Source organism: Coregonus lavaretus, assembly GCF_964263955.1.
Source record: "Coregonus lavaretus genome assembly, chromosome: 3".
Lineage (NCBI taxonomy): Eukaryota > Metazoa > Chordata > Actinopteri > Salmoniformes > Salmonidae > Coregonus > Coregonus lavaretus.
Window position 1 is genome coordinate 16,006,920 of NC_139990.1, and position 72,089 is coordinate 16,079,008.

At 43.4% G+C, this 72,089-nt stretch overlaps 1 protein-coding gene and 1 pseudogene across 2 annotated transcripts in view; both read left to right on the forward strand.

Annotated features, from left to right (window-relative positions):
- Positions 1–11,848, forward strand: part of LOC311123187 (serine incorporator 1-like) — a 15,307-nt pseudogene extending 3,459 nt beyond the window's left edge. The window contains exons 7-10 of the transcript in view: positions 6,972–7,038; positions 7,500–7,638; positions 11,231–11,449; positions 11,710–11,848. The product of the transcript in view is annotated as a serine incorporator 1-like (transcript). The remainder of the gene's footprint in view (positions 1–6,971; positions 7,039–7,499; positions 7,639–11,230; positions 11,450–11,709) is intronic.
- A 26,365-nt stretch (positions 11,849–38,213) lies between these two features.
- LOC311123689 (transcription factor HIVEP3-like) lies at positions 38,214–52,148 on the forward strand (the record flags this gene model as incomplete). The annotated part of the gene is given in 8 exon segments (XM_084158208.1): positions 38,214–42,533; positions 42,867–43,057; positions 47,611–47,786; positions 48,038–48,136; positions 49,832–50,643; positions 51,305–51,910; positions 51,914–52,114; positions 52,116–52,148. Coding segments are annotated over 8 exon segments (6,438 nt in total).
- Positions 52,149–72,089: the final 19,941 nt, after the last annotated feature.

Genomic DNA, 72,089 nt, shown 5'->3' on the forward strand with positions numbered 1-72,089 from the left:
TTTAAACCCAGTATATATAATATTCCCCAAAATATGGGTGGCTCCCTCTCCCTACTGTCCAATCCCCTGTCTACAACACAGACTTCTCTGTCCCATGTGGCGTGTCACACTAAAACCATTCCTCTGACACTAAATAAACATCCTCTCAGGTTCCACTTAAACCCATTAACAAAGTCATAATCTTAATACACTACATTCCCCCCTTCGAGACTAACTAAAAGTCTCAAAAACAAACAGAATAGGATTATGACAAGTAACCATTTATCTTATTGAGTATATTTAACCATAAACCAAAAACACTTCTGTCTGGAGTGTAAATACCTTTCTATGAAATATGAACAAATCTTTATGAAGTGTGAATACATTACTATGAAATATGAACAAATCTTTATGAAGTGTGAATACATTACTATGAAATATGAACAAATCTTTATGGAGTGTAAGAGCAAAAAACTGTCTGGCAGCCTTCTTTCCAAATATCCATCCATCAATCAAGACAGTAAAATTCTCTCACGGCCCCTCTGCCCCAGGCAACCACCTAGGTACTCCAGATCAATTCATACATCTTTATCAATGCATTTCAAACTATGATGCCATTAAATACACATGAAATCCCCAGCAAACAAAATACTATCCCAAAAATTTCCACACTAAGGCTGGTCGACCCATCGGACCCTACAGTGGATCTCTATCCCTGCCTAGACTCCATGTCCCTAAGCATTCACAAAATAAACAAAAACATCTAAGATCCCCACATGCATTCAATAACATCAAATATCATTCTACAAAAAGTAATACCTAAGAATATGACACAAATTATGTATTACACATGCAAATATGTCTATATTTCATTGCAGACACTGGAATGTAGTCCACTACACTTAATCTCCCCAGCAGTGTTGACTTCCAATGCATCGTTGATGATGGAATCGGAACCTTTCCACACCTTCCTTGTTCCATCTCCTCCAGTCATTCTCCTTTCATATTGTCCCTTCATATTGTCCTTGTTTGAGTATTTCAATCTCTACATATTCCCCCAAATGCTTCTGGAAGAAAAGAAAAGACCAAACAGTATCTTTTGCAAAACAACACTTTCAAATTAAAACATCAATATCAACTAAGAATATAAAAAATTATATAAAATGATATATGAATCACATGATCCTATTTCCCCCCTTTGATTCATAACATCATACTAAAATCACACTAATATTGAAAAACATTTGAAAAATGATCAAATAATCAAAAAGGATATTTATCCATCAATACTCCATCCAGTCCCACTTGTCCCTCTTCATCCAGATCAGGAACAGTCAACAACGGCATCTGAGTGTTGTCTCCAGGCATCACTACTCCAACCTATCTCAATATCATAGCTTTCTCAAAGGTCAGTAACAAATTACAAAAGAAAAACATCACACACAGTGCTATCAGATCTGCTACTAAAATCTGAACCATCACTGCTCCCACTGGGCCTAACTGATCTTGCAACCAAGACTTCACTGACCATCCAGCTCCTTCAGATCTACCAAATGCATCCCTTATATTTTTCAATGCATCTATAACACTAGTGATATTATCTGAACTATCTGGAATCAAAGTATAGGTAATATTATCAATATGATCTTCCCAAATTGTACACCATACCATGGAAAAATCCCCACTTCTCTCTTAGACTTATCCTCCAATGATAGGCTTCCCAGACTATGAAACTTCTCTCTTTCAGAATCAGATTTATCTCTTTCCTGTGCTTCCCCTCTTTTAATTTTAAAACCTCATATGGAAGCTTCAACTTCTAACAATATCCTTTCCATCCATAGGTAAGAATATATACTCTCTCACCACAAACCCCTAAATAACTCTAAAATTCCCCCTAGTCACATTATCATTCAAAACTTCTCTCCACATGAGAGGAATCTCACCTCTACACATTCCTCCTCTCACATCTACAAGAAAATTAGCTTTATCACTCATCCTAACCCTAATAACAGTCTTTTCCTCTAAAATTGGTGCTAGAGCTATTGGCTCCCTTGTAATCAAATGTGATATATTTATAGCTTTAATAACTGTCAATGTTGAAAGAGTTAAATTGCTTCTCACTATTGTTTCAATATGCTGAAGTGTTGATGTCATTGTTGTTACTTCATCCATTCTCCCTAAAACTTTTTACTTTTTACTTGTATTTCCATCTATCACCACTAGTTCTCTCTCTCTTCCTACTAACTAACATTGAAACTTAGCTTACTGCCCTAGAGTTCCTTCAACCCTAGTTTTCCTAACTTTTTTTTTTATCTAACTTTTCTCCTAACTTTTAAAACATTTTCCACTGATTTATTCACAAAATCCTTTTACCACCAATTTTTAGAATATGTGATTGGGAAGTCCCCACCTGCTTCTGACTTCTTTACACACAGACTTGGCAAACGATCGAACATCTTTTAGCCTAGTTTGAAATCTCTTTCCCCTCTTGGTGTAGGAATGTAACCAAGAATAACAGTCACCCCTTTTAACTTTATTTTTCAGACAGATTGTCTAATAGGCAGTCTAATAGATTGTCATCCTTCCTATGATATTATCTTTTCAAGCAAATATGATTCCCAAAAACCCTACTTTTTAAAAATCTTCTACCAGACAGCCGTCTAGTGTACATCTTATTGTACAGTTCAGTTTACACCATGCATCTCTTCCCAACAATGCAATAGGTATATGTTCTAATACCAGTATGTGTATTTTAATTTCTCTTTGATTTTTTTATAGCAGAGCTCAATTGGTTCCTTAAGAGTAATCAGCTGGTTTACTCCCTCAAATCCCTATCCTAATTAGTTAATTTTACATAGTGAGATGTTTAACCTCTTTAGGCTCAACACAGATAAAAGCTTTTCCTCTATTCCTTCTTCTAGTCCTTTTTATTTTCACTTCAATTGTTGGATATTTTCTTCTTCTCCCTAAATCGGTGCTATCAGCTGACACCCCCCTTCGGATCTTCTAGGCACTAGAATCCTTGCTCCTTTAAGGGTTCACCTGGAGAACAGGTGATCTTCACTTGCTCCTTTATCTTCCTCAGAAATTCCCTCTGTTGTTTCCTCCTGGCGCATTGCACTCACAGGTAAAGTAACCAGCCTGTCCACAATTATAACACTCTTCTGAAAGTTGCTGGAAGTGTAGCTGAAACCTTCCTCCTCCTTCTAAGCCTTCTCGTCCTCTTCCTCTCCAATGCTGTGTCTGTCCAGAAACTGGCTGTGGATATGGAACAACTGGTACCGCCATTGGTGGCTGATACAATTGCATTTGACCTTGTTCAGTTGAAGCTATGGCAGTGATTGTTGATTTGGTGCACAATGATTCTTCATAACCAAAGCTTGTTTCTTCTTCTTCTTCTTTTTCTTCTCCTTCCCCAGTTGTATTTGATTGAGTAGAGTTTCTTGGTCCTGCTCTTTCTTGTTGTTGACATATCAGTATTCTACAAAAGGTTATATTCTAAGTTCTGTCCTCGAAATATCATCTTCCATCATCTTCTTACTTTTCTTCAGCTTCTTGAGTTGTTCCTCCAGTTGTGTTACTTCTTCTAAATCATTCGCTTTATCCAGGCATGATACGCATCGGTCTATATCTCTTTCTATTTCTTCTTTGCTAATCATTGTTGGATAAAATCCTCTTGAATATGAAGCACCTTTAATCTCAAAATCTTCATCGCTGTCTTCATCTTTGCTTTCATCAGAAATCGAATCTCTTGTATCCTTCTTCCTTCAACTTCCATCAGAGATCAAATCTCTAGTATCCTTCTTCTTTCCTCTCTTGCCAACTTCCTTCTGATCACAGAGTCATATCCACCCATGATCTCTTCTCAATCACTCTGATCATCATCATCAGCATCATCATCTTCAAGTTCCATCTTCCTTAACCTCACTCTTCTCTTCCAGACATCTCATTTTCTTCCTTTTGGAGTTTTCTTTTATCTTTATGGTCGTTTCTGCTTCTCCTCTCTCTATTATTCAATCACTTTCATCATGTTGATGACGTCAGGGTTAAGATTCCCTCTACTTGCTATGGTTGTTCAATGTCAGGCCAACTTTTGTTCCCTTTTCCAGACAACCTTTAGTTAATGGTATTGCAATGTTTACTATTTTCAACTATATCAACAGGTGTAATTACCTTCATAGTCCTGATATCCTTTTTCCCCATTGTAACAACTCTTTTATATTCCTTTAATGTGAATTATTTTATTTAGACTATATAGCCTATGGCTTCCTCCCTTTAATTATTAATATAAAAAAAAAAAAAAAAAAAAAAAACATTTTCCCCTAAATAATAAAAATTAATCAATAGAAAATTAAACAATTACTCAATAAATTTATGAATAATCAAAAATATTTTTTTTATTTATATTTCCTATTTTACTAATTTATCAATTAGTGGCTATCTTACCCCTCCTGATTGAAGGTGGTATGTATAATATCTATAATCCAGCAACACTACAGTACTCATAAATCCCATTGCTTAATAAGCATCCAATTATCTTAATTTTACAGAATAATGTTAGTACTCGATTTCCAACAGAACTCTAATCAAACCCACTCATTCACAGAAACTCCAAAATGCAATTTTTATTCAATCAGTCTTTTGCCAAGTCTTTGCGAAATTGTCATAACATGAAATATCCTGTAGGGGAAGATTTTGTAAACAGAACAGCACTAAAACCTTTTGACTCGATCCTCTGTCGCGTCACCCCTTGTCACGTGATGTACACGTCAGCACCTCCTCTCTTTCTCTCTCTCTCCTCTCGTCCCATCGCCTCTCATATGACAAAAGAACAGAGAAACATACAAGAATTTAGCAGTTTATGCAGTCACTGAGTCACTTCAACCATTCAATATTCCTCCGTTCACATTCGCTCTAAGAATTAACTCAGGAATAATTATAGATAGCTCAATAACATTTATTTATTTATTTTAATCCGTCATTTTATTTTATTTATTTTAATCCGTCAACATATCTAATTTATCAATTCAATAGATCTCAACAAATAGTTTCATCTTCAAACAACAGCCGATGTAACAACTAGAACATTCCATTCGTGTTCAAATCTCTACGTTCGTCTGTGTCTGTGTCTCCCCCCCTTGCACCGTGTAGCAGAGGCATATTCTCCCTACGTAACTCTAGTATCGTAAAATCACACGCATGCGTAGTACATTCATCACCACGATTTCAGCGTGGACGGGAGCCCCAGACAACAGAACGTTAGCATTCTGCTATAGCTCCTCTCTTTTACCCTTTATAGACAAACAATAACACTTAACAGAGCTCACAAAGCATATAACTTAATAAATAATAATAATTGGTCATTTAGCAGACGCTCTTATCCAGAGCGACTTACAGGAGCAATTAGGGTTAAGTGCTTTGCTCAAGGGCACATCGACAGATTTTTCACCTAGTCGGCTCGGGGATTAGAACCAGCGACCTTTCGGTTACTGGCACAACGCTCTTAACCACTAAGCTACCTGCCGCCCATTATTATTATTATTATTATTATTATTTATTATTATATAACTTAAATTCTACACAAACAAACATAATTTAAGAGGCTATATTCCATCGCAATGGCCCTCTAATGTTAGCATGTAGCATGTAGCACAATTAGCATTAGCATTTAGCATTAGCATGTATGTAACATGTGGCATGCAACATGTAGCAATGTAACCTGCATTGCGCCTAAATTATTTTTCTTTGTCCCTACCTTATATGATGCTGTGAGTTCTGGATATTCTATGAGAGGTTCCCCCAAACATATACCCCGTCGGATACAAGATGAGCAGTAACTTGCAATAGAATATATAACCACTCTCCAGTCCCAGACTGACCTCAAACACATATAACGCGTAAAAGGATTTTCGGCCCATCCTAAGATCACCTCCCTGAGGTCTTTACAAGATTGCAATGCCCTAATTTGTATACGTATCTCTGCCTTGCATATCTGCCTTATTCACTACCATCGATTGTTCTAGAATTCCTATTCAAGCCTATTTCTATAGACACATATTTCTATAGCCACTCCTATAGGCTCTCTCTCCCCCTTTTGCGCTGTCTACCAGTGCAAATAAATTTATAATGATTAGGCCAGACCCCTAGTTCTCAGCAATAAAGCAACACAAAGCACACATCGGTCCGCAACGGTACATCTCTCCAGCGCACACTCAAATAGCCTCCAAACTAACAAATGCCCAAAGTGGTGAGGAACTCACCCTTATCTGGCCATGACTTCGGAACGAGAGTCAGCTTGGTGCATGAATGGAACAAAGGAGAGATGCAGACCCTCCCTTTTCATGACGCCATTTGTAGTGTCGAGTCAATGTTGCTAGTTATTGCTGTAACAAAGGAGTCCGCTTATACTGAACTTTGATCATAAGGTTTATTCATATCACAAGATTTCAGCATAAGTTTACGGGTGTCATGATCCCCCCCGGAGAGCAGCGTTTCCCAAATCGCAATGGCCGCTCTAACCTCTTCTTCGTTTAAACCCAGTATATATAATATTCCCAAAAATATGGGTGGCTCCCTCTACTGTCCAATCCCCTGTCTACAACACAGACTTCTCTGTCCCATGTGGCGTGTCACACTAAAACCATTCCTCTGACACTAAATAAACATCCTCTCAGGTTCCACTTAAACCCATTTAACAAAGTCATAATCTTAATACACTACAGATCCCTGCACACCGTTGAAAGTTCCTGCAGTTTTATTGAGTACAATATTTATTTGCAGGCTGTTTCAGTCTTGTTCCTCTCTCTTTGAAATACATACACATCCTGAAGTTAATTCAGGGGTGGAAATATTAGCAATGTTTGCAATTATCAAGATCATCAAAATGTTAAACAATGACACAGTGAACTATTTGTTCATGTGAATGTAGTTGAACAGAAGTTAGAGACTGATGTTTTGTGTGTCTATCAGTTAATTGTTTTATTGTCCCCCAGGAGGCCCAACCAAGCTCAGGCCTGCTCCAGGCCTCCCTCATCTCCCTCTACACCATGTATGTCAACTGTAAGTCGCTTTGGATAAAAGCGTCTGCTAAATGGCATATTATTATTATTATTATTATAACCCCAGTAAGTCTCGTCATGACCCTGCTGATGACCCTGTTCAGTCATTGGTTAAGAGTCATGGTTCAGTTCATGCATTAAAGATTACCTGATGTTACCTTGACTCGCATAGCTGCATGCTGACAAAAAAATGAAATCGCTTGATGGGAAGTCTGGAACAAAGACTTTAAATGTGAAGAAACATATTTTACCCGAAAGATAAACTTCGGTCAGTGAACACTTCATCCCACATTAGATGAGTTGCAGCCAAAAATGACAAGAGAAAGAGTAAGTAAAATAGATGTGACTCTAGCTCATAATTAAACGCTGATGATTTGTCATTTTCTTTAGGTTTAAAAGCATACCATTTTGTCCTTCAATGGCATTCATCAGAATGACAATATTCTATCTCTCTCCCTATAGACCGTAAGTTTAACCCCAGCCTGCTGAGTCTGGTGAACAACACCTCCACCCCTACACCTGCCCCAGCGCAAGGGGTCCAGTGGTGGGATACACAGGGCATCATAGGACTGGTCATCTTCTTCTGCACTCTCTACGCCAGATATGAAGTTGCAACCTAGAGTAGGGTTCTCTCCAATCCTGGAGACCCACTGGACCGGGCACTCTTTGTAGCAGCCCAGACCAGAGACACCTGATCGAAGTACTGGGCTAGAGTAAACATGTGCAAGCCTGTGTGTCCTCAGGACTGGGTTTGAGAAACACTGATTCAGAGCTATGTTTCAAATGAAATCCAGACTATTCGAGCCTGTCCACAGGCTTTTGAACAGCGCCGGAGAAGATGGCTGCCGTTTTACAGCCCTCTAACCAATTGTACTATTATGTGTGTTTTTACGCGTTATTTGTAATTTATTTTGTACATAATGTTTCTGCCATCGTCTCTTATAACCAAAAAGAGCTTCTGGATATCAGGACAGCGATTACTCACCTCGTATTGGACGAAGATTTTTTCTTCAACGAGGCGGCCGCGAAGGATATCCTACAGACACCCGACAAGGCCCAAATCCCCGTCATTCGCATGAGGAAGAGACGGAGATATCGTGGACGTAGGTCAGGGTGCCTTGTAAGGATCTGACGGCGAGCGAGTAAACTGCCGCTCCCATCAATCCTATTAGCCAATCTTCAATCATTGGAGAACAAATTGGATGACCTAAGATTACAGTTATCCTACCAACGGGACATTAAAAACTGTAATATATTATGTTTCACCGAGTCGTGGCTGAACGACGACATGGATAACATACAGCTAGCAGGCTATACGCTACATCGGCAGGATAAAACGGCTGACTCCGGTAAGACAAGGGGTGGCGGTCTGTGTATATTTGTAAACAACAGCTGGTGCACAAAATCAAATACTAAGGAAGTCTCAAGGTTTTGCTCGCCTGAGGTAGAGTATCTTATGATAAGCTGTAGACCACACTATTTACCAAGAGAGTTTTCATCTATATTTTTCATAGCTGTCTATTTACCACCACAAACCAATGCTGGCATTAAGATTGCACTGAATGAGCTGTATAAGGCCATAAATCAACAGGAAAATGCTAATCCAGATGCAGCGCTCCTAGTGGCCGGGGACTTTAATGCAGGGAAACTTAAATCCGTTCTACCTAATTTCTACCAGCATGTTAAATGTGCAACCAGAGGAAAAAAAACTCTAGACTACCTTTACTCCACACACAGAGACGCATACAAAGCTCTCCCTCACCCTCCATTTGGCAAATCTGACCATAACTCTATCCTCCTGATTCCTGCTTATAAGCAAAAACTAAAGCAGGAAGCACCAGTGACTCGGTTAATTAAAAAGTGGTCAGATGACACAGATGCTAAGCTACAGGACTGTTTTGCTAGCACAGACTGGAACATGTTCCGGGATTCTTCAGATAGCATTGAGGAGTACACCACATCAGTCACTGGCTTCATCAATTAGTGCATCGATGATGTCGTCCCCACAGTGACCGTACGTACATACCCCAACCAGAAGCCATGGATTACAGGAAACATCCGCACTGAGCTAAGGGTAGAGCTGACGCTTTCAAGGAGCGGGACTCTAACCCGGACGCTTATAAGAAATCCCGCTATGCCCTCCGACGAACCATCAAACAGGCAAAGAGTCAATACAGGACTAAGATTGAATCGTACTACACTGGCTCTGATGCTCGTCGGATGTGGCAGGGCTTGAAAACTATTACAGACTACAAAGGGAAGCACAGCCGCGAGCTGCCCAGTGACACAAGACTTCCAGACGAGCTAAACCACTTCTATGCTCGCTTCGAGGCAAGCAACACTGAAGCATGCATGAGAGCACCAGCTGTTCCGGATGACTATGTGATCACGCTCTCCGTAGCCGATGTGAGTAAGACTTTTAAGCAGGTCAACATTCACAAGGCCGCAGGGCCAGACGGATTACCAGGACGTGTACTCCGAGCATGTGCTGACCAACAGGCAAGTGTCTTCACTGACATTTTCAACATGTCCCTGACTGAGTCTGTAATACCAACATGTTTCAAGCAGACCACCATAGTCCCCGTGCCCAAGGACTCTAAGATAACCTGCCTAAATGACTACCGACCCGTAGCACTGACGTCTGTAGCCATAAAGTGCTTTGAAAGGCTGGTCATGGCTCACATCAACACCATTATCCCAGAAACCATAGACCCACTCCAATTTGCATACCGCCCCAACAGATCCACAGATGATGCAATCTCTATTGCACTCCACACTGCCCTTTCCCACCTGGACAAGAGGAACACCTACGTGAGAATGCTATTCATTGACTACAGCTCAGCATTCAACACCATAGTGCCCTCAAAGCTCACCACTAAGCTAAGGATCCTGGGACTAAACACCTCCCTCTGCAACTGGATCCTGGACTTCCTGACGGGCCGCCCCCAAGTGGTAAGGGTAGGTAACAACACATCTGCCACACTGATCCTCAACACGGGGGCCCCTCAGGGGTGCGTGCTCAGTCCCCTCCTGTACTCCCTGTTCACCCATGACTGCATGGCCAGGCACGACTCCAACACCATCATTAAGTTTGCCGACGACACAACAGTGGTAGGCCTGATCACCGACAACGATGAGACTAGGGAGGAGGTCAGAGACCTGGCCGTGTGGTGCCAGGACAACAACCTCTCCCTCAACGTGACCAAGACAAAGGAGATGATTGTGGACTACAGGAAAAAAAAGAGGACTGAGCACGCCCCCATTCTCATCGACGGGGCTGTAGTGGAACAGGTTGAGAGCTTCAAGTTCCTTGGTGTCCACATCACCAACGAACTATCATGGTCCAAACACACCAAGACAGTCGTGAAGAGGGCACGACAAAGCCTATTCCCCCTCAGGAGACTGAAAAGATTTGGCATGGGTCCTCAGATCCTCAAAAAATTATACAGCTGCACCATCGAGAGCATCCTGACTGGTTGCATCACCGCCTGGTATGGCAACTGCTTGGCCTCCGACCGCAAGGCACTCCAGAGGGTAGTGCGTACGGCCCAGTACATCACTGGGGCCAAGCTTCCTGCCATCCAGGACCTCTATACCAGGCGGTGTCAGAGGAAAGCCCTCAAAATTGTCAAAGACTCCAGCCACCCTAGTCATAGACTGTTCTCTCTGCTACCGCACGGCAAGCGGTACCGGAGTGCCAAGTCTAGGTCCAAAAGACTTCTCAACAGCTTCTACCCCCAAGCCATAAGACTCCTGAACAGCTAATCATGGCTACCCGGACTATTTGCACTGCCCCCCCCCCACGTCATCCTTTTACGCTGCTGCTACTCTGTTAATTATTAATGCATAGTCACTTTAACTCTGCCCACATGTACATATTACTTCAACTACCTCAACTAGCCGGTGCCCCCGCACATTGACTCTGCACCGGTACCCCCCTGTATATATAGCCTCCCTACTGTTATTTTATTTTCCTTCTGCTCTTTTTTTCTGAACACTTTTTTTGTTGTTGTTTTATTTTTACTTTTTTGTTTAAAATAAATGCACTGTTGGTTAAGTGCTGTAAGTAAGAATTTCACTGTAATGTCTGCACCTGTTGTATTCGGCGCATGTGGCCAATAAAATTTGATTTGATTTGATCACGTCCCCTTTTTCCTGACGGGTTCCTGCTCTTTCCTTCTCCTCCCCTGTAGCATCCGTTCGTCCAACAACACCCAGGTGAACAAGCTGATGCAGACAGTAGAGGGCCAGGGTCTGGCTGCAGACAACCACGAGGCGGCCACGAGGGAGGACGGGGCCAGACGGGCCGTGGACAACGAGGAAGAGGGGGTCACCTACTCTTACTCCTTCTTCCACTTCAGCCTGTTCCTGGCCTTCCTCTACATCATGATGACACTCACCAACTGGTACCAGTAAGTAGCTCTGTTTTCTTTGGTTATATCTGAGGGGATAGAGGAACAGGGATGTGTACAGGTATAACTGAGGTGATTCACGTTGTTCGAGACCTGGAGATTTGCGTCAACTCCCCGAGATAATGCCTGGGCTTTAGGTCAGCAGGCTATCAGTCTTGTGGTACTCCAACGACCCAATTTCAAACCATCACACATGGTCTACTTTGTGTTTTTGAGATGGTAAATAAAATGTGATTGATCCTGATCTCTCCTCTCCCCAGACCTGACGCAGACTACCAGGCCATGCAGAGAAGTATGCCAGCTGTGTGGGTAAAGATTAGCTCTAGATGGATAGGCCTGGCTCTCTACCTCTGGACCCTGGTAGCTCCTCTCATCCTCTCTAACCGAGACTTCAACTAAAGGCATATACATTCCATCCAGGGCTGTCCCAAATGGCACCCCTGTTCCCAAGTAGGAATAGGGTGGGTGTCTTTTCAGATTTGCTGAGGGACTTAACTGTTTGGCATGTTTTGATTTATACTATTTGGTCAGAATGTTTTTAAAAACATATATTTTAATTGTGTTGCTTGAAGGAAGGGATCATTGTCATGTCTTATAACTGTAAGTCGCTCTGGATAAGAGCGTCTGCTAAATGACTAAAATGTAAATGTTATACATTTTTATTTTCAGGCTGGTCTCATTGACTAGACGTAACATAGTAAACAAAATTATGGGACACTCAAATGAGTATATGTTATGTTTGGTATGGTTACAAAAACAGGTTACTTAAGATAAAAAACTAAAGGAGGGTGGTTGGTCGGGGTGGATGGGTGGGTGAATCTCATCACGGACAACTTTAACATTTTAGCTAATTGGCAACTTTGCAACTACTTAGCATGCTAGCTAATCCTAACCTTAACCCTAACATTAATCCTTAAATCTAAACCTGTGGGGGGGTTCTACAAAAAAAAATCAATCAATAGGAAGTTTGTTTTAAAGTGTCTGTCCTGTCAAGAGATATAAGAGAGATCCGAAAATTATAGGTTTTTAAATTAAGAACAGGAAGCATAGAACAGATCTACTGCTTCTTAGACTTGCTTTCAATGAGAATGACAGATCTATAACACACATTTCTATATGAATTTGGTCGGGTCACCCAAAAATTTAACTTTAACCAGCTTTCTTTGGGCACTAAACTACTTCCATACATGTCCACATTATTATTTATTTTTTACTGGTACCGGGCTACCTTCAGACGAGGCTTGTGGGCGTCCTAGAGCAAAACATCGAGGGGTCATATTAGTGTGTAGCCCAAACTGTTCGGACACTACAGACAGAAGTTAGCAGATCAGCAGTACCGACTTCAGACGAGTCCCGTGACGCTTGTGGTGGTCATATTCATGACAATCCTCTTCCCATAGTGGTCATATTAGTTTGTAGGCCAAACCGTTCAGACGACGCTACTGACGTTTTCGTGAGAAGACCGATTTTCGGGATGTCTCATGGTATGACAAACACGCTGTAGCTCGGCTACCTACCACTGCAGATGTGGAAGGCCGCCATTGGCGGATGCGGATGATTGAGACTCAGCCCGTGCAAAACAATGTATATCTCTAGCTTAAACGGACTGCTTTTGAATGATAATTTTATAACATTAATTAGATTTCCGCGGGGGTGAGGACATCGACTCTAGGGTGTAACCCCTAGCCTAGCTAACATTAGCCACCTAGCTAACATTAGCGTTAACCACCTAGTTAGTCACAATTATTCGTAACATATCATACGAATTGCAAATTCGTAACATTTATGAAATGGATGATGGACATCCACAAATTAATGCATGCCATACCAAACGTAACATATCATACTAATTTGAGTTTTCTGGATCTTCGTTTACTATGTTAAGTCTACCTCTGAGTCCAGGTTGTTAATATGCATTTAGCCATACTTGAGGTTGGTCTTATTTACTTTTTTTGTTCTTTTAAAAAATAGGATTGGTTTCATGCTTTAATATTTCATACTTTCTCTGGTCACTGAATCTACTAAAATGACCTCATAAGTCCTCAAATCATATGAACACTATCAATGTGTTAAACCAGCCAAGTAAACTCCACTCAGGTGTTTCTGTGTTACCCAATCCACCCGTTTGCACTACATTTAGATCCTCTCTCTCTCTCCACAATATACCTTGCTCAGTCCATCCACGACATGATTGGCAGGGTGCCATCACTACAAATGAGCAGTCTCGAGGATGTTGTAAACATATTAGTACATGATTATGTTCCTCCAATGCACTTTCTCCTTGTTTTTAGTTATTAGTTTTATACATTGTGTCTTTGATTGCAACGTACATATACATTCCTTTTTATAGCTAAGGAGATTTGTAAAAGTGCCTTTAAACCTATAGATTTGCTACACAATTCCTATTCATAAAGCTAGTCTGTAGTCTGACTATTCCAATTGTTATATGGTTTGTCATACATCTGTCAAGGTATCTCTAGTGCCTCTCCTTGTCATGATCAAATGTAATAAATCTGATCATCTCTGAAATGTCTTCCAGTGTTCTATTGTGAGATTGTTATTTTAAGAGTTCATGGTGTCCTGTAGGTGGGACTGTTGCCCCTCAAATTACTGTATATTTCTGCTAGGTTTTATTTTAAATGATTAGTTCTATGGACCTCTTTCAGATAAGTAGAAAGTGCCCTTGGCACTTCTTTTGGGACATTGTTTTGCCATTCTGCCTCAAAAAAGTGAAAAATGTTAGCTCAATTCATATGAGGACAACCAATACCTAATGCCGACTAGTTAAATAGCATTGTCCATGTATTAGCTGCAGCAACCTTGGAATCAAGTGCTTTACTCTGTTAAACACTAGTCTTACTTAATTCCGTCAGTAGGACATTCCAGAACATGAGAAGTTGAGGAAACAGACCAAAGACATGTCATCACATGTCATCAGTCTGAGCCAACAGGTATTCCAGAACTTCCCATCGCCTCTGGCTTCATTCCATCACCCTGATCACATGACCATGATCACACTCCAACAAGATTACTTTTATTCCTTGTGACGCAGGATTACCCATGCAGCCACATCACACCACACACACTCTCACGCTCTCTCTCGACAAGGGAGTGCGAGGGAATCACAAGATCGGCATGAGGAGAGGGGGTTGAACACAAGACCAACAGTATATTCATTGAGGACCAAATGGGTTCGGCTGGGGAGGAGAAGGAGGAGCATAGAGAGATGGGTCTGTAGTTAGTCCATGAATTCAGCCTCAAATCAAATCACCGCCATCAGACCGTTTGAGTTCACGCATAGCAGAATTACACACTGACATACACTGAAGTACTGTACATGTAGTGGAAAATAAAGTGAGTACCATGCCATATTAATTTCAGCTGACTGCTTTATGGTATTCCATGTTAGTTGAAAGAACATGCTTTCTTTCGTTCAATCACTTTGAGATCCTTCCTTTTGCTCTTTTACAGGAAATAATCTACTGTATATATCTGAGTGTTTTTCAGTCTTTTACACTAGTAGTTATATTTATATGATCTTGGTGAGTGGGTGACCTTGTTAGTGTGATGACCCTGGGTCTCTGTGACAGACAGTTCGATAGCGGTGGAGTCCCCCTCACAGCAGGCAGGCAGACCTACCCTACATAATGCTGTTATATAACGGCCTGGCTGGGGGAACACACCATGCTATGACTCTGTCTGGGGCCTCTACTGTGGTGCTGTAGAGGAGAGAATCCGGAAAAGATTGGTTGCATTAGCCGGTTAGGATCATGCTCTCACTGGGGATGAGGACTCCCACTGTGCATCTGGATACCTCCGTAGGTTGAGGTGAACACACAGGTAGAGGGGAAAATGTATATTCTTGAGCAGGGCTCTCCAACCCTGTTCCTGGAGAGCTACCTGTAGGTATTCACTCCAACCCTAATCTAGCACACCTGATTCTGATAATTAGGTGGTTGATAAGCTGAACCAGGTTAGTTACAACTGGCGTTGGAGCAAAAACCTACAGGAGGATAGCTCTCCAGGAACAGGGTTGGAGACTCCTGTTCTAGAGAGCTACTGGCCTTGCAGGTTTTTCCCCAGCCCTGCTCTATCATGGATCTGTTTCTATAGATTAGAATCAAGTGAGTAGTAGGGTCAGACCAGATTCCTGCAGGAGGGAGGATAGCTACTAGCACCCCAGGAGGAGGGTTGCTTGGCAACTCTGGTATAGAATATAAACTGGCAACTCTCTGGTATAGAATGTAACCTGGCAACTCTCTGGTATAGAATATAACCTAGCAACCTGTGTGGAAAAACAAGCTAAATGTAGAACAGTTAGCTACTGAAGGCTTTAATGAGAGCCACACACACACACACACAATAAAGGACAAGAAGCTGGTTCATACAGTTCCTTCAGAAAGTATTCATACCCCTTGACTTATTTCATATTTTGTTGCGTTACAGCCAGAAAAAATGATAAAATATTATTTTTGTCTCTCACCCATCAACACACAATACCCCCTAATGACAAAGTGTTAACATGTTTTTAGAAATGTTAGCAAATTTATTGAAAATGAAATACAGAAATACCTAATTTACATAAGTATTCACACACCTGAGTCAATACTTTGTGGAAGCACCTTTGGCAGCAATTACAGCTGTGAGTCGTACTGGGTAAGTCTCTAAGAGCTTTCCACACCTGGATTGTGCAACATTTGCCCATTATTCTTAAAAAATGTCTTCAAACTCTGTCAAATTGGTTGTTGATCATTGCTAGACAACCATGTCAAATCAAATCAAATTGTATTTGTCACATGCGCTGAATACAACAGGTGTAGACCTTACCGAGAAATGCTTACTTACAAGCCCTTAACCAGCAACGCAGTTCAAGATAGAGTTAAGAAAATATTTACTAAATAAACTAAGGTAAAGAATAATAAAAAGTAACACAATACAATAATATCGAGGCTATATACAGGGGGTACCGGTACCAAGTCAATGTGCGGGGGTACAGGTTAGTCGAGGTAATTTGTACATGTAGTAGGGGTAAAGTGACTATGCATAGACTATGCATTATCAAGTCTTGTCATAGATTTTCAAATAGATTTAAGTCAAAACTGTAACTCGGCCACTCAGGAACATTCACTGTCTTCTTAGTAAGCAACTCCAGTGTAGATGTGGCCTTGTGTTTTAGGTTATTGTCCTGCTGAAAGGTGAATTCATCTCCCAGTGTCTGGTGCAAAGCAGACTGAACCAGGTTTTCCTCTAGGATTTTGTCTGTGTTTAGCTCCAATACATTTCTTTTTTTAGTCCTTAACAATTACAAGCATACCCATAACATGATGCAGCCATCACTATGTATAACACTTTGTATTCAGGACAAAAAGTTAATTGCTTTGCAGTATTACTTCAGTGCCTTGTTGCAAACAGGATTTATGGTTTGGAATATTTTTATTCTGTACAGGTTCACTCTGTCAATTAGGTTAGTATTGTGGAGTAACTACGATGTTGTTGATCCATCCTCAGTTTTCTCCTATCATAGCCTCTGTAACTGTTTTAAAGTCACCATTGGCCTCGTGGTGAAATCCTTGAGCGGTTTCCTTCCTCTCCGGCAACTGAGTTAGGAAGAACGCCTGTGTCTTTGTAGTGACTGGGTGTATTTATACAACATTCAAAGTGTAATTAATTACTTCACCATACTCAAAGGGATATTCAATTTCTGCTTTATTTTTTATTTTTACCCATCTACCAATAGGTGCCCTTATTTGCAAGGCATTGGAAAACTTCCCTGATCTTTGTGGTTGAATATGTGTTTGAAATTCACTGTTCGACTGAGGGACCATACAGAAAATTGTATGTGTGGGGTACAGAGATGAGGTAGCCATTTATTAACCATGTTAAACCCTATTATTGCACACAGAGTGAGTCAATGCAACTTATTATGTGACTTGTTAAGCACATTTAGGCTTGCCATAACAAAGGGGTTGAATACTTATTGACTCAAGACATTTTAGCTTTTCAGTTTTAATTAATTTGTAAATATTTCGAAAAACATAATTCCACTTTGACATTATGGTGTATTGTGTGTAGGCCATTGACAAAACATCTCAATTTAATCCATTTTCAATTCAGGCTGTAACACAACAAAATTTTTGAAAAAGTCAAGGGGTCTTAATACTTTCTGAAGGCACTGTAAAATAATACTTTTGGTTCAGGCTTATGTATTTGATTCAGACAATCCAATAATTTAATAGGGAACCTCTTCACATTCTGATATATGCTCATCATGTAATTAGGGGTTCAAGCATCGAAGCTGCGAGAAACCCTATTGTATTTGTTGGCAGTCATTATTAATATTACATAGTAATTATTGTTTGAATTAGGCTACAGAAAAGTCATTATTCAACATGTATTTACGTTGTCTATTGTGTTTACTGTTACACTGTCATTTTAGGTATTATCAACAGTAAAATAAACTCGGAAACGTTTAACTTTTTATTTAACCTTTATTTAACTAGGCAACTATTTACAATGACGGCCTACCCTGGCCAAACCCGGACGACGCTGGGCCAATTGTGCGCCGCCCTATGGGACTCCCAATCACGGCCGGATTGTGATACAGCCTGGAATCTAACCAGGGTCTGTAGTGACGCCTCTAGCACTGAGATGCAGTGCCTTAGATCACTGCGCCACTCAGGAGTCCTTTAACTGCAGCATACTGTAAATGATGGTGCATTGTGGGGAAATTGCTGTATTTAAATTGGTCCTGTAATTCCACCCCACAGAATACAGTACCATACTGTATCTTTGGAACACCAAAAACCTTGACCACTAGTGGGTGCATGGTTTGTTGTTTCTGGCTCATTTACATATTTTGAGGCTTGCACTGTAAGAGGATATTTGCTGCACCCATGAATGAGAATGCTGCACCAATTTACCTCCTATGTGGTTATAGTGCCCCATCAATTTAAAATCTATAGGGGACAGATTGGAGTGGCAGCAAGTCTTAAACCTTAAATGGTTGAGTATTTTTCCATGTCCTTTTGGAGGCCTTTGTTAAGGCCTCTAGAAGTGCAAGTGATATAAAACACCAAATATGTATTAACATGCTGTAATGTGTAAACACTTTACCAAGCAGCCAACCTGCTTGCACCAATTCCTTGTAAATACAGTGAAATACAAACCCCTCTCCTCAATAATGTCATTCATTCATCCATTCAATCTGACGAAGGTAGCGTTTACTTTTTTACAGTATAATACAGTCAATTTTACGGTATTGTACTGTGTGTCATTACACAGTACTTGCTTTGATACCATATTTATATTACATTAGCTATATGCCTACTGTAATATGAAATACAGCATTTTACTTGCCACAGCGCTGCCTGCAAAATACTGTCAAATTCATGGCAACCCCTTTACAGTGTACTATTATCCATTGTCCCAGTCCCACACCAGGATTTGTTCAAACTGAGATATCAAATATATAATATCGTAGGCCTACTTAAAACTAAATTGAAGACTAATACCATACCAGAGCCTTTACTGAGAAACAAAAGGCAAAGGGATGTTTTCTCCATTGTAGTGACTACAGTATGCCACTGACAGTTGTTAAAGTGGGCGGGGTATTTCTCTGGTCTCGTGTGTGCTAGTGCAGCGCGCTGGAACTGCGTGGATCGAAGCAGCATGTCTGTCGCGAGGACCAGCTGTGTGTGTGTGGGACACTGGCGCGCGCTGCTGTGTGAAATCGCAGCATCAGTTTGAAAAGGGATAAAGAGGAGAGAATAGAGGACCCTCCATCCCTATCCCGCCACCGCCAGAAGAAAAATAACACTTCTCAACCTGGGGCAGTCCGTTTACAGGGTAGGCTAGATTATGAGAAAGTCTGCTCTTTTGCCGAATAACCTACATTGCTCAAACAGTGCAGCTATGTTGATAGGTATTCAAATTTTAGGATCTGGCGTTATTACCATAATTTAGCATACCGGTTTGCCCCTGGCTGATACGAGAGGAGATTATATGTGGCGGAAACAAGGCAACCGCACTGCAACGAAGTGAAGTTCAGCTGCTCTGCAGGTACAGTAATGCTTGATACATTGTATAAATGTTTGGAACCTTCAAGAGCTCGCTAGCTACAGTGTAACTGTTCTTCCCAGTAGATGATGATAGGCTATTGTGCATTCTCGCGTGCATAAAACCTTCTATCCAACAAAACAGCAACCTTTGGGAAATATTGCTGTTATGTTTTTGTGTGTGAAGCAGAATATGAGTAAGAATGCCTTGTGATGCTAAATGATTGCGTATTGCGTGCATGTGTAGCCTATACCGGCTGCCTCTGTTTTGTACAGTATTGTGTCCATTCCCAGGCTTGGTTTGTCATTGTTCAAGTGAAATAGGTAGACAAGAGAGAAGGAAGAGCGAAACCAGTGGTTCAGCTTGCCACACATACAGTCGCCAGGCTACATTATGCAGACAGGAAACGGAACAACACGCGATCCGACGGCCATGCGTTTTTATCAGCCATTATTTTACAGTAGCCTAGGCTATTGATTCATCACGGAAATAACATAAATAATAATGTATGAATAACAAAACGCTCTCGTTGTGTTTTTCTTTTCAAGACATCTTGATAAAAGATTATGCCATTACTTTTTCGAATTATTTGTCATTCGATTAGGTCTTGATGTTGCCAACGTGCATCTCACAGATGTGCTTCGCTCTCTCATGAATGCAAGAGCCCACAATCCCACATCAGCATCAGCGGGACAGGGATGCCTCCCTTTCCCCTCCAATCTCCGAAAGCGAGAATAGGGAAATTCCTTTAAATTGAGGTCACATAATGTAGGCCTATTTCATATCCATTTTAGAATAGCTGGAAATGTAGTGGTCATTCTGCACAGCATGCCCTGTGAATTGACATATTCTGTGCATGGAATTCTAACCTGCTAGAAATAAATGTGACTGGCGACGGCAGAGAGAGCATCCGTACAGTCCGCGAGATTGTCAGCCGCACGCGAAATCATATCATTATCAATAAATATTAGCCTACATAATCACAACTGCTAGGCTCAGATTACGGCTCATTTGGGTTAAATATAATGTCACTGCGGTGGTAGAATATATAGCTATGCTATTGGATATATTGAAGCAATGCAATGTCAATAGTCTATATCTATCCAGCATTCATGTGGATAGATATAGACTATTCAATGTGCCCTTGAGCAAGGCACTTAACCCTAATTGCTCCTGTAAGTCGCTCTGGTTAAGAGCGTCTGCTAAATGACTAAAATGTAAATGTAAAATTCACTGTGCCTGTCTGTCTGCACAGATCCGGACCGTGTTCATTGAGGTGCAGCGCATCCTTTCCCCGTCCACTTACACTAGCCTAAAATGTGATTTTACTCAAAAAATTACAATGGTAAGAATTGGATCGCTAGAGACTAGCCTATATTAGACTCTGGCATCGTTGGTTTCTCGGAATGAACGGTGTCGTAATGCTGCCGCACCGCAGTCACTGGCACTGTTGTGGACGACACTGCTGCGTCCATCCATGCGCCCCGGTGACGCTTTCTCCATTCTCATCTAGCACGCACATAGCCTTCTCTGTGTAGCAAGTACCTCTTTCCTGGTGAAATACCGACACATTATATTGTCCTGCGATGCATTAGTTAATAATAGTACATCATAAGAATAATTACCCATGTGACAGTTGGAGTCCATCAACAGCTCAAGAGTGCTTCGATTTTCGATACCACGTGCCCCTCATATAGTATTAACTGTCATCTTGCGTGTAATAAAAAAGGTTGGACTGTCGTAAAGACAGAGGGCATCTCAGGCCAACTGTTGAAATGTTGTTTTAGACACATCAGAAATTGTTTTTGCTGAGTTGAATTTATAGAGAGAACAAGACATATGGTGTATTTTCTTGATATGAAAATAAGATTTCCAAAATAATAGGCCTTGGACAAGAAATGCTTCCCAAGGATCCAAACTCAACACCAAAACCTTGATTACTTTATCCAAGCTGCTTTTTGGTTTTGGCATTTTCAACTAGCATTTTTTACTAGTTGGTTTAGCTTTTGCTGAATTAACCTCAACCTGGCATTTAAAGCTGACGCTTAGGGCCAGGGTTCTGGTGCCCCCAAAACGATCAGTCCTGATATCCCATGGTACATAATACTGTGCTGGGTTATTGGGTGTCAGTTTGGCATGCAGAGAGAGGAGAGGGCACACTGTCTCACTCCCTAGCTGTGGAGAGGTGGGATGTTTGGCATTCTTCTGACAGATTGTGTGTGTGTGTGACTTCATAGAGAGGGAATCTCCCCCATGGCTTCATGGTGAGCCCAGTAGCAACATTATTATTTGTTTTGTCCAAGGCATCCATCCTCCTTACTCTTAGACATATTACAGCAGGAATAGGCTTGTGTGTGTGTGTGATCATACAGTTGTGTGTTCTAATGGTCAATGTTGATTGTATGCCGTTGCATAAACCTCCACTCCGACCCAGTTATTAGTGATGATGAAGAGGATCACAAGGCTGCTGCTGTATTGTTATTTTCTTTGAGGAGGATGTCATATTTGGGTTGAATATTTTGTGACCTTGTATTCAACTAGCCTCTAACAACACTAGTAGACATATGGCCCAGATTCTATTTGTGTGGTAGAATAGAAATGCACCTCTCTCAGCTGTGGGGGTGACTGGGGAGAGGAGAGACCAAGGACATCAGGACAATCACACCAGATGCTAATGGGGAAAAACACATCCAGTACCAAATTACCTTAAAACCTAAGGGATGGATGTAAAACAATAACAATATGAACATTCACATTCACATAGGTACAATACCTTTATATAATACTTTAATAACCACTGACGTACCACTGAGTTTTACTTTCCACTGTGAACTATATTGTTTAGCCAAAGCAGGAGCATAATGCTGTGATAATGACACTGATAGGCCCAGAGCCCAAATGGCGCTTACCGTGTTTGCCATTAGGGCCAGAATGGGGCGCAGTTTCTTCTTGATACTGAACATGAGCACACTTTGAGAAGCAACACAGTCTCACGAGTCATTCCTGCTCGAGTCAAAACACATACAGTGGTGGTATGGGAAACATTTAAGAAGGAACGAAGAATCTCCAAAGTGGGGTCCTGAAAGTGTGGGTGTTTTGTGAGTGTGTCTGTTCAGCCACGATCAGTCCAGCCTGGTGAGGACAACATTGATATTCATCCTACTCTTGCTTCTGGAAGTCCTGTCAGTAACTAGGGTGTGTGTGTGGTGTCAGTCATCAAGCCAACCTTTTATTTCATCCCTTATTTTACCAGCTAAGTTGACTGAGAACACATCCTCATGTGGAATAGTTACAGTGGAGGGGGATGAATGAGCCAATTGAAAGCTGGGGATGATTAGGTGGCCATGATTGTATGAGGGCCAGATTGGGAATTTAGCCAGGACACCAGGGTTAACACCCCTACTCTTACGATAAGTGCCATGGGATCTTTAGTGACCACAGAGAGTCAGGACACCTGTTTAACATCCCATCGACACCAACTAACACAGGGCAACGTCCCGAATCACTGCCCTGGGGCATTGGGACATTTTCTTAGACCAGAGGAAAGAGTGCTTCATACTGTCCCTCCAACACCACTTCCAGCAGCATCTGGACCAACCCTGCTTAGTCCCCCCCCCCCCCCCCCTCTCTCTCTCTCTCTCTCTCTCTCTCTCTCTCTCTCTCTCTCTCTCTCAGTGAGGTGCAGGACCAGGCTCTCTCTACTCTACCTTTTTCCTGTGGAGAGAGCAGCCTGTCAGGCCAGAAGGCCATCAGCTGTAGGGCTCATTCACAAGTCACCTACAATACACATACACACACACACACACACACACACACACACACACACATACACACACACACACACACACACACACACACACACACACACACACACACACACACACACACACACACACACACACACACACACACACACACACACACACACACACATACATACATACATTGCTTACATAGTGGATGAAGGTTATAGGTTCTCTGGGTTGGGCTAGAGGGCTATCTGCCAGTGTACAAAAACAGGGCCTACCCTCAAGCTACCAAGGCCAGTAGATATAGCTACGCTATTCATTTGTATGAGTGTCCTCTTACAGTGGGGATTGGTCTGCAGCTTTGTGGAGGATATTTTTTTGTATTGATACATTTTTACTTATATAGAGTGTTAAAATGTTAAAGTGTCAAGCGTAGCTGTCTGCCTATAAGATAAACAGCTTTTATCGATATCTGTTGCAGGCTTCATCGATACACTAGATGTCAAAATATTTTCCCTAGTGCGTCCCTGTCCACAATATCACTGCCTTACTCTGTCTTACCCTCTCTCTCTCTCCCCCTTTTATCTCTACCTCCTTTTACCTCCCCCCCCTCTCTCTCTCTCTCTCTCTCTCTCTCTCTCTCTCTCTCTCTCTCTCTCTCTCTCTCTCTCTCTCTCACACACGAAAACTCCTAATCCTTGGTCCTAGACATAAGCTTACACAGTAGCAGCACGTTGACAAATCCTTCATCTAGAGAGCTCAGTGAACCAGATGACTGATTATAGCCGTGCATTGGGCCTACTTAATGCTGATAATAATCTACAGGAAATGGCTGTCAGGTCAGTCCTCCATTGATCTATATGGTCCAGTAGGCTACATTATGTCCAGCACTAATTACTCTATTAGCCTGGACATCCGATTGGAACAACTGTTTGTTTCCATTTTACAGTATCTTGAAATTCCTGCCCACTGTCCTAACCAACCCGCACACTCACACACCACTGCTTTTGAAAGCAAGACAAATAGTCACCAGTAAATTGTGAGTTCTATAAATGTGTGTGTGTGTGTGACAGAGAGAGAGAAAGACAGAGAGAGATTAAGAGAGTGTATTGTTACGGTATCAATGTTTTTCTCTTAAACACTTGACAATTTGTAGACACTCAGACATATCTAATATGCCAGTTATTGAAGAAGACAGAAGCCACAGTGAGGTTGAGGAGGACCTGTTCTGAGAGTGGATTTGTCTTGTCTTGGCCATTAATCAGGAGGACTTCCCCAGGTCACCACGGCGACAGCGGAAATATTCAAACAGCTTTAAGTGAACACACTTCCTCCCTGTTGGCACCGGCTTACAGGACGTCAGGACTGGAAATTACATCCCTCTCTTTTTATTCTCTCTATATCATCCTCATAAATGAAAGGGCACACTCGCTTATGTGTGTGTGTGTTTGTGTGTTTGTGTGTGCTCGCCCACGCATGTGTGTACATTAAAATGTATAGACACAAGTTTGTGTTTGTGTGTGCGTTCATGTGGACACACCACACCTTATGCTCTTGTGTTTACAGCATGTATGGGAATGAGCTCACGTGTTGACTGGGTGCTGTGTTCGGCACGGAGTCCGACCCCGACCCGCACTCAGCCTGTAGCCCAGTCCTGCAGGGGTTGGATGGTACTATGTGACCGTGGTGGGGAGCATATGGACAAAGCCTGCTTTCACAGTGAGGTGAAGGGGCCCTCTCTCTGCCCAGCCTGCCTTCTCACCAAGGTGAAGAAGTTGGCTGGTTTTGTGTGATCCTGGAGGGTATTCTCTCTCTCTCTCTCTCTCTCTCTCTCTCTCTCTCTCTCTCTCTCTCTCTCTCTCTCTCTCTCTCAGTGAGGTGCAGGACCAGGCTCTCTCTACTCTACCTTTTTCCTGTGGAGAGAGCAGCCTGTCAGGCCAGAAGGCCATCAGCTGTAGGGCTCATTCACAAGTCACCTACAGTACACATACACACACACACACATACACACACACACACACACACACACACACACACACACACACACACACACACACACACACACACACACACACACACACACACACACACACACACACACACACACACACACACACACACACACACACACACACACACACACACACACACACACACACACACACACATACATACATACATTGCTTACATAGTGGATGAAGGTCATAGGTTCTCTGGGTTGGGCTAGAGGGCTATCTGCCAGTGTACAAAACAGGGCCTACCCTCAAGCTACCAAGGCCAGTAGATATAGCTACGCTATTCATTTGTATGAGTGTCCTCTTACAGTGGGGATTGGTCTGCAGCTTTGTGGAGGAAAATTTTTTGTATTGATAAATGTTTACTTATATCGAGTGTTAAAATGTTAAAGTGGCAAGCGTAGCTGTCTGCCTATAAGATAAACAGCTTTTATCGATATCTGTTGCAGGCTTTATCGATACAGTAGATGTCAAAATATTTTCCTTAGTGCTTCCCTGTCCACATTATCACTGCCTTACTCTGTCTTACCCCCTCTCTCTCTCTCTCTCTCTCTCTCTCTCTCTCTCTCTCTCTTTCTCTCTCTCTCTCTCTCTCCCCCCTTTCTCTCTACCTCCTTTTACCTCCCCCCTCAATTTCTCTTTCTCTCTCTACCTCCTCCTTCTCTCTTTAATTGCTATAGATTCCTGGACAGGGGCTTGTTGGCAGAATGCCCCAGCTCAGCTCTCAGCCAGTGTGTTGGTTCTCTGTTGGTGAAATAAGAGAACATATGGCTACTCCCTTTCCCCTCTCTTCCTCTCTCTCTCCCTCTTTCTCCCTCTCCCACTCTCTTTCTTTCTGCATTACATCACCTTGATATGGGAGCCGATTGGTTTGGCATTACTGCTCAGTGAGACCAAAGGGACCAGGAGAAAGTACTGGATTTGAAAGTGTGTTATTGGAGCTCAGTCCTTTAGTTATATGTGCTCATGTAACTGAGGTGGTTCGGTGAACCACACTCTGGTGATGAGTAACCTTGCCATATACTTAAAGACATTTGACATTTTAGTCATTTAGCAGACGCTCTTATCCAGAGCGACTTACAGTTAGTGAATGCATACATAAAAAATAAAAAAAATGTCATACTGGCCCCCCGCCCCCGTGGGAAACAAACCCACATCCCTGCCGGCCAAACCCTCCCCTACCTTGGACCAATTGTGCACCGCCCATGGGTCTCCCGGTTGCAGCCGGCTGCGACAGAGCCTGGACTCGAACCAGGATCTCTAGTGGCACAGCTAGCACTGCGATGCAGTGCCATAGACCACTGCGCCACTAGGCAGGACGTGTGTTCCTTGTTGAACTAATGCCTACGCTTTAGCTCAGTGGATTAAAAAAACAATATTGTGGTGTGCTGGAGAACTGGGTTTGAAACCCTGGTTGGTCACACTCCTAACTCATTCAGAGTCAAAATGATCTGTGCCAAAGTCAACTTGATACAGAGAAAGAGAGGGAGCCAACCTGGTGTTGATGTGTGGCAGGCTTTGTCTTCCCAACAGCATCACATCTACTCACTCTACTGTGTTTGGATTGGTCCCTCTGATGGAAGTGTTACATCATAGCTCTATCAGCCTCACTGCTGCCCTGTGTGTGTGTGTTAGTGATGTGGAGTTACATCATATAACGCTGCTTCCCATTGACGAAGGCCAGAACAGACTGCCTGTTGAGCCTTTTTGTATGACGGTTGTTATCAATTGTACACAATCAGCCTCAGGGCTCTGTTCCTAGTGGTTGGTGTGTGTGTGTTATCTTCTGGAAAACCTTAATTCTCCCTTTTGAGTGCGGACCAGCTACACAATTTTGTGTTATCTTCTGGATCCCATTCCCTGGTTTTCATCTTCAGTATCCCTTTATCTCTTCTTTGTTTCTACATTCCCAGTAATGACAGGGACAGACACAATGTAATGTTGACGTCCTCATTACACCTTCTTCCTGGTGACTGTTGAGTGTGTGTGTGAAGAATGTCACAGTTTCCTTGACATTTGTTGGTGGTACCCCCCCCACTTCCCAGACTCACACACACTACAGTAGCCCTAAAGTGAATCGCGTGGGTTCAGAGAAAGAACTAATGCAGTGACACTTTGTAAATATAGCACTTCCTCTTTCTATTTTCAACATGGTTTCTCTAACCACACAAAGCCTCCCATTGATGTTTTCTTTGTGATTCCCTTCATGGTCCACTTCTCAGTCTGTCTGACTGTATTTATAACCCTTTCCCATAAGAGATTCTTTATGTGTGTGTGTGCGTATTTTTATGATTGCCCGAAAACCCTTTTTTTAATATCAATGATATCTTATTTGCGGAATGATGGCCCTATGGTAAGACTCATATATTTTGTTCAGAAACTCCGAGATTGAATGTGATAAACTTTGATCGTTATTGTTAGATGCTTGTGAAACAGCGTCATAGTAGCTCTACTAAATGATTCATGATGGTGCATTATTTCATCATGTGAAAGGAACGTTCTAGATGACTAGAACCACATGGTGTGGTTCTGGGTCTGCTTTAGGGTTCTGCTTTCTTCTGTTCTGTAGTTAGTGAGATCATTCAACAGGTAATTCACTGTAACATTGTACTGTTTCGCTCTCAATATTTAGAAGAAATAGCCGCAGAAGCGCGATAAAGAGAGAGAACGAGAGAGAGAATCCAAATAAGAATCAGAATCAATTAGACTAAATGAGGTGAGCAAAGTATACCCATCAGGTTTCTATTTCCAAATGAAAATCTGAAGTGTCCTTTGTACAGACTGAGCAAATACATGCACTACATACATGTAATTAACCTGTTATTGGAACAGTTAATAACAGGGTCCTACAGAAATGGGTCACCCACCACACATAGCCACCCAGCCCTACAGTACTGTACATGTCAACATGGTGGTGTGTCAGATTGGTTAGATCATAAACGGAACATACAAGGCCCTGTCTGGTCAGGTACTATTTAGAGCTTCATATGGGCCACATGACGGTCATGTCACCATTTCCTGTGGCTGTGAGGGAGGGTCTCTGTGGCCTGTCTGTCTGAGTCTAGGTCTGGGTTTCTGTGTATCTGGGTCTCTGTGTGTGTGTCTGGGTCTGGGTTTGGGTGTGGGTGTCTGGGTTTCGGTGTCTGTACATGTCAGACTACACACCGCCTGGCTAGCTGACATTAGACGGTCATACACTGTTGCTTCGTTCCACTGTCCATACTAACATAACATTTAGTACACATGCCCAGTACATTGATTCCTTCTACGTAGTGGGCTAGTGTGGATATTGGGGACAGAGACAGTATAAGCCTTTGAGCTGCTACTTGTGGTGGGTGCTCTGCTCTGACAGGCAGAAGGTATTTTTTTAAATTATTTTTTTACCCCCTTTTTCTCCCCAATTTCGTGATATCCAATTGCGATCTTGTCTCATCGCTGCAACTCCCCAACAGGCTCGGGAGAGGCGAAGGTCGAGTCATGCGTCCTCCGAAACATGACCCGCCAAACCGCACTTCTTAACACCCGCCCGCTTAACCCGGAAGCCAGCCGCACCAATGTGTCGGAGGAAACACTGATCAACTGATGACCAAAGTCAGCCTGCAGGCGCCTGGCCCACAACAAGGAGTCGCTAGAGCGCGATGAGCCAAATAAAGCCCCTCCGGCCAAACCCTCCCCTAACCCGGACGACGCTGGGCCAATTGTGCACCGCCCATATGGGACTCCCAGTCACGTGCCAGGCAGAAGGTTATCTGTCCTTTATCCTGGTTGTCTCCTGCTATGGCTGCTGCTGCCTATTGAGTGGATGACCATTAGGCCTATAGTTAATTGATTGATATGATGGACAATGGAAAGACGGAGAGTGGAAACTCGAGCACGGGAATAGACAGCAACAACCGGGAGAGACCGGAGAGTAAGCCTTGTATTTTATGTAAGAGCTTATATAAACACTGCTTTTACATAAGGATAGCTAAATATAAACTCACAAACACTCTCAAAGCAGTCACACGTAAAAATAGCCACAACGTGTGATTGCACAGGATTCATTCTCCTTGTGTGTGTGTTTCTTATTTGACCCCTTCCTCATCTTCTCTCCTGGTTAACCGCTAGTGAATTTACTGTCTTGCTCTACAGCACAGTACAATGAATGCAGTGAGTTTCTGAGTCAGTGAGGATAAGCAAAGACAGGGTGGGGACTAGGGAGACTCAGACAGGCTGGGTGTATCCCCCCCCCCCCTCCCATCAACATGGCAACTGAAGGAACAAGTTGGTGGGCAGATTGAGGCTGGCATCACGTTGTGGCAAATAGCCATCCCATTCAAGGCCCAGCTGCCTGTGGAGGGCGAGGGAACACAACACACGCACACTGGCAGCTCTGTCACTGGCATTATGGCTGTGATGCTGACAAGGCCTCTCTCTGTGCTGCCTGCTAATGCTGCAGAGGGATGAAGACCTTGGTTAGGGCTGCCTCCTGTTTCTCTCTCCACTCTCCTACTGCCTCTCTGCCTCTCCTTTCAAAGCCAGCCAGTCTCTGTGTGTGAGTGGTCGTCCTTTAGCTACCCATTGCCTTGATGGCATTACCTCAACACTCCACACGTCGGCAAGCTTTCAGCCTATTGAAAAGGGAAAAAAGGGAAAATAACATTCCTCCCTCCCGTGGCATAAAGAGAGGAGTAGTGATGTCAGAATCACTGAATCGCCTGGACTGTGTTCAGCTGGCCCTGTCAGGAGTATGCAGAGGGGAATGGTTTGTGTGTGTGTGTGGACATTCTCCAGAACCACTCTGAAAACCTGGAACCCTGTGAGCCTGTTGTTTCCACCTGGGTCCTGTGTTTTTAGCTTTTCCACATTTCCAGGTTTTTGTCAGAACGCAGCAGCAGCAATAGGCAACTGCTGCCTCGCTTCCCCCGCCTATGGAAAGTGAAAACTGAATGGGGAAACTGTGTTTTAAAAATATAAGTCACCACCGCACACCCTTCCTCTCTGTTCTCCCTCTCTGCCAGCTGAGCAGCCTGAGATCCCTGCCAAGAACAACATGGCCTGACGTCACCCTCCAAATAAGAAGATTCCACTTCACTTTTACTATCTGACGGAGACAGAGAGAGACAAATAGAGGGAGGGATAGAGGGATAGAGAGAGAGGGTGAGAGGGAAAGAGAGATAGATAGAGAGAGAGAGAGAGAGAGAGAGAGAGAGAGAGAGAGAGAGAGAGAGAGAGAGAGAGAGAGAGAAATAGATATAGTCCCCTCCTCCTCATTCATACACACAGACAGGAAACATAACTATTTGTCAGCTCAGTGCACGTAGAGTAGAGTGGTGTCTCGATTACCCTTCTCACAGTCACAGAGCGGGCTCTCGCTCTCTTTCATTCACACTCTCTCGCTCGCTCTGTTCCTCGCTGTCTCGCTCGCTCTCTCTCACTCCGTCTCCCAGCCTCTCTTTCTCACCCTCTTTCTGTCAGATGTGGAGGGAAAACCACCTGCCACCAGGTAAAGGACATTGATATTCTCTAACCATTTAGTGTTGATAGCTGTGTTTTATTCCACATTGTTCATTTACTGGATTGTTGCCTGGTTATTGGTGTGTATGTGGTGATTCTGTGAATGGTTTCCATGTGTGTTGTTTGTCCGTCCATGCTCCAACACTCTGTCCGTGACAGAGTGTCCAGAGACCCCTGGGCCTCAAACACACCTGCCTGTGCACGTATGCAGGCGCACACACACACAGACACCCACAGCCCTGGGAATGTCAGCGTTGCATGTGTGTGAGATGCCCCCAGGGCTCTACTTCTCTGTCTCTCTGACAGACTGCTGATGAAGCTACGGTCGGTTTTCTGACTAAATGCCCTGCTAATAGTGTTCCTGAGAGATAATGTAACAAAGGAACAGAGAGAGAGAGAGAGAGAGAGAGAGAGAGAGAGAGAGAGAGAGAGAGAGAGAGAGAGAGAGACAGAGAGAGAGAGAGAGAGAGAGAGAGAGAGAGAGAGAGAGAGAGAGAGAGAGAGAGAGAGAGAGAGAGAGAGAGAGAGATAGAGGGAGAAAGAGCTAGAAAGAGAAAGAGAAAGAGAAAAAAAAGAGAGAACTGGCAGAGAGAAAAAATAGACATAATCTTAAAATAATACATTATGTCTCTGTGAGACAGAAATATGTTTCATGTTGTTATTGGAAAACATTTCTTGTTACATAAGCCATAACAAAGGGTATTTGTAAAACACGTGTTTGGTGACAAGAAATATAAAATAAACAAATGTTTTTTGACAAGGTCATTTAGTTTCACAGAGTATCTGTGCACGGTGTTGTTAATGCTGTTGAATTCTGTTGTAAATTCTTAAATGTCAAAATGTATTTTCAGATTTAGATATTCTATTTTGTATTTATTGTGGTTTCTTAGTTCTCCGTTGTCATCTCAAGAACTGGATCATATTCTCAGTTTCTCTTCTGGTGGGATACATGTCTGTAGAGCTGGGATTAAAGCCAGGTATTGATTTTTGGATTTGTACCATTTTTTTCTCAAAAAGATATGCTTTGTGGGATAGCAGCATCTCAGTTGGCTTTCTCTCTCTCTCTCTCTCTCTCTCTCTCTCCTCTCTCTCTCTCTCTCTCTCTCTCTCTCTCTCTCTCTCTCTCTCTCTCTCTCTCTCTCAGCGAGGATGCTGGGAGATATATTTAGCTCTCCTTCCCTCCATCTGCTGTGCGTGGTTTAGGGGCGTCGCCATAGCAACCACCGCTGGGTGCATGTTGGTACCGGAGGAGGGAAATGTATTGGATTTTTTTTTTTTACTTCTAAACTCAAATTCAGTGATGTGTAATTTTTTTTTGGGGGGGGGGGGTATTATTTTAAAATGTAGGAGACTAGGCAGTGGTACTAACCCAGTTTATTCTCCTTGGCAATGAGAATGAGATGCCATTTGTAGTGTTTGAATGAGATCTTAGAAAATCTGGTTCCCTCTTGTGCAGATATGGCTGTGTTATGGAGTTTAAGGACTGTGTGAGATATTAGACTGAATATCAGGTAGATCAGGATGCTTGCTGCTGCCTATAACAAGCATCTTATTGAAAATGACCTGCTTCTCTGAGCCCAGGCAATAACTGTGAGACGCCAATACCTCCTGACGACACGCAAAATGTATACACACAGTGAACACACTCCACTTGTTTGATAATTTGCACCGTTCACACTTGTTCCAGATTTAACAGAAGAATGTCACCTCTTTCTCGAAGTCTAAATGAATCTCTTACTGTAGAAAGCTCTACTCTTTGATAGTCCTCACGTGAACCGTTTCGTGGTCTCTTAGTCCACCTGCAGTATAGTACCTGTCTGACCTACATTCCATCATCCACTCTTGAAATGCACTCTAGAGGTTGTCCGGGACCCTGATGTACATACCAGATAAACACTTAACACACTGACAGTCCATACAGATGTACTGTCGTCTATTATTAAGGGCATTTGGAAACAGAAGTAAAATGACTGGCCCAAAAAACGTTCTAGTTAATTATTTCGTTTATCACTGTTCTTACCAGTAGCATACCGTCAGTGAAATAAAATAAAATCAAATGAAATTGTATTTGCCGAATACAACAGGTGTAGACATTACAGTGAAATGCTTACTTACAAGCCCTTAACCAACAATGCAAAGTAAAACAAATAAAAAAAGTGTTAAGCAAAAAAAAAAAATAACTAAAGAGCAGCAGTAAAATAAAATAACAGTAGGGAGGCTATATACAGGGGGGTACCGGTGCAGAGTCAATGTGCGGGGGCACCGGCTAGTCGAGGTAATTGAGGTAATATGTACATGTGGGTAGAGTTAAAGTGACTATGCATAAATAATTAACAGAGTAGCAGCAGAGTAAAAAAGGGGGACGGGGTGGGGGGGCAGTGCAAATTGTCCGGGTAGCCATGATTAGCTGTTCAGGAGTCTTGAGAAGTTGAGAAGCCTTTTGGACCTAGACTTGGTGCTCTGGTACCGCTTGCCGTGCGGTAGCAGCGAGAACAGTCTATGACTAGGGTGGCTGGAGTCTTTGTAAATTTTGAGGGCTTTCCTCTGACACCGCCTGGTATAGAGGTCCTGGATGGCAGGAAGCTTGGCTCCAGTGATGTACTGGGCCGTACGCACTACATTTGACATTTTAGTCATTTAGCAGACGCTCTTATCCAGAGCAACTTACAGTTAGTGAGTGCATACATTTTCATACTGCCCCCCCGTGGGAAACGAACCCTGGCATTGCAAACGCCATGCTCTACCAACTGAGCTACACGGGGCCAGGACGTGTACTGTGTAGTGCCTTGCGGTCGGTGGCCAAGCAGTTGCCATACCAGGCGGTGATGCAACCAGTCAGGATGCTCTCGATGGTGCAGCTGTAGAACCTTTTGAGGATCTGAGGACCCATGACAAATGTTTTCAGTCTCCTGAGGGGGAATATGCTTTGTCGTGCCCTCTTCACAACTGTCTTGGTGTGTTTAGACCATGATAGTTCGTTGGTGATGTGGACACCAAGGAACTTGAAGCTCTCAACCTGTTCCACTACAGCCCCGTCGATGAGAATGGGGGCGTGCTCAGTCCTCTTTTTTTTCCTGTAGTCCACAATCATCTCCTTTGTCTTGATCACGTTGAGGGAGAGGTTGTTATCCTGGCACCAAACAGCCAGGTCTCTGACCTCCTCCCTATAGGCTGTGTCATCATTGTCTGTGATTAGGCCTACCACTGTGTTGTGTCGTCGGCAAACTTAATGAAGATGTTAGAGTCGTGCTTGGCCATGCAGTCATAAGTGAACAGGGAGTACAGGAGGGGACTGAGCACGCACCCCTGAGGGGCCACCGTGTTGAGGATCAGCGTGGCAGATGTGTTGTTACCTACCCTTACCACTTGGGGGCGGCCCGTCAGGAAGTCCAGGATCCAGTTGCAGAGGGAGGTGTTTAGTCCCAGGATCCTTAGCTTATTGATGAGTTTGAGGGTACTATGGTGTTGAATGCTGAGCTGTAGTCAATGAATAGCATTCTCACGTAGGTGTTCCTCTTGTCCAGGTGGGAAAGGGCAGTGTGGAGTGCAATAGAGATTGCATCATCTGTGGATCTGTTGGGGCGGTATGCAAATTGGAGTGGGTCTATGGTTTCTGGAATAATGGTGTTGATGTGAGCCATGACCAGCCTTTCAAAGCACTTCAAGGCTACAGACGTGAGTGCTACGGGTCGGTAGTCATTTAGGCAGGTTATCTTAGTGTCCTTGGGCACAGGGACTATGGTGGTCTGCTTGAAACATGTTGGTATTACAGACTCAGTCAGGGACATGTTGAAAATGTCAGTGAAGACACTTGCCAGTTGGTCAGCACATGCTCGGAGTACACGTCCTGGTAATCCGTCTGGCTCTGCGGCCTTGTGAATGTTGACCTGCTTAAAGGTCTTACTCACATCGGCTACGGAGAGCGTGATCACATAGTCATCCGGAACAGCTGGTGCTCTCATGCATGATTCAGTGTTGCTTGCCTCGAAGCGAGCATATAAGTGATTTAGCTCATCTGGTAGGCTTGTGTCACTGGGCAGCTTGCGTCTGTGCTTCCCTTTGTAGTCTGTAATAGTTTTAAAGCCCTGCCACATCCGACGAGCGTCAGAGCCGGTGTAGTACGATTCAATCTTAGTCCTGTATTGACTCTTTGCCTGTTTGATGGTTCGTCGGAGGGCATAGCAGGATTTCTTATAAGCGTCCGGGTTAGAGTCTCGCTCCTTGAAAGCGGTAGCTCTAGCCTTTAGCTCAGTGCGGATGTTGCCTGTAATCCATGGCTTCTGGTTGGGGTATGTACGGTCACTGTGGGGACGACGTCATCGATGCACTTATTGATGAAGCCAGTGACTGATGTGGCGTACTCCTCAATGCTATCTGAAGAATCCCGGAACATATTCCAGTCTTTGCTAGCAAAACAGTTCTTTAGCTTAGCATCTGCGTCATCTGACCACTTTTTTATTAACCGAGTCACTGGTGCTTCCTGCTTTAGTTTTTGCTTATAAGCAGGAATCAGGATAGAGTTATGGTCAGATTTGCCAAATGGAGGGTGAGGGAGAGCTTTGTATGCATCTTTGTGTGGAGTAAAGGTGGTCTAGAGTTGTTTTGTCCTCTGGTTGCACATTTAACATGCTGGTAGAAATTAGGTAGAACGGATTTAAGTTTCCCTGCATTAAAGTCCCCGGCCACTAGGAGCACTGCCTCTGGATGACTGTTTTCCTGTTTACTTATGGCCTTATACAGCTCATTGAGTACAGTCTTAGTGCCAGCATTGGTTTGTGGTGGTATATAGACAGCTACGAAAAATATAGAAGAAAACTCTCTTGGTAAATAGTGTGGTTTACAGCTTATCATGAGATACTCTACCTCAGGCGAGCAAAACCTTGAGACTTCCTTAGTATTAGATTTTTTGCACCAGCTGTTGTTTACAAATATACACAGACCACCACCCCTTGTCTTACCGGAGTCAGCCGTTCTAGCCTGACGATGTAGCGTATATCCCGCCAGCTATATGTTATCAATGTCGTTGTTCAGCCACGACTCGGTGAAACATAAGATATTACAGTTTTTTATGTACCGTTGGTAGGATAACCGTAATCTTAGGTCGTCTACCTTATTTTCAAATGATTGAACATTGGCTAGTAGGATTGATGGAAGAGGCAATTTACTCGTTCGCCGTCGGATCCTTACAAGGCACCCCGACCTACGTCCACGATATCTGCGAATGACGGGGATTTGGGCCTTGTCGGGTGTCTGTAGGATATCCTTCGCTGTCCTGATATCCAGAAGCTCTTTTTGGTCATAACAGACACTGGCAGAAACATTATGTACAGAATAAATTACAAATAACGCCAAAAAACACACATAATAGTAGAATTGGTTAGAGGGCTGTAAAACGGCAGCCATCTTCTCCGGCGCCATTCACTGTATGGTACTGTATAAGAGAGTTCTACAGTACTACTGTAAGAATGGCAACATGTTATCAGTTGTTTTATATTGACCAGCAGCTTGCACCTCCTGTGGTTTTGCCCTCTTCCAGAGGAGCTTGGGTGCAGGCTGCAACCAGCTGATCAGTGGCACTGTTCAAATACCATCTTAGCATACTTCCTAGTACGAAGCAATGTATTGGGCATGCATTCTAGGTGGTGCGGTAGTGTGGATATTGGAACGTATCTAGTGTGTGGGATGACTGGGTTGTTGCTACAGTGCAGTATGTTGGCGCAGAGAAAGTAGAGGGAGTTTATTTTCTCCCTTATCTGATTCTGCACTGTGTCACCTTATATATTTTCCACATGAGAAACAGAGATGATACAAAGCTAAAATGACAAAGATTGTTTGTATTTGGCTGCCTGGTGTTTAGAAATCTTTAAATACTCCAGTTAGAGTTTTGGAGCCATTTCGTTTTGGAGCCATTAGGTGTATGAAAATAAGAATCTATTAAAGAACATATTATTTAGTGAAATCTATATTACTTAATGTGCTTTCAGTGAATTGCTATCATTAGAGAAGTCTGCTTGTTTAACAGTGTAAAGTTACAATAGGGAGAAATTAGAAATCAAGTGTGTTATTGTAGATGAATATTTGACTAGATTCCGGTAGTGTATTTTTTTCACAGCTGAATGATGTTATCCACTTCCCAATGGGAGATGTGTTGGTGTTATCTTATGGTGGTATCTATCTGCAGACTACACCATCAGGAAGTAAGTGTTGGTGTTATCTTGTGGTGGTATCCATATGCAGACTACAACATTTGCATTTGGCCTAATTCTTTTTAGCTAGCGTTAGCAGCTGGGGTTGGGAGACTTTGGGGGAATCTGGATGAATTAAACTATTTGCATTTCCAGCTGCAACAAAAGCTCATGAGTTTGGGCAATCAAGAGGAAAACTATGTAATCTTGTCTTGGGAGGGTGATCCCTGAGAAACACGTAGTATCTTATGATTGAGCAATGTGCAATGCACACGGCTGATTGGGAACTATTCAAGGGGCTATTGATTGCCGAATCTGAAAATGGATGCTATGACTTGGTTCGTTTTCTTCACAATAGTCAGGTAAATTAGATATTTTTGTAGCCAGATTCCGAATCACAGTTTGGTAACGAACACCTACATTTTAGGTGTATGGTTTTGAACTTTTGAAGCAGACTTCTTTCTGCATTGAAGGACTTTCTATATCATGCTAATGTTTTTTGTTGTTGTTGACAAAGTGAAACTGAAACTGGGCGCTATGAGAAATGTGCCCCTTTAATACGATCAAACCCCAAGCTTTGTTTCCAACTTGTTTCCAATACATCTTCATGAAATAAGTGATTAAAACCTTGCTTTTTAGCTGTTTTGTTCCCTTCAACAGTAATATTTTTAGATCATAGTGGGCGGAGAAAGACTGTTTCTGCCATCTGTCTTCATGATGTAATTTCATTTGGTGTGTGCGCTGTGTGTGTGTGAAAAAGAGAAAGAAGGAGCGATAGAGACTACCCCTCAATTTTTTCTTCTTTCAGGTCCTCTGGAGTGAATCAGAGGACACAGACATCCAACAAAAAGTCCTGATAGCTGGATCTGAAGACCTGACACGAGGAAGGGATCAACCCAGTATCTGAATACCGGACAACGGGACTATCTGAGGGGACTGGCTCAGAGGCTTAGAGGGCAGAGTTGTTGACTCTGGGAGCCAACAGAGCTCCGATATGGGAAGCTTATTTGGCTCAGGATGGAAAAGGACTTCCTCATCACCGCATGACAATTCACAGTTGTTGCCCAGGATCCGTTGAATTAATGGCTTTACTGGAGTAAGTACTAAGTATGAGGACAGACAGCCCGAAAGCCAGATATAACTAAGGAATAAAATACTCATCATACATCAATCCCAGAGTCCGTTGAATGAATAGGCTTGACCTGTGTGGCCTGTCTCAGGCGGAGGGATCCCAGGTGTCTACCTGAGGTTGTTGTTCCATTTTATGGAGGCGTTGCACAGTTGCAGCCACTTGTCGACTGGGGAGCAGTCCGGAGGTCACGACCACCCTCAGCCAGGAGAGTCTGCTCTGCCTCTCGCAGACCCCGAGCCTCCCAAATCTCCCTACTCCCAGAACAATCAACTGCAGACACAACAGACTCGCTCCAAGCAAGGAGGCCCTCAACAACAACAAGAGCAACACCACAAACTGCCTAATAAGAGGGAGCGCAAGCGTCTCCGACATCAGAGGCAAAGCGTTGATTCAGACACCCCACTGGTGGAGGGGGGTAAGCATGCAAAGGCAGAGGCAACACCGACTAGAGTGTCTCTGACCTCGTCTGGGGGGACCCCGGCAACTCCCTCCTCATCAACCACCTTCACCCAGTCTACAGAGGCTCCTGCCACAGAGGAGAACCAGGAGGGCACCCTGAAGCATAAACGGGAGCGTAAGCCTGGAAAACCTGGGAAATATGTGTGTTCTTACTGTGGCCGTGCCTGTGCCAAGCCCAGTGTCCTGCAGAAACACATCCGATCCCACACCGGAGAGAGGCCCTACCCCTGTGCTCCCTGCGGCTTTTCTTTCAAGACCAAGAGCAACCTCTACAAGCACCGGAAGTCCCATACCCACAGGGTGAAGGCCGGCCTCGCCTCTGGAGAGCCCAGTGCTTTAGAAGAACTGGTGCCAGAGTCAGAAGACGAAACCAGACAGCCATCATCTGCTGCCTCCTCCAACTTGGAGAGACAAGGCAGTGTAGCCAACGAGAAGACCCATGAAGACACAGAGAGGTCTACAGAGCAGTCCAGTGCGATGGACAACTCCTACGCTGTCAAGAAGAGGCTGGCCATGCGTTTGAGCCGAGGGAAACGTGGCCTTCTAGGCTCGTCTGACTCGATCAGTTCCTCATTGGGTATGGCGAGTATAGGGAGTAGAGGCAGCACAGAGTCTGGCTATTTCTCTCGCTCTGAGAGCACTGAGCAGTCGCAGGACAGCCCACCCAATGCAACAAGTGCCAAAAGTTACGCAGAGATCATCATGGGGAAATATGGCCGTCTGGGTCACCTCCAGAGGATGTCCCGGCATCAGGACCAGCAGCCTTCTGGAGGCCAGGGACAGCAGGAGAAGAGCATGCCATTCACAGTGCCCAAGAAGCAGGTCATTGACCACATCACCAACCTCATCACCATCAACGAGGCTGTGGTTGATACAAGTAAGATCGACAGCGTTAAGCCCAGGAGGTTCTCTCTGCCTAGGAGAAGTAGCAATGAGTCTAACTCTAAGGTTTCTCTATCTCTGAAAGAGCTGCCGGTAGTCCACCACAGCACCAACAACCCTGGAGACCCAGGCTTTAAATGCAGTGGTTCCATCACTATGGGAGTTCCGTGTGAGAAGTTCCATCATCACCAGTCACTACACGTGGATTCAACGGCAGGCCTGTCATCCACTTCCATGGCTCCTCTTCTGAGAAGCCTCTCTATGCCCTCTGCTGCTAGTTCAACTGATGCCACCTCTGACGTCTTCCCACAAAACTTCCGCCTTAGCCAATCTTTCGATGAACGGTCTGAAACACTGTCTCGCCGGATTGGGATGCTACGACGCCAGCCTGCTATCGAACTACACCCTGGTGCTGAATTCACTAAAGAGGAACATAGTTTACACAGTAGCTCCAACACACTCTACAATCACAATATGTCCGTCGTGCCTCCTGACCACAAGCAATGTCAACCAGAGCCATATGAGTGTGAGTCCTGTGGTTTTGGATGTAAGAACTGGGAAGGTTATAAGGCACACAAGAGAAGTCTTTGTATAGCACGACTTCCCCAAGAGAGTCTTGATACAACAATATGCCAGCTGGACCGTTCACAGTTGATACACTATCCGATCAGCAAACCAGGGGCTTTGGCAATGCGCAAGAGAAGGAAAGAGGAGAGTTTTGAATCTGATGATCCATCCTCTCCTGTGTCTTTATCCATACCCAACTTCTCCACGTCGGTGCAAGGCAGAGACAAAAAAAGTGTAGCATGCAATAGAAACTCATGGCCATGGTTAGAGCAGGATCGGGGAGGCACATCGAAATGTTTCTCAGTGATTCAGCATACTAGTTCATTTGAGAAACAGGACACTTTGTTTACAGAGAGTCAAGGTAAAGAGGAGGCGCATTTTAGTTTCCCATCTCATGAGGATGTGTCTCAGAAACAACCGCAGGAACACTCGTCCAAACCAACACCTCGCAAACTGGTGCGCCAACACAATGTTCAAGTCCCTGAGATATTCGTCACTGAGGATTCCAACACCAATGTTATTGAGTCTGTTCAGACACAGTCAGAAACAGCATCCATAATGCCTAAACAGACTGAGAGGACAGAGGAGTTCCAGTGGCCACAGAGGAGCCTCACCCTGTCTGGGGTACCCATTGAGAAGCTGCCCCCGAAGAAGAAACGTATTCGCCTGGCAGAGGCCGCCCAGTCTTCAGGGGAGTCCATGTCCAGCTTTGACTCCATCTCCCTGCCTCGCAGCCCCAGCCAGGACAGCTGTGCATCCCACGCATCTAGCCGCTCTGCATCCTTCGAGGAGTCCACCAGACCCGGAGACATGGAGACCCTGGCTGGGACACCGTTGAGGAGGTCTAGGGCCCCTAACATGTTGACCGTCCCAGGGCTGCATCTTCACAAAAGGGAGATGCGGCGGTCAGCCTCAGAGCAAGCACCTCACGACCCACAGCAGCAGTCTGTCCTGATGGCGATGTTGGAGATGCGAAGCAAGTCCTTTGACTACAGCAGTTTGTCCCCTGAGCGCTCCGCAGCTGGCTGGAGAGACAGACGCAAATGTCTCCTCATGAGACACACTGCGGTCAGGGACCCAGAGGAGGAGCAGCCTGCCAGACCCGCAGAAATAAAACTGAACCCCAGTTCCTCCATTTCTTCCAAACACACAGCACTAAAGGTGAACAACCCTTCTCACTGTAGCCCCAGTCCTGACCCTGTCAGTCCTAGCACTTCTTCTAGACTAAGCCCAGGTCCTCGACACCTTAGTCCGGCCGCTGGTTCCCGTCTGTCAGGCGAAACCACGTACTTTAACCCTGTACAAACTCTTTGCCAAGAGCCCCCCTTACAATGGAAACTGGGTCAAAGTATTCAGTTGACCGGACATTGCTCTGAAGTCCTACCCTCAAAGAACTCTGTAGAATCTCCTGACCCCCTCCAGAGGGTAGCCCCATCACCTCTCTGTTCAGGGAAACCTCTAATTATCTCCCTGCGTCCTGTCCATACCTACATCCACCCTGCCCAACCCCAATCCCAACCCCGCCCTGTCTACCCTCCCCACCCCCTCCCCACCCAGTGCCCATTAGGGATTGCTAGGGCGAACTACCTTCCAATGTCCACAGGCCTGAAGCTGGAGATCCCAGTCCCAACTCACAGTCATGGTGGACATTCAGAGTTTGTAACACATCCTCCGCAGATCCTCCACCCTCACCCTAACATCACACATAGCCCAGAGTTTCTCCGGCCCTCCATATCACCAGCAGTAGCAGTAGTCCGGCTACAGGCAGACACCAACACCCCAGCCAGTGCCATATACACCACTCTGTCCCAAACCACAACATCTAGGTCCCAGGAACCTGTGTGTTCTGGGTTAAACAGTGGCAATAGAAATATCCCAATTCCTGAACATAACAGCCACCTGGTCATGACTCTGCCTGTAGGCAGCAAGATGTTGTCTGAGACTCTGCTACCAGTCAGCCAGTTGGCCCTGCCTCCAGGCAACCACTTGACTTTGCCTTTGCCTCCAGGCAGCCAGTTGTGTTCTGAGGAGGGCTGTAGATCTTCGGGCTCAGGGAGCAACAAGAGGATGTTATCCCCTTCAAACAGTGTCGATTTCAGCCTTGAGTCCAAACAGCAGCAGAAACGAGTGAAGGAGGAGGAAGAAGTAGAGGAGAGTTACGTAGGAAACGTAATCGCGGAAACATCCACAAAAGAAGAAAAGGTTGAAATTACAACATGTTTACCTAGGGTGTGTACTCCCATAAGTCAAGAAGGAACTTCATATCCGACCCTCCAGTCCACCACCTCTCACAGCTGGTGTTATCTGAACTACGCCAAGCCAAATCCCTCAACCTCGACTGACCACCAGCCCTCAGTGTACTCCTCTTGGTCTACCAGCGAGTATGACCCCAACCCTCCAGGCCTATCCAGCAAGACAGCCCTGTCCCTGTTGGACTGCAAGCAGAGGGTCAGCTCCACCATCTACACCATGTCTCCCATGTCATCCACCCAAGCAGAGACCCCACCAGAGCCCACCGACATGAAGATGCCATGCCATTCTGAGGTAAATAGACTTTACTGTAGGCCTCCTCATAGAATGGCCAATGTGAAATATGCAGTACAGTATGTATTTATTTAGCCTTGTCCCATACTGTACTATGTGCTGTAGTCTTTCATACTATATTTTGTATATGACCCAATACAGTCTTAAAGTTTGGCCTTATTTCTCATTTAAAGCCTGTAGGCCTATATTGTAAATTGTAATGCTACAGTATAATTTCGATAAATACTGAAACACATAAGTTATGATGAATTCCCCCCCCATCTCTGTCTCCTTGGCCTGATCTTGCTGGAGCAGGGTTGGTGAATTTGCCCTGCATGTCTCTCTCGAGTGTAGGTACAAGCCACTCTGCCCGGCGACAGCTACCGTGTCGAGACAACAAAGCAAGAGCAATCCGCAGAGGACAAGGAGCTAAAGAAAGACCGAGAGGAGGAGGAAGAGAAGGAAGAGGAGGAAAAGGAAACGGAGGCCGAGTCAACCAGCAAATGTAGAGAACCTCCACCTCGAATCTGGATCTGTGAGGGAGGGTGAGTAGGCTATGACTGATTACATTTTACAGTTGAAAAAAAATGAAGATGCAAAGCTTTATTGGCTTTACATTCATAAGGACATTAGAAACTACACTCAGCCTTACAACTTTATCTCTATACAGTACAAGCCATGGTACTGTAAGCTACTAGTCACAGACAGTGAGGGTATTGGGTCTCTGTGTCGTTTGTGGAGAGCTGAGAAATGTTGTCTTTCCCCTCTGCAGGACATGAGGGGCTAAGGGTTCCCTGTCTGACTACACCAACAGAGCACGTCTGTTGAGTGGCCCTAGCCAGGAAATGACCAACAACTACCCAGCTTCCTCTACTGTACCCTGTAGAGGCTCAGTTACACCCAACACAGTCAATAGTTCTGGCCATTAAGCTGTAAAGGGAAAGTTTCATTCCCAATTTCATTCCCATTTTAGATGGTGATTGATTGAATGAATGAGAACCTTACGTCTATTTACATGATTTCTCTGTACATCTGGGTTTATGTGTATCTATTTGTAGACAGAGAACATAAGAGGGATACTATTTTCAGAGGAGGGAGAGGAAGGTACAGTACCCAGATGAAGAAAGTGTTCTCTGCTTCTCTAGTAATGGGACTTATGTAGGATGTGTCAGATAGGAGAGAGAGCTCTGAGAGATCGAGAGCGCTCTGATTCATCTAAATTCATTTACGTTAATCCACACAGCTAGATTGAATCACACTGAGGTTATGAAGCAGAAATAACTGAAACTCCTGAGAACACTTGGTCTCCTCCATCATATCTGTGAATGTGCCACTGAGGTGCCATCTGTGCTTTCCTCTGCATCTCTCTGAGTACCGCTGGGAACCTGTTGTTGTTGTGACTCAGGTTCACAGCCTTCTTCTCATCAGTCACAACCCAGCTAGCACATAACGTTCTGAGAACCATATGTTTCTTAGAGCTTGGGGAGAGTGTGTTTGTCCTATGGTTATTTTGCATACAACCTTCCCACAACTTTCTGGGAATAGTGTAGGATAGTTGCTTGGCTTTGGAACATTCTCAGCACATTTAAGGAACTTGACAAAAAAAACAGATTTTTTTTGGTATTTCATTAATTTAACAGAACGTTTCCTAAACATTCAAACATGGTTACATTTAATTTCAATCTTGGTAATGTTCTAGGAACGTTTTCCAACTGGTTTGACATTGGGAATGTTCTCAAATAGTTCAGAGAACGTTAAGAAACAACATTATTCTGTGGGAATTTCAGTACCCTCGACATAATGTTTCCTACAGGTTTCCTATTTAAAGTCATGTTCTCAAATTGTTCCGAGAACGTTAAGAAAACTTTCCATAAAAACCACAAGAAAACTTTTGTAACGTTCAGAGAACATTCTAAGAATGATATTTAAAAACATACATTCCGTCTCAGAACAAGCTGCCCATAAGGGGCACAAGGGCAAGTGCCCCGTCAGCATTGTCCTGTTTTTATTGTTGATGTCATTTTGAATAGCTCCCTGTGTGTTTATGCTAGAGACTTGCCATGTCTTGCAGTGGCTGCAGCTCAATATGAAGTTTGTGCCTATTCCATAACATGGGGCTTTTAAAAGCTGTGTTTTTCTACACTTGAGAGGATCCGGACAAGAAAATCGTCACAAAATTGTCTGTAGAACCTGAACGTTTGAGCTACAAATGAATAAGATGAAAGATGAGCCTCTCATGAACACGACAGTGTTGTTTGTTTTGCCCTATGACATCCAGAAGCTTTACGGCAGTCGTCTGAACTCTCTGACGCGGACACCCTAATTTCGAAGATGTCTTCTCACAAAACCAACTGTCCAGACCGAAGCGTTTGAGCGAACTAATATACCAACAGGGGTCCTAAAATTCCAAATCAAATAGCTAAATGATCCATTTTATTACCATCCTAAAACAATTAGATACGTTAGCTTAGTAGATATTGCGATCTAAGGGCTTAGACCTACAGGGGTTTTTAATGACTAAACTTCACGTTTTATCCGAATGATTTATAAAAGATCTGTCAGCTGTATTTTGCGGAGGGGGCACACTGACTGGACCAGGCAAAGAGTACGCTCTCTATCCTCTGTCTTGTTAAGTGTGTTCAGGTGTGTTGGCCGCGCCCACTAATTGGCCACACATTCAGTGAAAGTTTTAAGGAAGTTATTCAAAAACCTCCAAATAACCTTTAATTTTCGTTCTCAGAGCGTTAATAAAAACTCCCAGGAAATCTTTCAAGGGACCAGAGTAAAACCTTCTCAGAACAGGCCAAATTTTCACTTCTCAGAACGTTTAAAAATCGTTCAGTTTTACCTGTCAGGAAACGTATGGCTTTGTTCCCACAACCAAATATGAAACCAAAAACATTAGTTCCCACAATGTTCCCAAAACCCCGATGTGCTAGCTGGGAATGACTCATCTCCCTTCCATGCTGTGCTGTGTGGAGCTCTGAGCCCGCCAATTCCATCTGTTCAGGCCGATGTGTGTGCGGGATGATAAGACAAAGCAGTGAGAGAGAGGAAGTCAAACAATGACCTTTCAGTATGGCTACAGTGAAGGGGGAGTGAAGGCTGAGTGAGGGAGGATTTAGTGTAGGCTGTCTCTCTGAAGATAAAGCTAGGGGCAGGATCTGTGAATGGGTGTCAGAGTAAACTATGAATTGCGTGGGTTGGTGGCCATCAATATGCCTACATGCTGTATATCAGTTCAGCATGTGGGATTTTTTGTCAGTGGGCACGTACACACGCATGCATCCACACACACACACGCACACACACATTTGAAATACTTTATTTAAATCCACAAATCACATTACATCATAAATTATTCAAACATTTCAAAGGTTGTTGATGCAAGGAAACAAAAAGCACCTTCTCCTCCACACAGCTAGCCTGCCCATAACAGCTGAAACAGAGCAGTACCTTCTCCTCCACACAGCTAGCCTGCCCATAACAGCTGAAACAGAGCAGTACCTTCTCCTCCACACAGCTAGCCTGCCCATAACAGCTGAAACAGAGCAGTACCTTTTCCTCCACACAGCTAGCCTGCCCATAACAGCTGAAACAGAGCAGTACCTTCTCCTCCACACAGCTAGCCTGCCCATAACAGCTGAAACAGAGCAGTACCTTCTCCTCCACACAGCTAGCCTGCCCATAACAGCTGAAACAGAGCAGTACCTTTTCCTCCACACAGCTAGCCTGCCCATAACAGCTGAAACAGAGCAGTACCTTCTCCTCCACACAGCTAGCCTGCCCATAACAGCTGAAACAGAGCAGTACCTTTTCCTCCACACAGCTAGCCTGCCCATAACAGCTGAAACAGAGCAGTACCTTCTCCTCCACACAGCTAGGCTGCCCATAACAGCTGAAACAGAGCAGTACCTAGCCAGTTGTTTTGTTCTACTCTTAGTCAGGCCTGCAATCTGAAGGCCACGTACAGTAAGCCTATGTATGTGGCCAAGACTGCCAAATTTCAATGGCACCAACTTGCATTTGTATCCTAGGCTGTCCACGCGTGATATGAGGGGCTGGTATTTAAAGAGTTTTTCAGAAAAGGCCTGCTCCATGTAACAATCGACACACACACACACACACACACACACACACACACACACACACACACACACACACACACACACACACACACACAAACACACAAACACACAAACACAGCTGATATGGTTTAATGAAAGCTCCACATTGAACCCCTGTAAGGACCTCGCAACACCTGTCTCATTCATTCAGCCAAAACATCGCTTTTAAGGCACCAAACAGGGATTAAGTTGAGAAAATTAAGCATGTTAGCTATCATTGTAATTACCGATCATATTAATAGAAAGACGTTTTTGTTTTCTGTTTATTTGGAGCAGCTGGTCTGAGCCCAGGGTTTCCTCCCTCTCTGGTGTGTTTTTATTGGCTTGCTGTTCCAAACCCCAGCTGATGTTGCAGGCTCTCTGTGTTTGGACTGGGCTGGGTGGGGGTGGTGTGAGAGGGTGGTGATGGGGGTTAGAGTCCCACTGCACAGCCCCCACTTCAGCTTCACACAGTCAGGCTTTTATAACCGCAAACCAGAACACCCTCCACCCAAAAGCAGCACACACACACACACACACACACACACACACACACACACACACACACACACACACACACACACACACACACACACACACACACACACACACACACACAGGGTGGACCCCCTAACCAACTGAACTGAGTTCACTGTGTAAGAAGGGCGTTTGCCAAACAGATACAGCGATAAATAGAAACATTATAGCAGCTTGCAGGTGCTATTTACAGTACATATGGACTGTGGTTTTCATCAGGGGTGGAAATGAACTCACCACTGAAAATGTGACCCGGGATTCAGATCAAAAGATCAGAATTTAGGGAACTCTGTTATCTCAGGTTCCTCTCCATTCCTAGTTGTTATTGAAAGAGCACTAGCATCAAGTCACAAGGTTTTGTTGATATCACCAAGGTTTTTTGGTGGTAGCATTACCTATACATAATAACACTACACTAAATAAAAAATGTTCTCTCTCTCTCTCTCGTCCGTCAGCTACAGGTCTAGTGAGGAGTATGTGTACGTGCGGGGTCGAGGCCGGGGCAGATATGTGTGTGAGGAGTGTGGCATCCGCTGTAAGAAGCCTAGTATGCTGCATAAACACATCCGCCTGCACACCGACTCACGACCGTACGTCTGCAAGCACTGCAGCTTCGCCTTCAAAACCAAAGGTGAGCTTTGGATAGACACAGGATTGCTGCCTTACTGAGGTTATAGATAGTCACATGACTGTGACTCTCTAGTGGGTATGGATAGTTGGATAGGTACTGGAATGGCTGCCTTATTGGGACAAGGTCTCTCCTATAAAATAGATTTTTAAGGAAAAGGGTACTGCTGACCTGCTTGGAGTTGACATCTCTGTTCATCCAGTGTGTTGTAGGGATGTCAGTGATGGTAATGTAATGGTTCTCTGTTGTTCCAGGGAACCTCACTAAACACATGAAGTCCAAGGCCCATGGGAAGAAATGCCATGACGGGCCAATGACCGGCTCTTCCCTGGAAGAGACTGAGGCTGAAGAAGGTAAGATGATGTTACAGTGGCTTGCGAAAGTATTCACCCCCTTGGCATTTTTCCTATTTTGTTGCCTTACAACCTGGAATTAAAATGGATTTCTTGGGGGTTTGTATCATTTGATTTACACAACATGCCTACCACTTTGAAGATGCAAAATATTTTTTCTTGTGAAACAAATAAGAAATAAGACAAAAAAACAGAAAACTTGAGCGTGCATAACTATTCATCCCCCCAAAGTCAATACTTTGTAGAGCCACCTTTTGCAGCAATTACAGCTGTAAGTCTCTTGGGGTATGTCTCTATAAGCTTGGCACATCTAGCCACTGGGATTTTTGCCCATTATTCAAGGCAAAACTGCTCCAGCTCCTTCAAGTTGGATGGGTTCCGCTGGTGTACAGCAATATTTAAGTCATACCACAGATTCTCAATTGGATTGAGGTCTGGGCTTTGACTAGGCCATTCCAAGACATTTGAATGTTTCCCCTTAAACCACTCGAGTGTCGCTTTAGCAGTATGCTTAGGGGCATTGTCCTGCTGGAAGCTGAACCTCCGTCCCAGTCTCAAATCTCTGGAAAGACTGACACAGTTTTCCCTCAAGAATTTCCCAGTATTTAGCGCCATCCATCATTCCTTCAATTCTGACCAGTTTCCCAGTCCCTGCCGATGAAAAACATCCCCACAGCATGATGCTGCCACCACCATGCTTCACTGTGGGGATGGTGTTCTCGGGGTGATGAGAGGTGTTGGGTTTGCGCCAGACATAGCGTTTTCCTTGAAGGCCAAAAGCTCAATTTTCATCTCAGCTGACCAGAGTACCTTCTTCCATATGTTTGGGGAGTCTCCCACATGGCTTTTGGTGAACACCAAATGTGTTTGCTTATTTTTTTCTTTAAGCAATGGCTTTTTTCTGGCCACTCTTCCGTAAAGCCCAGCTCTGTGGAGTATACGGCTTAAAGTGGTCCTATGGACAGCTCCTTCAGGGTTATCTTTGGTCTCTTTGTTGCCTCTCTGATTAATGCCCTCCTTGCCTGGTCCGTGAGTTTTGGTGGGCGGCACTCTCTTGGCAGGTTTGTTGTGGTGTCAAATTCTTTCAATTTTTTTATAATGGATTTAATGGTGCTCTGTGGGATGTTCAAAGTTTCTGATATTTTTTTATAACCCAACCCTGATCTGTACTTCTCCACAACTTTGTCCCTGACCTGTTTGGAGAGCTCCTTGGTCTTCATGGTGCCGCTTGCTTGGTGGTGCCCCTTGCTTAGTGGTGTTGTAGACTCTGGGGCATTTCAGAACAGGTGTATATATACTGAGATCATGTGACAGATCATGTGACACTTAGATTGCACACAGGTGGACTTTATTTAACTAATTATGTGACTTCTGAAGGTAATTGGTTGCACCAGATCTTATTTAGGGGCTTCATAGCAAAGGGGGTGAATACATATGCACGCACCACTTTTCCGTTATTAATTTTTTTGACATTTTTGTCTAAATTATTTTTTCATTTCACTTCACCAATTTGGACTATTTTGTGTATGTCCATTACATGAAATTCAAATAAAAATCAATTTAAATTACAGGTTGTAATGCAACAAAATAGTAAAAACACCATGGGGGATGAACACTTTTGCAAGGCACTGTATGTTGCAGTGTCTACCTTAGAAGTATCCAATAATACTTTGTTATGTTGCTTAATACTCTTAGACTGCTCAGTCTGGCCAGAGACAGGACAGGACGAGCACCGATACTCTGATGTCAGCGAAACTGAAGAAGACGATGATGACAACGAGTATGATGATGAAGATGATGATGGTGAGGAGGAGTCCTGGTCCCATGAAGACCCTTCCACCACCTCAACAAGCCACCTGAAGCCACCCAAACCCCCAGACCAGAACAGAACCACACCAGACCGGGACAGGACCAGACCATCAGGGTCAAGCCAGCTCAGCCAGCCTCAGAGGCTGAATCCCCGGGAGCCAAGCCTCTGTTACCCTGCTGGTTCCCCCAGCAAGAAGAGAGCTCTGTTCTCCCGGAGGAGGCACCTGGACCCCGATGGTCACCGCTCCCCACTGCACTGTCCATCACCAACTCCAGACCTATCTCCATCCCCATCCCTAACCCATCACCTTTCTCCTGCTCACTCCCTATCCCCTAGAGCGGACCTGTCCCCTCTCCGATGCCCTTCCCCCAGGCATTACCTCTCCCCTGTCTCCTGCCATCCCTCCACTCCACCACTCTCATCCCTGTCTCCTAGGTATAACCTGTCCCCTGCCCCCTCCTACCCCTCCCCACCCTCCTCTCTGTCCCTGCTAGGTTGTCATGTCTCCTCCTCCCTAGAAAGACATCCTTCCCCCCTAAGAGGCCTCTCGCCTGTCAAGCCCAAGTCCCCCACCGGTGTCTCCCCTGCCCCTCAGGCAACCATCCCTGCTCAACACAGAGCCTGTCTGTCCAGACACCCATCTTCAAATCCCCACAGGGACAGACCTGCTACAGCTACAAGCTCCAAGGCAAGGCTGGTGAGTATTTCACTGTCTCTCTCTGTCACCCTTAGAACACAAGACAGAAACACCTTGTGTCCGACCTTGTTGATATTTGATCAAGGTAACTGTGGAAGACTGTTTGGCTCTCTTGCATTTTTGTTACATAATTGAATTTAATGTCTATAACGTGGGGACGGATTGGTTTGATAACCACAGTGATGCTCACTCACCTGCGACGTGATCTGTCTCTGTTTGGTTAGCCGGTTCGGTTCAGAGATTAAATAAACCCCTTTCTGCACACAAAGCAGTTGCTGTGCAGGCTAAACAGCCAAATCCGAGTAAAATAAACATCCAAAACAAATATAGATGCGCAGGCCGGTACATTCAGGGTTATTTTAAAGTCATACCTATATAGGAAAAGGAAGGAAGGGTAACTCTCTACTTTTATATGATTCAAACCAAACCAACAACACAAAACCTGAAAATAATGCAAGAGAGATCCCAAATAGACACAAACGTGTTTGTTCTGGGCAGTCGGTGATAAAACGAGACACACCTATCATTAGATGTCTGAGATTGTAACCTCAAGGACTGTGCCATCAGCCTCTAAATTTGTGTCAAAGTCGTGTTGACGTTGTGGTTTGGTTGCGTTGTGGTTTTAACCTTTACACCCTTCCTTCCCCTCATCCCCACCCAGCTGAAGAGCTACTCTGTTCAGGAGGACGACGAGGTGCGTACCCCTCTCCTGTCCCCCAGGACTAGACCATCCCGAGGGGGCCACGCGGGTGTCCTCAGCCACCTGCCTCTCCACTCCCAGCAATTAGCCAGGACCCCCAACCTGATGATCCCCATTGGGGGGATCCACATGGTACAGCCCAGGACCAGTCCACACTACAGCCTGGTGACTAGCCCTGTGGCAGCACAGAACACCCCTACCCCGGCAAGGATGGACCGGTCCATGGCAGCCCAGAACACCCCTACCCAAGCAGCAATAGACCGGACCAGGTCATCCCAGGACACTTCTACCTTAACAGGAATGGACCGGCCCATGACAGCCCTGAACACCCCTACCCCAGCAGAGATGGACCAGTCCAGGACCAGGAGAGCTGGACTGGACGAAGGGCCACTTAGTTGGCCTTCATTGCTGAAGCACCATCAAAACACTCTGAAAGAGGCTGCTAGGCCTAGCACTAGCATGCACACCAGCTACCAGGACAACAGGGTAGGAGAGGGAGAGGCCGGGGCTGGGTGCAGACAGTCAGGACCTCTCCCAGACAAGGCAGGTACGGCCCATGTACAGGTGTGATCCATGAGACCGGAGAATCATGGGAGTTGGAGTCAAAGGGAAGAAACTAAACTACTGTTCACTGGGACAGAGCTAAGAGGCACCTCACACACTACAGGTGCCCAGACGAGCACTTTGTCCAAGGGAACTACACACACAGAAAGAAATATAGATACACACGTTAGAGGAGGAAGTGTTTTTCCAGTGACTACCCAACGCCAAAAAAACACCTTCTTCTTTCCAGACTAAACTCTGATAGGAAGGAGCACCTTTAGGGAACAGTGCAACAGACTTGTCTTGGGTACATCTGATATTGCAGCGTATTTCCTACATAGGGGATACAGTGCCATTTGATCTCAGAGCTAGAAGCAGTTCTGGTTTTGAGACTGAAGAAGACTAAAGGAATCCAAGAAGAGCACTCAGAAGCGTATTGGCTTCTGACTATAATTTTATTATGTAATGATATGAATAATATATAGATACGTTGAATATGCAGTATATGTTTTGTAATCTTTTTTTACCCTCTTCTTTTGTTTGATGTCATTGCTGTTAATTTATTATTGATGTGCTCTTATGCAATTCTGTACTATCCTTTGTGAGGGCTGGAATGAAATGTAGATTATAAAGATTTTATTTAGTTTAACACTCCCCTTGTTGACACCTTTGATAACTCTATAATACATTATACTACCCTTGCTGTGTTTATACTGTATGATGTACAGGTGTAGGATCTTAATTTGACATATATTGTCACAGCAAAATAATCCTGCAGAAACAGGATTTGAACATTTACATTTTAGTCTTTTAGCAGATGCTCTTATCCAGAGCGACTTACAGGAACAATTAGGGTTAAGTGCCTTGCTCAAGGGCACATCAACAGATTCATCACCTAGTCGGTGAGGGGATTAGAACCAGCGACCTTTCGGTTACTGGCACAATGCTCTTAACCACTAAGCTACCTGCCGCCGTTTAGACCATAATGTTGCTTGATCGGTGGTTAGGCTATTAGCTGGCCAAAAGTAGGCTACAAGAAAAGTGCAATACTGTCAATATAACCGTGTGTTAGTGTGAGTTTTCTGTGAATTCATGTAAATCACAAAGCTCATCTGCATTTAATGTGGTGCAGGAAAATTAAGATCCTACACCTGTACGACCAAATATAGTACTAGAAATCTACTCACCCTGACCAGTATTTTGAAGTGCAATTTCTGTAAAGATTGTGGCTTGAAATGTCATTCTTAATGACTGTGATTATTTATTTTTGTTTTTAAGTTGGAATCCTTAATGGTGAAACAGCCACGTCCGTTTGCACTAACTTCTTTATTGTTGTAATATCGCAAACAACTAACACTTTTTTTTTTCTCACTCGGACATCGCTGCACGCACGCTAGAATGGCAGAATATGTACTGCTTTTTTTACCACGCTGACGGACGCTCCCGGGTCTGCTTCATCAACAAAACAAAAGCAAAGGCCGTGGGGCAGGCAGTGGTGCCGTTTCCCCACTGTGGATTCCATCTTTAAATATTGTTCATTTTTTACAATATGTTATCAGTTTGTTTTGAAGAATCAGGGTTAGAATTATATCTTATTTTCTACTATCTTGTTGAGACTAAATCTTGGAATAAGAATACGCATTCGGGGTAGAAAAGCTAACTGCACTCATTGGATAGTCATATAAATATATATTGTTTTGATCATCTGCTGTCCATGGTGCAGTCTATATTTATTGTCATAAATACAGTAATAACAGTTCGTTTTTATAAAGGAGTCAGTTTCCATATTTGTCATTTTCATGTTTTTTTGCCATTAAAACTAGTTTTTACAGATTTATAATGAAATGGTGCCCTGTGTATATTTACTTTCAACCTAAACATTTTGGTTCTGCATAATTCAATGCAGCATCACACAACAGTACTACAGTTTATCTTGTATTTTATATCGCCACCTTGTGGCTGCTAGTGTTAGTCACTCACTAGTCTAGTACATTTGTACAGTTGAGTCATTCACCAGACGCTCTCATCCAGAGCGATTTACAGTGTGTGCATTCAATATAGCTAGGTGGGACAACCACATATCACATTAAGACACTAGTCAGATACTAGTCATGTACAATGCCATGGACCAAATCAAACCCTTTAGAAGTTTAATTTCTAGCTGCAACCCTCCAAACGTTGTCACCTACTGTGTATTCTATCGCTCTATCCCAAACTGACCACTGTAGTTTACTTCTTCTTTAGCTATGTAACCAATATGGTAATAGTGCCACCTTATATGACAGGCTAGGTGGAACATTCACCATTTTGCTTGGCCCTATCTACTTCTCTCAGCGGATATGGACTTGACTTGTGATAGTGACTCAACTGCTATTAGCCCCTACCCCCTTGTGGAAATCTGAGAGGATTATTTAAGCATTAAGGCCCGAGGATGTGTGGTATATGGCCAATATACCACGCCTAAGGGCTGTTCTAGCACGCAACGTTGAGTGCCTGGACACAGCCCTTAGCCGTGTGGTATATTGGCCATATATCACAAACCCCCGAGGTGCCTTATTGCTATTATAAACTGATTACCAACGTAATTAGGGTACTAAAAATAAATGTTTTGTCATACAGTCAGACTGTCAGTATTCAGGGATCGACCCACACAATTTATAAATAGGAATAACACCACCAGCCAGCTGGAATTGTTGCCATATTGCGTACACTTATTTATTTTTTTGTCATTTAGCAGACGCTCTTATCCAGAGCGATTTAGAGGAGCAATTAGGGTTAAGTGCCTTAGCAGATTTTTCACCTAGTCGGCTCGGGGATTAGAACCAGCGACCTTTCGGCTAATGGCACAACGCTCTTGACCGCTAAGCTACCTGGCGCCTATCCACTTCTCTCAGATCTACACTAGTGTATAGGGTGCATAGGGCGTTATATGGGTTGATTTGGTATGGGGCATCTACAGTATACCCTGGAGTTACTGCAGCGGTTCATGATGTTTCTCTCACTATAAAGGACAATGTCTCTGTCAGCCACTAGATGTCACTAGCATCAAACCACTGGAGACCGATGCTCGGGACTGCAGTTTGCTGAAATCGATAACATCATCTAGTTAAGATATTGGTCATCCCTCCCTTCTGTATTTCACCCAGAAATTGACATAAAGCCTAATTAACATAATTATACATTTCCAATTATTTCAGCCATGCTTGCATTTCAATCTACATATTCCCAATGTAATGTATTATTGGTAATGCAGTAGAGTCATTCTAATGAGAGCATGTTGAAATGAAATAATGAAATAATAATTGCAGAGGAAACATGTTACCAGACTGGTTCATTTGACCATCATATTTATTTTCGGAGACAGGGACATGACGAGAATGCAGAACATATAGTGAATAGGTAATTCTGGCTATCACATGGAAGATGGGTTAAATATACAGTGTCTTGCAAAAGTATTCATCCCCTTGGCGTTTTTCCTATTTTGTTGCATTACAACCTGTAATTTAAATGGATTTCTATTTGGATTTCATGTAATGGACATACACTAAATAGTCCAAATTGGTGAAGTGAAATGAAAAAGATAACTTGTTTCAAAAAATTCTAAAAAATATATAACGGAAAAGTGATGCGTGCGTATATAATAATAATAATATGCCATTTAGCAGACGCTTTTATCCAAAGCAAGCGGCACCATGAAGACCAAGGAGCTCTCCAAACAGGTCAGGGACAAAGTTGTGGAGAAGTACAGATCAGGGTTGGGTTATAAAAAAATATCAGAAACTTTGAACATCCCACGGAGCACCATTAAATCCATTATTAAAAAATGGAAAGAATATAGCACCACAACAAACCTGCCAAGAGAGGGCCGCCCACCAAAACTCACAGACCAGGCAAGGAGGGCATTAATCAGAGAGGCAACAAAGAGACCAAAGATAACCCTGAAGGAGCTGCAAAGCTCCACAGCGGAGATTGGAGTATCTGTCCATAGCACCACTTTAAGCCATACACTCCACAGAGCTGGGCTTTATGGAAGAGTGGCCAGAAAAAAGCCAATGCTTAAAGAAAAAAATAAGCAAACACGTTTGGTGTTCGCCAAAAGGCATGTGGGAGACTCCCCAAACATATCGCCATCCATCATTCCATCCAATTCTGACCAGTTTCCCAGTCCCTGCCAATGTTTTTCATCGGCAGGGACTGGGAAACTGGTCAGAATTGAAGGAATGATGGATGGCGCTAAATACAGGGAAATTCTTGAGGGAAAACTGTTTCAGTCTTCCAGAGATTTGAGACTGGGATGGAGGTTCACCTTCCAGCAGGACAATGACCCTAAGCATACTGCTAAAGCGAACACTCGAGTGGTTTAAGGGGAAACATTTAAATGTCTTGGAATGGCCTAGTCAAAGCCCAGACCTCAATCCAATTGAGAATCTGTGGTATGACTTAAAGATTGCTGTACACCAGTGGAACCCATCCAACTTGAAGGAGCTAGAGCAGTTTTGCCTTGAAGAATGGGCAAAAATCCCAGTGGCTAGATGTGCCAAGCTTATAGAGACATACCCCAAGAGACTTGCAGCTGTAATTGCTGCAAAATGTGGCTCTACAAAGTATTGACTTTGGGGTGGTGAATAGTTATGCACGCTCAAGTTTTCTTCTTTTTTTTGGTCTTATTTCTTGTTTGTTTCACAATAAAAAATATTTTGCATCTTCAAAGTGGCAGGCATGTTGTGTACATCAAATGATACAAACCCCAAAAAAATCCATTTTAATTCCATTATTTTTTTAGGGGGTACATCAGCTTGAATATTGCAGATAGATTGTAGCTTCTGTCAATGTAATTGTCTGCATCACTTCCAATCCCCCATATATTATTTTGCAAATATATACACTACATGTCAAAAGTTTTAGAACACCTACTCATTCAACGGTTGTTCTTTATTTGGACTGTTTTCTACATTGTAGAATAAGAGTGAAGACATCAAAACTATTAAATAACACATATGGAATCATGTAGTTACCAAAAAAGTGTTAAACAAATCAAAAAATATATTTTATATTTGAGATTCTTCAAATAGCCACTCTTTGCCTTGATGACAGCTTTGCACACTCTTGGCATTCTCTCAACCAGCTTCACCTAGAATGCTTTTCCAACAGTCTTGAAGGAATTTCCACATATGCTGACCACTTGTTGGCTGCTTTTTCTTCACTCTGCAGTCTGACTCATCCCTAACCATCTCAATTTGGTTGAGGTCGGGGTATTGTGGAGGCCAGCTCATCTGATGCAGCACTCCATCACTCTCCTTCTTGGTAAAATAGCCCTTACACAGCCTGGAGGTGTGTTGGGTCATTGTCCTGTTGAAAAACAAATGATAGTCCCACTAAGCCCAAACCAGATGGGATGATGTATCACTGCAGAATGCTGTGGTAGCCATGCTGGTGTGCCTTGAATTCTAAATAAATCAAACAGTGTCTCCAGCAAAGCACCCCAACACCATAACTACTCCTCCTCCTCCATGTTTTACAGTGAGAAATACACATGCAGAGATCACCCGTTCACCCACACCGCGTCTCAGAAAGACACAGCGGTTGGAACCAAAAATCTCACATTTGGACTCTAGACCAAAGGACACATTTCCACCGGTCTAATGTCCATCGCTCGTGTTTCTATATATTCTTTTTTTCTTTTTTTGGGGGGGGGGGGGGGGGGGGTTGATCAGCTTTAAAATTGCAGATAGTTTGTAACTTCCATCAATGTAATTGTCTGCATCCCTTCCAATCCCCCATATGTTTTTTTCGCACAATGTGTATATATATATATATACATTTGCGTCATAAGCAGACGCTTATCCAGAGCGACTTACAGGAGCAATTAGGGTTAAGTGCCTTGCTCAAGGGCATATTGACAGATTTTTCACCTAGTCGGCTCGAGGATTAGAACCAGCAACCTATCGGTTACTGGCACAACGCTCTAAGCTACCTGCCGCCCACATACATATATACACATATCCTTTAAGAAAATATATTTCCCTTTATTACTTTCCAACCCCATGACCCCTTCCCTAATTGGAGTAAACTAGTGAACAACAATGCTTAGGCCTCTACTTCCAGCTTATACATACTATATACATTATATGGACTCAGTCAATTTTACAATAATTCTATTTTGTTTGTTTTTACTCCTGAAATTCCTCTACCCTCAAACTCTCCGATCATTTTCATGATGTCCATCCGGTTTGCTTCTATATGCCATAGCTTTCTAACTGTGCTCTTTCACAAAAGCTCTCAACCTATAACCTATATACTTATCATGGACACAGTATGCTTTACATTAGTTATCTTGTTGTTATTAGTTGTTGTTAGTTGTTATTAGTCCCATCCTTCAGCTCCATTCAACACCTCCCATCTATTTCTTAACACCTTCCATATTGGATTTATTTTTGCCATATATTTTTCAACTGTACTGTTTCACATAAGTTCTGAACCGTTCTTTTCTCATGGTTTCTACAGATTTTAAATTAAAAATAAACATTTTTGCTAAAAGTATTATTATATTATTGATCAATTGACTATGACTTTTCAGATCACCCAGTAGTGCTATCTGCAGGGTTAGCTCCAGGTAAATATTGCAATCCTTCAGCCATTCCTGGACCTGTGACCAAAAACAAGATACATGTGGTCCTCTGTAGCTCAGCTGGTAGAGGGCGGCGCTTGTAACGCCAGGGTAGTGGGTTCGATCCCTGGGACCATCCATACACAAAAATGTATGCACACATGACTGTAAGTCGCTTTGGATAAAAGCGTCTGCTAAATGGGATATTATTATTATTACATATGGACAGTACCAAAACAAATGATCTAATGATTCTGTCAATTCGCATCAACATCTGCAGAGCTGGGAAGGTTGTGTACCCCATATAAATATTATTCTACTGTTTGTAAGAATTTTGTATAATAATTTAAATTGAAAAATTCTAAATTTAGAATCTGGCATCATTTTGCATATCAGTTCATATACCATGTGCCATGGAATCGGTACATCAAAAATCTCTTCCCAACTATTTTGTAATCTATATGGCACTGCTGTACATTTTTTGGCTCTTAAATGAAACTGGTTTACTTTTTTATTTATCACAATTTTCTTTAACCAATTATGGTCTTTAATGCAGGGCCGAGAGACAAGTTTCTTACTTTTTCCCCCTTCCACTTTCCTCTTCCATGTTTGCAGTAATGCTGCAATGTAGAGCAGACATTTCCATATGTTTTTGTTAGCTGCATGTGCAACGTAACTCTACCTATGATATAATTTACGAAGATTATACCTTTTCCAACATTTTTTCAAAAAATAATGTTTTTAAAAAATCAATTAGTATATTTGAGTTTAACCACAATATTTGTTGTATTATTTGTTCTGTCGTTTCTGGTGGATGAAATTGAAATCGCAACCAACTTTCTACGCCTTGTTTCAGAAGTAGTGATATTTAGGAGATTATTTCCTTTTCAAATAACTGAAAGTGAGAGGTTGTAATCTGAATAAAGGGAAAAAGGCTATTCTTGAACATGGGGTGAGACATTCTTACTAATTTGCTAGAGAACCAGTTCTTATTTAAGTATAACTTTTGTATGACTGAAGCCTTTAATGAGAGGTCTATTGCTTTCATATTTAATCATTTCTGCCCTCCGAATTCATTTAATTTTGTCTGCCTTGCCGTTCCAAATAAAATGGAATATCTTTTTCTCATATCATTTAAAAAACTGTTCGCTAAGTGTAGGCAAGACCATAAGCAAATAGGTAAACTGGGATATTACTAAAGAGTTAATCAGGGTGATTTTTCCACAAATAGACCTTTCTATGTTAGCAAGATCTTACCTATTTTTGCTAACTTTCTATTAACATTTATTGGAGCGAGATCATTGATTAATTTCGGGATATGTATACCAAGTATATCCACATCACCATCAGACCATTTTATTAGTAAACTACACCGTAATATAAAAGTTGTATTTTTTAGTGATCCAATACGTAACATATAACGTAATATAGTACACTTATCATAATTTGGTTGTAAGAGAGGTTAGAAAATGTATCTAGATCATCTATGAGGCTGTGGAGGGATCCAGGTTGTGGATTTAAGAGAAAACATGAATCATCAGTGTACAATGACGCCTTTGTTTCTTTGTCTCACTATGAGGACAGTGTCTCTGTCAGCCACTAGATGTCACTACCATCAAGCGACTGGAGACCGATGCTCGGGACTGCGGTTTGCTGAAAACGATGACATCATGTAGTAAAGATATTGGTCATCACTCCGTACTGTATTTCACCCAGAAATTGACATAAAGCATAATTGACATAATTATACATTTCCAATTATTTCAGCCATGCTTGCATTTCAATCTACATATTCCCAATGTACTTTATTATTGGTAATCAGTAGAGTCATTCTAATGAGAACATGTTGAAATGAAATAATGAAATAATAATTGCAGAGGAAACATGTTACCAGACTGGTTCATTTGACCATTATATTTATTTTCGGAGACAGGGACATGACGAGAATGCAGAACATATAGTGAATAGGTCATTCTGGCTATCACATGGAAGATGGATTAAATATACACTACCAGTCAAATGTTTCGACACCTACTCATTCAAGGGTTTTTCTTTATTTTTACTATTTTCTACATTGTAGAATAATAGTAAAGACATCAAAACTATGAAATAACACATATGGAATCATGTAGTAACCAAAAAAGTGTTAAACAAATCAAAATATATTTTAGATTTTAGATTCTTCAAAGTAGCCACACTTTGCCTCATCAGACCAAAGGACAGATTTCCACCGGTCTAATGTCCATGCTCGTGTTTCTTGGCCCAAGCAGGTCTCTTCTTCTTATTGGTGTCCTTTAGTAGTGGTTTCTTTGCAGCAATTCGACCATGAAGGCCTGATTCACACAGTCCCCTCTGAACAGTTGATGTTGAGATGTGTCTGTTACTTGAACTCTGTGAAGCATTTATTTGGGCTGCAATCTGAGGTGAAGTTAACTCAAATAAAATAAAATAAAATAAAATAAAAATGTATTGGCCACATGCGCCGAATACAACAGGTGCAGACATTACAGTGAATTGCTTACTTACAGCCCTTAACCAACAGTGCATTTATTTTAAATAAAAAAGTAAAATAAAACAACAACAAAAAAGTGTTGAGAAAAAAAGGGCAGAAGTAAAATAAAATAACAGTAGGAAGGCTATATATACAGGGGGGTACCGGTGCAGAGTCAATGTGTGGGGGCACCGGCTAGTTGAGGTAGTTGAAGTAATATGTACATGTGGGTAGAGTTAAAGTGACTATGCATAATTAATTAACAGAGTAGCAGCAGCGTAAAAAGATGGGGTGGGGGGTGGGAGTGGGGGGGGCAGTGTAAATAGTCAGGGTAGCCATGATTAGCTGTTCAGGAGTCTTATGGCTTGGGGGTAGAAGCTGTTGAGAAGTCTTTTGGACCTAGACTTGGCACTCCGGTACCACTTGCCGTGCGGTAGCAGAGAGAACAGTCTATGACTAGGGTGGCTGGAGTCTTTGGCAACTCTGACACCGCCTGGTATAGAGGTCCTGGATGGCAGGAAGCTTGGCCCCAGTGATGTACTGGGCCGTACGCACTACCCTCTGTAGTGCCTTGCGGTCGGAGGCCAAGCAGTTGCCATACCAGGCGGTGATGCAACCAGTCAGGATGCTCTTGATGGTGCAGCTGTAGAATTTTTTGAGGATCTGAGGACCCATGCCAAATCTTTTCAGTCTCCTGAGGGGGAATAGGCTTTGTCGTGCCCTCTTCACGACTGTGTTGGTGTGTTTGGACCATGATAGTTTGTTGGTGATGTGGACACCAAGGAACTTTAAGCTCTCAACCTGTTCCACTACAGCCCCGTCGATGAGAATGGGGGCGTGCTCAGTCCTCTTTTTTTTCCTGTAGACCACAATCATCTCATTTGTCTTGGTCACGTTGAGGGAGAGGTTGTTATCCTGGCACCACACGGCCAGGTCTCTGACCTCCTCCCTATAGGCTGTCTTATCGTTGTCGGTGATCAGGCCTACCACTGTTGTGTCGTCGGCAAACTTAATGATTGTGTTGGAGTCGTGCCTGGCCATGCAGTCATGGGTGAACAGGGAGTACATGAGGGGACTGAGCACGCACCCCTGAGGGCCCCTGTGTTGAGGATCAGTGTGGCAGATGTGTTGTTACCTACCCTTACCAGCTGGGGGCGGCCCGTCAGGAAGTCCAGGATCCACTTGCAGAGGGAGGTGTTTAGTCCCAGGATCCTTAGCTTAGTGATGAGCTTTGAGGGCACTATGGTGTTGAATGCTGAGCTGTAGTCAATGAATAGCATTCTCACATAGGAGTTCCTCTTGTCCAGGTGGGAAAGGGCAGTGTGGAGTGTAGCTTAGCATCTGCGTCATCTGACCACTTTTTTATTAACCGAGTCACTGGTGCTTCCTGCTTTAATTTTTGCTTATAAGCAGGAATCAGGAGGATATAGTTATGGTCAGATTTGCCAAATGGAGGGCGAGGGAGAGCTTTGTATGCGTCTCTGTGTGTGGAGTAAAGGTGGTCTAGGGTTTTTTTCTCCTCTGGTTGCACATTTAACATGCTGGTAGAAATTAGGTAGAACGGATTTAAGTTTCCCTGCATTAAAGTCCCCGGCCACTAGGAGCGCTGCCTCTGGATGAGCGTTTTCCTGTTCCCTTATGGCCTTATACAGCTCATTCAGTGCAATCTTAATGCCAGCATTGGTTTGTGGTGGTAAATAGACAGCTATGAAAAATATAGATGAAAACTCTCTTGGTAAATAGTGCGGTCTACAGCTTATCATAAGATACTCTACCTCAGGCGAGCAAAACCTCAAGACTTCCTTAGTATTTGATTTTGTGCACCAGCTGTTGTTTACAAATATACACAGACCACCACCCCTTGTCTTACCGGAGTCAGCCGTTCTATCCTGCCGATGTAGCGTATAGCCCGCTAGCTCAAATGAACTTATCCTCTGCAGCAGAGGTAACTCTGGGTCTTCCTTTCCTGTGGCGGTCCTCATGAGAGCCAGTTTCATCATAGCGCTTGATGGCTTTTGCGACTGCACTTGAAGAACCTTTCAAAGTTCTTTACATTTTCCGTATTGACTGACCTTCATGCCTTAAAGTAATAATGGACTGTCATTTCTCTTTGCTTATTTGAGCTGTTCTTGCCATAATATGGACTTGGTCTTTTACCAAGTAGGGCTATCTTCTGTATACCACCACTGCCTTGTCACAACACAACTGATTGGCTCAAACGCATTAAGAAGGAAAGAAATTCCACAAATTAACATTTAACAAGGCACTCCTGTTAATTGAAATGCATTCCAGGTAACTACCTCATGAAGCTGGTTGAGAGAATGCCAAGAGTATGCAAAGTTGTCATCAAGGCAAAGGGTGGCTACTTTGAAGAATTTCAAATATAAAATATATTTTGATTTGTTTAACACTTTTTTGGTTACTACATGATTCCATATGTGTTATTTAATAGTTTTGATGTCTTCACTATTATTCTACAATGTAGAAAATAGTAAAAATAAAGAAAAACCCTGGAATGAGTAGATGTGTCCAAACTTTTGACTGGTGCTGTGTATATAGTATATTTTCAGTATAAGTCTATATGGATGGAAAGAGCAGGAGCCACACATCATTTGTAATGCTTATTATCCATTCTCTCTTCGCCAAATATTAGGGAAATGTCTTGCACCCGAGGGAGCTGTTGAAGTGACATACTGATGTGTTGAAATGTGTGTTGAATCTCATTATATGAATTCCTCAGCTACCAGATATGACATGGAAGATTCAAGTGTTAGTTCTTGGCCATGATATTCATTAGGTCAATGAGTATGTTCAGTGAGAAGATATGCCGGTGGAGATGTTGATTATTATGGTCAGAGTTGGTTTATAATACAGGCTTGATACAGGATTTGTTATGGTTTCAAGATTCAGCCCTCATGGTTACACTCTCAACCCCCACTCATAAAGAGGTGTTGGGCCCACTTTAAAAGGGCCTGTTTACACATTCTTTACGCTGTGTCATCTCTACACACTCACACCAATGGAATTGACAGGAAAAGGAAACGGAAGAGAGCCAGTGGGGGGTGGGGGGCGGGGCAAACTGTCCTTAAAGGCAGGTGTGTGTTTTAATTGTTGCCCCATCCCCCATAAACCCCTCTGACCCGTGGAATATAGAAACTGATGTTGGCTTTTGTTCTTGTTTTCTAGCAAGCATTATCTCTCTCAGAGAAGTACGACATAACGCTAACATCCTGTCCTGTGATATCATCCAGTAAGTCACAAACCCGCCACATTCTAAACACATACCAAACTGACCATGACATTGCTCAATTAAAATTGCCATGGAGAATTTCCTGTCTGTCCTTTTAGACATTATTTAACTAGAGCCTACGTGCTGTTATCTTTCAGTATGCTTGTCTATGCTACCCTGTCTATGGTTTCCTTCATGCAAATAATATTAAGGGGTTTTTATTGGGTGCATACAGATTAGTAATTGTGCAGATACTCAAACACTGTATGGTATTGACTGATACGGAGCATTCAAATGCAGACATCTCATTTTATGAGTCAAATATATCAAGTGTCAAAGATAGTGACTGCTCACCTACACTACATGGTATGTGGACACCCCTTCAAATTAGTGGCTTCGGCTATTTCAGCCACACCCGTTGCTGACAGGTGTATAAAATCGAGCACACAGCCATGCAATCTCCATAGACAAACATTGGCAGTAGAATGGCCTTAGTGAAGAGCTCAGGGACTTTCAACGTGGCACTGTCATAGGATGTCACCTTTCCAATAAGTCAGTTCATAAATTTCTGCCCTGCTAGAGCTGCTCCGGTCAACTGTAAGTGCTGTTATTGTGAAGTGGAAACGTCTAGGAGCAACAACGGCTCAGTCGTGAAGTGGTAGGCCACACAAGCTCACAGAACGGGACCGCCGAGTGCTGAAATGCGTAGCGCGTAAAAATCGTCTGTCCTCGTTTGCAACACTCACTATCGAGTTCCAAACTGCCTCTGGAAGCAACGTCAGCACAACAACTGTTCGTCGGGAGCTTCATGATGGGTTTCCATGGCCGAGCAGCCATGCGCAATGCCAAGCGTCAGCTGGAGTGGTGTCAAGCTCGCCGCCATTGGACTCTTGAGCAGTGGAAACGCCTTCTCTGCAGTGATGAATCTGCACTGACTTCACCATCTGGCAGTCCGACGGACAAATCTGGGTTTGGCGGATGCCAGGAGAACGCTACTTGCCCAAATACATAGTGCCAACTGTAAAGTTTGGTGGAGGAGGAATAATGGTCTCGGGCTGTTTTTCATGGTTCGGGCTAGGCCCCTTAGTTCCAGTGAAGGGAAATCTTAACACTACAGCATAGAATTACATTGTAGATTAATCTTTTTTATTTTCTTCGGTATTTTACCCCCCTTTTTCTCCCCAATTGGTAGTAGTTACAGTCCCTGTCCCATCACTGCAACCCCCGTACGGACACGGGAGAGGCGAAGGTCGAGAGTCGTGCGTCCTCCGAAACACAACCCAACCGAGCCGAGCCACACTGCATCTTGACACAGTGCCTGCTTAACCCGGAAGCCAGCCGCACCAATGTGTTGGAGGAAACACCGTACACCTGACGACCGAGTCAGCGTGCACTGCGCCCGGTCCACCACAGGGGTCGCTATAGCGCGATGGGACAAGGACATCCCTGCCGGCCAAACCCTCCCCTACCCTGGACGACGCTGGGCCAATTGTGTGCCGCCCCATGGGTTTCCCAGTCGCGGTCGGCTACGACAGAGCCTGGACTCGAACCAGGATCTTTAGTGGCGCACTCGGGAGACCCCATTCTAGATGATTCTGTGCTTCCAACTTTGTGGCAACAGTTTGGGGAGGGCCCTATCCTGATTCAGCATGACAATGCCCCTGTGCACAAAGCGAGGTCCATACAGAAATGGTTTGTCGAGATCGGTGTGAAAGAACCTGACTGGCCTGCACAGAGCCCTGACCTCAACCCCATCGAACACCTTTGGGATGAATTGGAACGCCGACTGCGAGCCAGGCCTAATCTCCCAACATCAATGCCCGACCTCACTAATGCTCTTATTGCTGAATGGAAGCAAATCCCCGCAGCAATGTTCCAACATCTAGTGGAAAGCCTTCCCAGAAGAGTGGAGGCTGTTATAGCAGCAAAGGAGGGACCAACTCCATATTAATGCCCATGATTTTGGAATGAGATGTTCGACGAGCAGGTGTCCACATACTTTTAGTATATGTCTACCCATGTCTGGCGGATTATTCCACTTTCTTTAGTCACTGACTCTCTCTTCTCTGTGTCTGTCCTCCCGAGTGGCGCAGTGGTCTAAGGCATCGCATCGCAGTGCTAGCTGTGCCACTAGAGATCCTGGTTCGCCCGGGAGACCCATGGGGGGGCGCACAATTGGCCCAGCGTCGTCCAGGGTAGGGGAGGGAATGGCCAGCAGGGATGTAGCTCAGTTGGTAGAGCATGGCGTTTGCAACGCCAGGGTTGTGGGTTCGATTCCCACGGGGGGCCAATATGAAAAAATAAGTCGCTCTGGATAAGAGCGTTTGCTAAATGACTAAAATGTAATGCGGCCTGTTTTAATGAAGGGAGGTGATGATGATTGAGCCATCATCATGATTTCAAAGGTCAGCCGATTAGCACATTCTTTCTGCTCTAAGGAATTCCAAGGAATCCAGCGTTCCGCTCTGTTTGTCATCGCGCAGCCCTGTATTCCTCTCTCTCGCTGTATTTCTCTCTCTCTGTGTTTATCTCTCTCCATGGGTCTCTCTATCGCTCTGTGTGTCTCTCTATGTGTCTCTCTCTCTTTCTCTGTGTCTCTGTCTCTCTCTCTCTCTCTCTCTCTCTCTCTCTCTCTCTGTTTCTCTCTCTCGGTGTCTCCCTCTCTCTGTGTGTCTCCGTATGTGTGTGTCTCTCTCTCTGTGTGTCTCTCTCTTTTTCTCTGTGTCTCTGTGTGTCTCTCTCTCTCTCTCTCTCTCTCTCGCTCTCTTTCTCTCTGTGTTTCTGTGTGTGTCTCTCACTGTGTCTCTCTCTCTCTCTCTCTCTCTCTCTCTCTCTCTCTCTCTATATATATATATATATATATATATATATATATATATATATATATATATATATATACAGTGCCTTGCAAAAGTAATCATCCCCCTTGGCGTTTTTCCTATTTTGTTGCATTACAACCTGTAATTGAAATTGATTTTTATTTGGATTTCATGTAATGGACATACACAAAATAGTCCAAATTGGTGAAGTGAAATGAAAAAAAAAAATTGTTTCAAAAAATTATACAAAATGAATAACGGAAAAGTGGTGCGTGCATATGTATTCAACCCCTTTGCTATGAAGCCCCTAAATAAGATCTGGTGCAACCAATTACCTTCAGAAGTCACATAATTAGTTAAATAAAGTCCACCTGTGTGCAATCTAAGTGTCACATGATCTCAGTATATATACACCTGTTCTGAAAGGCCCAGAGTCTGCAACACCAGTAAGCAAGGGGCACACAAAGCAAGCGGCACCATGAAGACCAATGAGCTCTCCAAACAGGTCAGGGACAAAGCTGTGGAGAAGTACAGATCAGGGTTGGGTTATAAAAAAATATCAGAAACTTTGAACATCCCACAGAGCACCATTAAATCCATTTTTAAAAAATCGAAAGAATATGGCACCACAACAAACCTGCCAAGAGAGGGTCGCCCACCAAAACTCACGGCCCAGGCAAGAAGGGCATTCATCAGAGAGGCAACAAAGAGACCAAAGATAACCCTGAAGGAGCTGCAAAGCTCCACAGCTGAGATTGGAGTATCTGTCCATAGGACCACTTTAAGCCATACACTCCACAGAGCTGGGAAGAGTGGTCATAAAAAAGCCATTGCTTAAAGAAAAAAAAATTAGCAAACACGTTTGGTGTTCGCCAAAAGTCACGTGGGAGACTCCCCAAACATATGGAAGAAGGTACTCTGTTCAGATGAGACTAAAATTGAGCTTTTTGGCCATCAAGGAAAAAGCTATGTCTGGCGCAAACCCAGCACCTCTCATCACCCCGAGAACACCATCCTCACAGTGAAGCATGGTGGTCGCAGCATCATGCTGTGGGGATGTTTTTCATCGACAGGGACTGGGTAACTGGTCAGAATTGAAGGAATGATGGATGGCACTAAACCTGCTGAGGGAAACCTGGTTTCAGTCTTCCAGAGATTTGAGACTGGGATGGAGGTTAACCTTCCAGCAGGACAATTACCCTAAGCATACTGCTAAAGCAACACTCAAGTGGTTTAAGGGGAAACATTTAAATGTCTTGGAATGGCCTAGTCAAAACCAATCCAATTGAGAATCTGTGGTATGACTTAAAGATTGCTGTACAGCAGCGGAACCCATCCAACTTGAAGGAGCTGGAGCAGTTTTGCCTAGATGTGCCAAGCTTAAAGAGACATTTGCAGCTGTAATTGCTGCAAAAGGTGGCTCTACAAAGTATTGACTATGGGGGGAGGGGGGGTTGAATATTTATGCACGTTCAAGTTTTCAGTTTTTTTGTCTTATTTATTGTTTGTTTCACCCAAAAAATTATTTGGCATCTTCAAAGTGGTAGGCATGTTGTGTAAATCAAATTATACAAAACCCCCCAAAATCAATTTTAACTCCAGGTTGTAAGGCAACAAAATAGGAAAAATGCCAAGGGGGGTGAATACTTTAACAAGCCACTGTGTATATATATATATATATATATATATATACAGTGCATTCGGAAAGTATTCAGACCCCTTGACTTTTCCACAATTTGTTACGTTACAGCGTTATTCAAAAATTGATTAAATTGTTTATTCCGCCCTCATCAATCTACACACAATACCAATAATGAGAAAGCAAAAACAGGTTTTTAGAACATTTGCAAATTTAATACAAATAAAAAACGGAAAAACAACATTTACATAATTATTCAGACCCTTTTCTCAGTACTTTGTTGAAGCACTTTTGGCAGCAATTACAGCCTTGAGTCTTCTTGGTTATGACGCTACAAGTTTGGCACATCTGTATTTGGGGTGTTTCTTCCATTCTTCTCTGCAGATCCTCTCATGCTCAGTCAGGTTGGATGGGAGCATCGCTGCACAGCTATTTTCAGGTCTCTCCAGAGATGTTCGATCGGGTTCAAGTCCGGGCTCTGGCTGGGCCACTCAAGGACATTCAGAGACTTGTCCCGAAGCCTCTCCTGCGTTGTCTTGGCTGTGTGCTTAGGGTTGTTGTCCTGTTGGAAGGTGAACCTTCACCCCAGTCTGAGGTCCTGAGTGCTCTGGAGCAGGTTTTCATCAAAGATCTCTCTATACTTTGCTCCGTTCATCTTTCCCTCGATCCTGACTAGTTTCCCAGTCCCTGCTGGTGAAAAACATTCCCACAGCATGTTGCTGCCACCACCATGCTGCATTGTAGGGATGGTACAAGGCCAAAGAGTTCAATCTTGGTTTCATCAGACCAGAGAATCTTGTTTCTCATGGTCTGAGAGTCCTTTAGGTTCCTATTGGCAAACTCCAAGCGGGCTGTCATGTGTTTTTTACTGAGGAGTGGCTTCCGTCTGGCCACTCTACCATAAAGACCTGATTGGTGGAGTGCTGCAGAGATCGTTGTCCTTCTGGAAGGTTCTCCCATCTCCACAGAGGAAATCTGGAGCTCTGTCAGAGTGACCATCGGGTTCTTGGTCACCTCCCTGACCAAGGCCCTTCTCCCCCGATGTTCTTGGGGACCTTCAATGCTGCAGAAATGTTTTGGTACCCTTCCCCAGATCTGTGCCTCGACACAATCCTATCTCGGAGCTCTACGGACAATTCCTTCGACCTCATGGCTTGGTTTTTGCTCTGACATGCACTGTCAACCATTATATAGACAGGTGTGTGCCTTTCAAAATCATGTCAAATCAATTGAATGGACTCCAATCAAGTTGTAGAAACATCTCAAGGATGATCAATGGAAACAGGATGAACCTGAGCTCAATTTCGAGTCTCATTGCAAAGGGTCTGAATACTTATGTAAATAAGGTATTTCTGTTTTTATTTTTCATACATTTGCAAACATTTCAAAAACCTGTTTTCGCTTTGTGATTATGGGGCATTGTGTGTAGATTGATGAGGAACATTTTTGATTTAATCCATTTTAGAATAAGGCTGTAATGTAAAAACATATGGAAAAAGGGAAGGGGTCTGAATACTTTCCGAATGCACTGTATATATATCTGTGTGTGTGTCTCTCTTTCTCTCTGTGTGTGTCTCTCTCTCTCTATCTCTCTCTCTCTCTCTCTCTCTCTCTCTCTCTCTCTCTCTCTCTCTCTCTCTCTCTCTCCCTCTCAGTGTCTCTCTCTCCCTGTGTCTCTCCCTCTCTGCGTCTCTCTCTCGCTCCCTCTCTCTCTCACAATTGGCATGGGAAACATATGTTAACGTTGCCAAAGCAAGTGAAATAAACAATCACAAATTAACAGTTAACATTTAACACACAAACGTTTCAAAAGAGAAAGACATTTGAAATGTTAAATGATTAACTATGTACAAAAACAAGCACAAATACGAGTGTATCGGTCCGGACCTGTACAGGCCGTCGGTCTATACACTCTAAATAAAATGTAAAATAGCCTATAAATGAAGATAAAATAGCGCACAGACTAATTTAACTAGTCGCTCCACTAGGGCCCGCTCAGCCAGCTGGTACCTGTGCTGTGTGTGAAAAAAATCAAAGTATAAATGGCAAGGGAAAATAAATAAACAAATAAATACATAGGTTCTCTTTACTTTGGTGTTTCTGCTGCACTGGTTACTCTTTTCTTATCGCCACAGGTCAAAATGTTCCTGCGATGATTGAACACTGTGGTATTTCACCTAACAGATAAGGGAACTTGTCAATATTTGATTTGTTTTCAAATTCTTTTTGGGTCCTTGTAATCTGAGATAAATATGTTTCTTATATGGTCTTACATTTGGCAGGAGGTTAGGAAGTGCATCTCAGTTTCCACCTCATTTTGTGGGCAGTGGGCACATAGCCTGTCTTCTCTTGAAAGCCAGGTCTGCCTACGGCGGCCTCTCTCAATAGCAAGGCTATGCTCACTGAGTCGGTATATTGTCAATTCTTTCCTCAGTTTTCTATGTTAATGTTAAATGATAGTTGGCATTGTGTACTGTCTGTTTAGGGCCAAATAGCATTTCAGTTTACTTTGAGATTTTGTCATGTTTTCCCAATAGGTAATATAATTTTATTTTTGTTTGGTTATAATTTCTTTGGGACAGATTGTTTGAGTGCTGTTCTGAGGCATTGTTGTGTTGGTAATTGTTTGTGAATTTAGCGTCAGGACTAGCTAGATGAGGGGACTTTTCTCTATGTTAATCTCTTGGCATTTCAGGGATTTTTAGTGGTAGGAATCGCTTGTTTTTAGGTGGTTATAGAATTTGATGGCTCATTTTTGGATATTAATTAGTAATTTATATTGGCCTAATTCTGCCCTACATGCGTTATTTGGGGCTTTTCTTTGTACTCTAAGAATAATTTTGCAGAATTCTGCATGCAGGATTTCAATTGGATGTTTGTCCCATTTTTCAAAATCTTGATTGGTTTGGGGACCCCACACTTCACTTCCATACAGAGCAATTGGTACAATTGGAGATGTTAATATTTTGAGGCAGGTTCTAATTGGTATGTTTACTTGAATTTGTCTTTTGATAGCGTAAAAATCCCTTCTTGCTTTCTCTTTCAGTTAATTGACAGCCAAGCAGAAACTCTGTGTTGTTTTTATCGCACTGCTTTGCTTTATCTTGGCCAGGTCGCAGTTGTAAATGAGAACTTGTTCTCAACTGGCTTACCTGGTTAAATAAAGGTGAAATAAAACAAATTAAAAAAACTACCCGTGGAGCTCATTTTTAAGCCCAGATATGATTAGACTTGTGTGCACTAACTGTAAGTCGCTCTGGATAAGAGCGTCTGCTAAATGACTAAAATGTAAATGTAAAATGTTCTATGTCTTTCATTCCTACTGTTAAATTGTGTTTTAAGTCTTGGGAATTTGATCTTTTTTGGAAAATCATGGTTTTTGTCTTCTTGAAGTTTACTGTCAGGGACCATGTCTGAC